We start from the raw sequence: 72,089 nt of genomic DNA, 5'->3' as shown, positions 1-72,089 counted from the left end.
CTGTATTTTTTTTTACAATAGTTTATATCACTGCTGTGGTCCTGTGGGTATAGGCATTCTTCTTTTTAGAACACCCCCCTCGTGTGTGCACCCCCCATTAGTAAAAATAATAATAAACAAAACAACAAACACACATACTTATATGTATCCTCTATGTACTCCTGTATATATGTATCCTCTATGTACTCCTGTATATGTCTCCTCCTGTATATATGTCCCCTCTATGTACTGCTGTGTATGTCTACTCCTGTATATATGTATCCTCTATGTACTGCTGTATATGTCTACCCCTGTATATATGTATCCTCTATGTACTGCTGTGTATGTCTCCTCCTGTATATATGTATCCCCTATGTACTGCTGTATATATGTATCCTCTATGTACTGCTGTGTAGGTCTCCTCCTGTGTGTGCGTATATATATATATATATATATATATATATATATATATTCACGAGGGAATATGCAATGCAGGAAAATTTGATCAGTGTAACTATATATATATATATATATATATATATATATACATACACAGGAGGAGACCTACACAGCAGTACATAGAGGATGCATACATACAGGAGTACATAGAGGAGACATATATACAGCAGTACATAGAGGAGACATATATACAGCAGTACATAGAGGATGCATATATACAGGAGTACATATATGATGTATCCTCTATGTACTCCTGTATATATGTATCATCTATATACTTCTGTATATATGTCTCCTCTATGTACTACTGTATATACTGTATGTATCATCTATATACTTCTATATATATGTCTTCTCTATGTACTCCTGTATATATGCATACCCCCCAACTTTTGCTGGGGGGAAAGAGGGACATAGCCACGCCCATAACTGCGCTCTATGACCCCATAGCCACATCATCTATTACCATTATATAAGTAACAAATATTATCACCACTCCTTCACCACATAGTTACTTATACCACCATACCACTGGTGCCTCCATCTAGGTAGGGTGTAGTAGTGGAGGTATAGTGAATAAGGGGTATAGTAGTACAGGTAAAGATGAGGGGTGAGGTAGTACAGGTATAGATATGGGGGGTATTAGTAATACAGATGAGGGGCATTAGTAGTAGTAGTAGTACAGGTAAAGATGAGGGGTATGGTAGTACAGGTATAAATGAGGGGTGTATTAGTAGTACAGATGAGGGGGATTAGTAGTACAGGTACAGATGTGGGCTGTAGTAGTAGTACAGGTAAAGATGAGGGGTGTAGTAGTAATACGGGTATAGCTGAGGGGTCACTGGGGGAAACTGGGGCAGCTGGGGGTGACTGGGAGAGCTGTGGGTGTCTACGGTGCAAACTGGGGGAGCTGAGGGTGACTGGGAGTGCTGGGGGTGTATGGGGCAAACTGTGGGAGCTGGGGGTGTATGGGGCAAACTGGGGGAGCTGAGGGTGACTGGGAGAGCTGGGGGTGTATGGGGCAAACTGGGGGAGCTGGGGGTGACTGGGAGAGCTGGGGGTGTATGGGGCAAACTGGGGGAGCTGAGGGTGACTGGGAGAGCTGGGGGTGTATGGGGCAAACTGGGGTTGACTGAAGGGGGACTGGGGACAGTTGGAGTTGACTGAAGGGGGACTGGGGCAGACTGGGGATGACGGAGGGGAAATGGGGAAGACTGGGGGTGACTGGGGGTGATTGAGGGGCACTAAGGCAGACTGGGGGTGACTCTAGGGGGACTGGGGCAGCTGGGGGTGATTGGGGCAGGAGTGCACATAGCCCTCCTCCTCTTCCTCTCACCCTGGCACACAAGTTCCCCTCCCGGCCACACGTGCAGGTCCCCGGTCTTTGAAGGAGGCCGCAGGGACTGTAGTGGTGATATCACCACTACAGTCCCTGCGGCCTGCTCCAGAGACCGGGGACCTGCACGTGTGGCCAGGAGGGGAGCAGGACGTGATATTTATAGCTCAGGCAGGTCAGTCGCAGCTCTGTTAGGCGGACTGCCCGACCGCCCTGCACCTCACCTCCGGCCCGACACTCCACGCACTGCCATAAGCCCGCCATGCACCTCACCTCCGCGCCGCCCGCTTGACCTGCACCTCTTGCTCGGCCGCCAACCCGACAATCCATGCTGCTCCGCCTGCAATGATTTTTTGTGAAAATTTAATTTAAGATTTTCACAAAAAATCTAATCGATTCTAACCTTCTAGGCGAATTAATTTGATTACTCACCCAGCCCTAATTCCTCTGTATGTCTCTTCTTGTATATATGTATCCTCCATGTACCCCTGTATATATGTCTCCTCCTGTATATATGTATCCTCTATATACTCCTCTGTATGTATCCTCTATATACTCCTCTGTATGTCTCCTCCTGTATATATGTATCCTCCTGTGTAGGTCTCCTGTATATATGTATCCTCCTGTGTAGGTCTCCTGTGTGTAAGTATCCTATATGTCAGGGATAGGGAACCTTGGCTCTTCAGCTGTTGCAAAACTACAACTCCCATCATGCATGGACAGCCTATGGCTACCCAGGTATGATGGGAGTAGTAGTTTTGCAACAGCTGGAGGGCCTTGGTTCCCTCCCCCTGCCCTATGTCCTGCTGTGTTGATGTCCTGCTGTGTAGGTACCTGGCTTCCTGCAGACACCATCTTCTCTGTCTTCAGGCTCTTCTAGCCCAGACACAGGAGAACCAGCTGGGAGGAGAGAGCGGCCTCTGGTGGCCGGAGGAAGATACTGCCTACAGCAGTTTGCTTTTAACCATAAGCCTCATAGGCTTATAGAAAGCATAATGGCCATAAAGGGGGCGGGGCTTACCGTCATGGGGGCGGGGCTTCAGCGGCCGTTTCCAGCACAGACCGGATCCACAGCACAGCCACAGGTAAATATGACTGAAGAGGGGCGGGGCTGTAAGCAGGGGAGGCACTGAGGACTCCAGCCAGCTGTCAGCAGCCATGCGGCCCTGACAACTGGGGGAAGAGTGGCCCGGGGGGCATGTGCCCCCCTGCCCCCCGGCCCAGCCCGCCCCTGTCTATTGGGCACTGCTAGTGCCTTTATCTGCAAAATCCCAGTGATTGGTTCCCTTTAAAGGGTTTATCCAGTGCTACAAAAACATGGCCACTTTCTTTCAGAGACAACACGACTCTTGTCTCCAATTCAGATACGGTTTGCAATTAAGCTCCATTCACTTTAATGGAACTGAGCAGCAAAACCCCGCCCAAGCTGGAGACAAGAGTGGGGCTTTCTTTGGAAGAAAGTGGCTATGTTTTTATAGCATTGGATACCCCCTTTAAAAAGGTTGATAAGAAGTACATATAGTTCATCTTATTATCCTGCAGTATTGATCTAGAGGAAGTCAAAACAGCCTACATGAGTAGGAACAATATTTTCCTCCTCTTAGAGAAAACATCCATTCTAGCTTTCAATATTAGTACTTTCAAGAAATGCATCCGTGCCCCTTTTAAAATCTTTCAACAAATTAACCATAACAACATCCTGTGGAAGAAAGTTTTTACAGTAAATAAGCCTCCATAATGGCGGCAGAACCCTTTTTCTCCAGATTCCCTTATGTTGTAGTTTATGTAAAATCATTAGACAGATCTTTGTACTGACCTTTGTACAATGCATTTATACTAACAAGGTTATAAGGTTACGAGGTGGTAATTTCCTGCTTAAATAACTAATAACCTTTCTGCATACTGCAGTCTATCTATTGTTATTGCTTTGGATCTTTGAACACAGTCTAGTTCTGCTATGCCCTATCTTAATAATTCTAGTGCAAAAACAAGTTTGTCAATTTTTTCTTATTATTTGTGATTCTTTACATTATTTATGTGGTCCGTGATTTGAGGACATATGGCTCATTTATTGTATGTGCTAATAATGCAATAGTAAAGTTGTGGTAGACCAAGATTCAACAGGAGTTTATGTAGTTTTAAACAGCTCTGCAGTTTAAGGGTCTTACTTAGCAATGTTCCAGCTAGAGTTATAACATAGTTGAAGTGGAAAAATTAGCTAATGTATGATTAAAGCTACATTTGTAGATAAATTAGTATGTAACAGAAGTATAAAGGCCCTGGAGTGTTTTTCTTAAATTGTAACTGGGTGCTCAGACCCTGACTGATCGCTAGGACAAGCTGGGGGAAAGGCTAGCTAAGCAAATTCTCTCCATGCTCTATTCCAAGTGACAAAGACAAACGTCCAATGTAAGTCTTTGGGACTGTCTCCATTGTGTGCACCGAAAGCAGGGAGAGGAGCATGAAACTGCATGCTTCTCTCCTCAGAGACAGATCCTGACTGCTTAAATCTTTTCACGTCTTTGTACTGTTTCCCAGCACTCTACTGTATGCATAGACTCTGAGCAGGGTGCACTGTGGGACTTACAGTCTTAGGCTATGTTCACACAACGCAAGAGACTGGCCGTTCCGTGACCCCGGCCGGGTCACGGAACGGCCGGTCTCTGCACGGATCATCCCACTGCAGTACCGGCCGGATGATCTTCTGGCCGTAGTGTTCTGATGCAGGCGCATCAGCGCGCCCGTATTAGAACCTCCCACATCACACAATGAAGCAAGCGGCCGGAGCCGCTCGCTTCATTGTGTGAACTGACAGGGTTTCCTACAGCCGCAAATCATTGAATTGCGGCCGCAGACAACTGACATGTCAGTTATTTGCGGCCCTGTACGGGATCCCGTCCGGAGCGTATACGGAGCGTATACGGTGTGTATACGTTCCGGCTGGGATCCCACAGAAAATAAGGCTATGTCCACATCGCACAAAGTACGTCCGTTGTTGCCGATGGCAACAATGGCCGTACTTTTACATAGTGTGAACATAGCCTTATTATGGCAGCAGGAGTCATATCCTGACTGCTTAAAATTTTTGACATGTCTCTGTACAGTTTCCCAGTACCCTACTTCATATTATTTGTAGTTTGACAAAAAGCCCTGGTTGTACTATGATATCTTATAATTATAAAACAGCGTTTCCTAAGCTGTTGCTTGGGTTATGTGGTTTGTTATCTTGCAGTCTCAAAGTGGCTGATATGACACATCTTTCAAGAGTTGCTGCAGTTTGCAATACCTCCCATAACAGACTCTGCTTGGGGCTCAGCAAGCAGGATGGGGAAGAGAGGAAATATTTAGCTTCCAGCTATTCAGGAGCTTAGAGAAGCCTCTTTGATATATAAAAGGTTCCATGTGTCCCCTTGTCCTAACCATTATCTAACTGTGTCTGCAGTGTGGAACATGAATTACAGCTTGGAGATTCTCTTTACGGTTCTGGTAGTGATTACTATAGATCATTGAGCCATCTAGTGGGGCTGTTACAGTGTTTGGGACAAAAAACCCCATAAAAGGCAAAAAACATAACCAGCGCCATAAATGTATGAAGTTTCCACTATAGGGGACACACTGGTAATTTGTGGAAAAAGCATGCTGGTACGTGTGGCGTTTCCAGTGCAGCGGTGTGCATAGACTCTGAACAGGGTGCGCTGTGGGACTTGCAGTCTTATTATGGTGGCAGGAACCCTGGGGATAGTTGCTTGATATGGCAGGACCTGTGGGACCTGCAACATCACCAGTAAGTGCAAGAGAGTTGTAGTAATGCAGAGCAGGAGCTAGGACTTGTATTGCTATAGGAGTGTGGTGCTGGGAGTTGTAGTACCATGAGGGCAAGGCACAATGGCAATAGTCAGCTCATTTTTATGTACCTTAAAAAGCTGAACTGTGGCATATAGTCAAGGAAACAATTACTGCGCCCCTGGATCTCTAAAGTCTAGTGGCAAATATGGGTTTGGTTTTAAGGACTATATTGCACCTGTAAATGCCCCTGTATAACACATTGGAGAGTTTGTGGTGTTGTTTCTATCTTTTGTATACTTCAGTGCATAACAGAGCCTGAACCATTATTTTTCTTTGCTAAAGAATAGAGTATAAAAGAAAGCATGTCCCTTATTACATCGGAACATAATACATGATAACTAGAAATGAATCTTACAGAAACAATCTGCAATTTGGTTGCACTTCCAGTCCCAATGTCCTTTTGTGTCCCTGTAGAGAAATACAAAAAGAAGGATTTAAGCTAAACAGATTGCTGTCCCATAGCTATATACCCAATGCAACAAACAGGATTACCTACAGCCAAGGTCTTATGATTATCCAGTAAGAATTTGAAGACACGAATGCTTTTAGCTACTCTGTACATAAATCTTGTGAATGTTCAAGCTCTACAGCATTGAATTTGATGAAGATATACTTCTGCTAAGCAGGCTATTTGTTAAAAGGCAAGCATGGATTAGAGCTAACCTTTATTGCTTTGATACACAGTGAGATAGCAGTTTTGGGACCGTTTTCTTTGATTTATTTTATATATTTTTATATTATTATTTAAGATTTGTCGGTGGTGTCTAATAACGGTAATTTTCTTTTCGACTATGAGCGTGTACATCTGAAAATCATTAGTCTTCCTCTGTGACTCTTTTTAAAATGAAAGACATTTCTACTTCATAGCAACAATCTTCATTACAAAATGTACATTGTCCTTTTCTGCAGATATATATTTTCTAGCAATTAGATGTAAAGACGCATAGATCAAAGTAAAATATATTATTATCAACGGCTCAACTGCTGTCTTTTTGGACATCCTTTATTTTGAGGCCATATAACTTCCGTTATTTTGAAATGACGTATGTGGTTTTTAAAAATTTGGCCTCAAAATCACGAATGTCCCAAGAGACGTCCATTAAACAGCCAAAAAAAGATAGTGTGTGAACCTACCACACAGAGTAATGCTAAATGAGGGTCTTTAGTTAACTACTATGGAAAATGCCACAATCTAGATGATGCCTTCTTTAGAAAAATAGGCAGGATTAATCAAAATTTATCAGAAAAATTTAAAGTCAGTAGCAGGATTTTACATATTATTTACAAACATGTAAATCTGAAATCATATGAAATAATTATAATAGCACTTTTTTAAAGGGCCAATAGCCCATAACTCACAGGTACTTATGGAACTATGAGGCCCATCCCAGCCCAGATACCGACAGCTAACTGGGAGAGTCAGTTGTCAGTCAAAATCACTCTAATCACCAACACCTAGGGGGACATTTATCAACGAAAAAAGTGCTTTTTTTTTGTTTTGTTTTTTTGCAGAAAATGACCATTTTGCAAATAAATATTCGCATCTGGCCATTTTCTGCCTGATATACAAGGGGGGCGGGGAGGGGGTGTGGAGGGTGCGGAACGGGGGGGGGGGGGCGTGGGGGTGCGGAGGGTTAATTCATTCTTTTCGCAGAAAAATGATAAAGAAACCTATGCCAGCTCTGAGCTGGCATAGATTTCCTGGCGCACACACTGGTGCGCATGGGATTTATGCAGAGGCAGTGCGCCTCTACATAAATCTCCGTACTGTCGGAGCTGCGGGGACATTTTTAAGCCCCGCGCAGAAAACACCGGACTTAATAAACATCCCCCTAGTGCTGATCATCAGGGAGTGTGCAATACTGGACACTGCTACAACCATTAACAGCAGAGCTAAGCAAAACATGAAAAGGTGTTTGACTGGTATGGACGTCGAGCCCAACGCACGGCCCGAGTCTTAACAGCCACCCAGTGGATCTCCATTTTTTGGCACATTTGTGAGCTAAAAAAAATGTATAGATTTAGAGAATAGGGACTTAAGTCTCCCATTAGAACTGCTGGAAACTAGAGTCTCCATTCTCAATATTTCCAGTGTTATGTCAAAAGTTTTGATCCATTGGGGGTAGTGGAGCATCCTATAATACCCAAACAGGACAGGAACACAGAACAGCAGGAAAATCTGCAAGGTTATTTCTGGCACTCAAATAGCCAAAGCTATTTGGGAAAATGGGGGATGAAAATCTCAGTGTAACAAAGCAATTGTCTGTCATTTAAAGGGAACCTGTTACAGCCCCCTATACTCACCTGATCCCGCCGGGTCCCGCTTCTGGATCCGGTCGGGTCACAGAGATCTCAGCCACTGCAGCCCGGCGCGCGTGCTGAGAGATGAGTCCAATGCTCATAGAGAATGACGGAGAGTCCTGCGCTCCGTCATTCTCTATAGGGGGCTGTAGCGGGGTCTGGAGCCTGTCACCCCAGCACAGGGGGTTACAGGTTCCCTTTAAAGTCTATAGAAATTCTGTGGTTAGTGTCATGGTTGTAACTGGGAGTCAGAACGTTATTCTATAGAAAAAAAAACCCACAAAGACTGCACAGCTCATTGCATGTGGCAAACATACTGGAGCAACTTAGCCGGCAGTAGGTTTCTTTGTCTTCTGTATATACAGGTGGTGCTCACTGTATAAAGAGCATGAAGTTCTCTCTTAAGCTTCAAGCAGCATTGACCCCTTCCCTCTCTTATCTCCGCCAATTCACCCTCAGCATTTGACCAAACAACAGGTTCCTTTCTTTCTTTCTTTCTTTCTTCCTTCCTTCCTCCCACCCACCCTACTACTTGAATATCATATTCCCTTACACCTCATACAGTCTGTCTCCCTGACGTTCACTATCCACCTAACTTAAATATGTAACTTCTCCCTTTCTTCCCTTTATTAAACATGCTGTTATAACCCCATTAGTGAAAATAAAATCACCTCTTAACCCGTCCTGCACTCTCTGATCTCCCTTTCATCTAAACTGCTGGAACGTTTGATCTGTTCACACTGTAGCAGCTATGTCTCCACAGAAACTGTGCTTACCAGGGACTCAAATTATTCTCAGATAGCTAAACTTACGGCAACAATTCTCTATTAGTCTTTCTGGTTCTCTCTGCAGTAACAGAGTAGATCATCCGCTCCTGCTCAGCATGCTTCACTCTTTGGCCTTAAAGGGAATGTGTCATCAGAAAATGACCCATTGTTTAAATTACATATTTATGTTATGTTTTCATTTTTTGTTCATTTTGCAGCAGATTGAGGTTTTTTTTTTGTTATTGGTTTTGTGATTGTGATGTATAAAAGGGACAGTCATGCACAGACAAAATGTGGCCGCCATGAACCTTTGTATCTGTTGACCTTTTGATAAAAAAAAAAAAACGCGTAGACCCCTGTTTCTTTCACTGTTTTATACATTCACTTTATACTGCTCTCTCTTGGATTCCACCACTTTTCTGGAATGTAGAAACCAAAACAATTAGACTCAGTCCCAACTACCACAGTTTGAGGTTATGTTCACATACAATAAAATTACATCAAATTTACAGCCATAAAAATGAGTGAAAATACGGCTGTTTTTTGGTTGTCAATGTTGTTGATTCAGTTAAATAAGGGGCTCTAATAAAGTTTATGGTAAATTGGCTCCCAGTGCATTCAGTATAGTAGAAAAAACTGCAGCTTTTTACTATTAGGCTATGTTCACACAGCGTAAAAGTACGGCCGTTGTTGCAATCGGCAACAACGGCCATACATTGTGTGAAAAGACATGCTGCATGTTCTATGGGATCCTGGTCGGAGCGTATACACATAGTATACGCTCCGGCCGGGATCAAAAGTAGCGCCGCAAACAACTGAAATGTCAGTTTTCTGCAGCCGCTATTCATTGAATAGCAAACTGCAGTACCGGCCGGGATGATCTATGCAGAGACAATACACTGTGTGAACATGGTCTTACAGTTATATAATACTGCCAAAAAAAACTGGGTTCTATAAACACATCTCTTTGGGCAGGCTTAAAACATTTCCTGAAGGGCTTTCCCTACTCCTACTCATCTTTTATTTATCAGTATTCTCGTATGCTTTATGCACTTTATCTATGATTATATATATATATTTATATATGATAACTGGACCATTAGGACCAAAGCACTTTCTACCTTTTGTCTGAACCAATGTCCCATAGATTTTAGGCTCTTGGGAAGCAGAACCCAAACTCTTCTTGTTTGAATAAGTAGTAATTCTATAATGTCTGTCTGTTTATGCACCCTCAGAGTTGTAGGGTTGCAGACCTACCACACAAGGGCTAACCATGCACTAGCGTTTAGGCTTTTAGGGTTATTATATGCACGGTGGGTCTCTGAGGAATGGAGGGATAGTGCTCCTGGATCAAATAGGCTTCAGTAGGGCTGTAAGAGGCTGCTTGTCACTTGCTGTATGGGCACAGATGGTGCAATGTGGAGGAAAGGGACATGGCGAAGCCTCTATGCCTCTGTGACACTGTGACTGGACAGAAAAAGACACTTTTATTAGAAAAAAAATCTGAACAGACAGCCTAAACAAAGGTAACATGCTAAAGTATGTGCAGTGAGATATGTGAACATGCATGTGTATCACGCCAGGGGTAAGCGTGAGCCCTAATCTTGCCCACAACCTGTGCCCCTGCCTGCTTGCAGATCTTGAACTAGGCTGCAAGAGACAACGTGGCAACGGTCCCTACACTGCTACGTGCAGGGGCCATCAGGAGGTGAGAATGGTCAAGCAGTCTAAGTCAGAAACAAACAGGTGTATATAGGCCATAAATACAAGTGAACAAGTGTACCCAGGGCCGGCACCAGGTTTTGGTGGGCCCTTGGGCGACAGAGCCTCAGCGGGCCCCTTTGGATAGCAAATCATGTGGCATCACATGAGGGTCTCTATCTCTCCATTCTGTGTAGGTATACAGCAGTTATTATATACTTATTATCCCCCTCCTGTATGAGTGTGTATATATCTCTCCATTCTGTGTAGGTATAGAGCAGTTATTATATACTTATTAATAATAAGTATATAATAACTGCTGTATACCTACACAGAATGGAGAGATATATACACACTCATGCAGGAGGGGGATCAGGGCCGTTTTAATACATTGGTGGGCCCAGTGCACAGCCCTCAAGAGTGGGCCCCCCCTTCCCTTTCGGCACATTGTATAATGTACTGAATTTGCCCCCACACTGTATTAAGAGCCCCAATACATACAGTAGTTACCTTATAACACTATTTCCATCATACAGTGATTACATATTACATTAAAACTGCACTAAACAAAACAGAAAGATATCACCAATGATACCATTACATAATACCGCCACATCATGACCCCTAACACTACAACCCTATAACAGAGTGCAGTTACATCCAGTGACTCACCGGGGGTGTCTTCTCCGATCAGAGTCTGTCATCTTTTCTTTTTCTCTCCAGCCAGCCTGGGCCATCTTGAAGTCTTCTCCTGGCTGTGAATCTTCTCTCCAGAATCTGCCAGACAAATATTTTAGGCTCCAACACATACAGTAGTTAGGTCCCTTGTACCCCTATACAGTAGTTACACCCCTCTGTACCCCTACATAGTTACACCCCTCTGTGCCTCCATAGTTTTAAGGTGTCCCTGTAGTATATAGACCCTCATGTGCTCCTCCAGTTATATACAGCCCTCCTGTGTGCTCCCCCATTAGTATATAGCCCCCCTGTGCACTCTCCCCAGTAGTATATAGCCCCCCTGTGCTCTCCCACAATAGTATATAGCCCCCTGTGCTCTCCAATAGTATATAGCTCCCCTATGCTCTCCCACAATAGTATATAGCCCCCCTGTGCTCTCCCACAATAGTATATAGCCCCCCTGTGCTCTCCCCCCAATAGTATATAGCACCCCTGTGCTCCCCCAATAGTATATAGCCCCCCTGTGCTCTCCCCAATAGTATATAGCCCCCCTGTGCTCTCCCCCATAGTATATAGACCCCTGTGCTCCCCAATAGTATATAGCCCCCTGTGCTCTCCAAAAGTATATAGACCCCTGTGCTCCCCAATAGGAAATAGCTCCCCTGTGCTCCCCAATAGTATATAGACCCCTGTGCTCCCCAATAGTATATAGCTCCCCTGTGCTCCCCAATAGTATATAGCTCCCCTGTGCTCCCCAATAGTATATAGCCCCCCTGTGCTCTCCCACAATAGTATATAGCCCCCTGTGCTCTCCCACAATAGTATATAGCCCCCCTGTGCTCTCCCCCAATAGTATATAGCCCCCCTGTGCTCTCCAATAGTATATAGCCCCCCTGTGCTCTCCCACAATAGTATATAGCCCCCCTGTGCTCTCCCACAATAGTATATAGCCCCCCCTGTGCTCTCCCTCCAATAGTATATAGCCCCCCTGTGCTCTCCCCCCAGTAGTATATAGCCCCCCTGTGCTCTCCCCCATAGTATATAGATCCCTGTGCTCCCCAATAGTATATAGCCCCATGTGCTCCCCAATAGTATATAGCCCCCTGTGCTCCCCCATAGTATATAGCCTCCTGTGCTCCCCCATAGTATATAGCCCCCTGTGCTCCCCAGTAGTATATAGCCCCCGTGCTCAGCAGTAGTATATAGCTCCCCTGTGCTCCCCAGTAGTAAATAGCTCCCCTGTGCTTCCCCATAGTATATAGCCCCCTGTGCTCCCCCATAGTATATAGCCCCCTGTGCTCCCCAGTAGTATATAGCCCCCTGTGCTCCCCAGTAGTATATAGCTCCCCTGTGCTCCCCAGTAGTATATAGCTCCCCTGTGCTCCCCCATAGTATATAGCCCCTGTGCTCCCCCATAGTATATAGCTCCCCTATAGTATATAGCTCCCCTGTGCTCCCCCATAGTATATAGCTCCCCTGTGCTCCCCCAATAGTATATAGCCCCCTGTGCTCGCCCATAGTATATAGCTCCCCTGTGCTCCCCCATAGTATATAGCCCCCTGTGCTCCCCATAGTATATAGCTCCCCTGTGCTCCCCCATAGTATATAGTCCCCTGTGCTCCCCCATAGTATAAAGACCCCTGTGCTCCCCCATAGTATATAGCTCCCCTGTGCTCCCCCATAGTATATAGCCCCCTGTGCTCCCCCATAGTATATAGCCCCCCTGTGCTCTCCCCCATAGTATATAGCTCCCTGTGCTCCCCCATAGTATATAGCCCCCTGTGCTCCCCCATAGTATATAGCCCCCTGTGCTCCCCCATAGTATATAGCTCCCCTGTGCACCCCCATAGTATATAGCTCCCCTGTGCTCCCCCATAGTATATAGCCCCCTGTGCTCCCCCATAGTATATAGCTCCCCTGTGCACCCCCATAGTATATAGCTCCCCTGTGCTCCCCCATAGTATATGCGCTCCCCCATATAACATTGAAAAAAACAAACACTTACTCACCTAGGTCCACGCTTTCCTCTTCTCTTCCCTCTTGTGGCTGCACTTCCTGCGGTCACAAGAGGCTGCACTCCCCTTACCCTCGCGCCGACGCTCCAGTGACGTCGGGCGCTAGAGGGAGAGTGCGGCCTCTTGTGACCGCAGGAAGTGCGGCCACAAGAGTGACTGACAGGGAGGGAGCCGATGGCTCTCTCTCTGTCAGTATCGCTGCTGCGGAAGCGCCGCAGCAGCAGTGGGCGAGCGGGGGCAGCGGCGGACGGGGGGGCCCTGCAGGGGGCGCCATGGAGGGGTAAGTAGATTACCCATCCATGGCGCTCCCACCTGACAGGCTGGTGGCCGGAGCCCTGTGCGACCGCACTGGTCGCACATAGCAACGGCCGGCCTGCTCGGGGGGGGCCCTTTAACCAGTGGGCCCGGTGCACGTGCACCATGTGCCCTCTGGTTAAAGCGGCCCTGAGGGGGATAATAAGTATATAATAACTGCTGTATACCTACACAGAATGGAGAGATATATACACACTCATACAGGAGGGGGATAATAAGTATATAATAACTGCTGTATACCTACACAAAATGGAGAGATATATACACACTCATACAGGGGGAGGATAATAAGTATATAATACACAGCTTTATACCTACACAGAATGGAGATGTATACACACTCATACAGGAGGATAATAAGTATTTACCTCTTCATTCTGTGTAGGTATACAGCAGTGTATTATATACTTATTATCCTCCTGTATGATTGTGTATATATCTCTCCATTCTGTGTAGGTATACAGCAGTGTATTATATACTTATTATCCTCCTGTATGAGTGTGTATATATCTCTCCATTCTGTGTAGGTATACAGCAGTGTATTATATACTTATTATCCTCCTGTATGAGTGTGTATATATCTCTCCATTCTGTGTAGGTATACAGCAGTGTATTATATACTTATTATCCTCCTGTATAAGTGTGTATATATCTCTCCATTCTGTGTAGGTATACAGCAGTGTATTATATACTTATTATAATACACTGCTGATCACCTACACTAAATAGAGGGATAGATATGCGAACACAGTGGATTTATTGCATATTGTGACTCCCCGATGGAAAGTAAAGGGGAAAGTCTGCAATAAATCAACTGCAGCAGATATGCCACAGATGACACTAAAACATACCTTCCTACTGCCAGCACACATAGACCGATATACACACACACACACACACCTACCTCTGCATACAGACTTACACACATATGCATCTATACCCAGTCACAGCATACACTCACCTCTGTGTGGATCTGTCAGGCAGCAGTCCTGTCACATCTTCTCCCTCTGCCCTGGGCCGCTGTGGAGGGGTCAGGAGACCCAGGAATACAGCTGGAGGAGGGGGCAGGGAAGCACAGGCACCTAGGCCCTGACCTGCTGTTTGGCCTCTACAGGCTGCCGTGCAGTGAGCCCCGCCCCCCTCTCCTCTGGTCCGACGCTAAGAGAGAAAGGCCTCCCTCATCCCTGCAGCCGGGTCATCCCCCCTCCCCCCACAGCCTCCTGCAATGATGTGTGCGCACACAGTGACAGTGACAGTGTGTCAGGCATTGTCAGTGTGTCTGCGCAGGGAGAGGGGAGGGAGAGAGATGGTGTGGGCAAGTGCCGGGGGGCCCCTTAAGGCACTGTGGGCCCCGGCACTTGCCCGAGTATGCCGGGTGTTGACGCCGGCCCTGAGTGTACCTCTACCACTAGAGGGAGCTCAATCCCCCAGGAGCCCAGCTCAGAACAGGAGAAGCTGCTGGAAGAAGCATACTAAGAAAAAGCAGATGACCACAGGACAGAGCGATCTGCAGCAGGTAGGGCATAACAGACATGACCATGCTATTACAACAATAACACAAGGTTATATGCATTTGGCATAATGGTGTGTTCACATGTACAGGATCCGCAGCAAATTTTATGACGCAGATCCACAGCAGATTTGATGCTGAGTTCACTCATTTAGTTACAATGATATCTGCAGAATCAAATCTGTACCATCAAATCTGCTATGGATCCTGTACATGTGCACCCTAAGCAGGCATTATATAAAAAATTATATGGTTGTAACAGCCAGGCAGAAAATTGTGCACAGGTAGCTGCAGTGCCGTCCACGTATAAAGTGGTGTTTAGGTATCTCCCCTGTGATTAAAGAATTGTTGCTTGCTGTCATTTATAACTGAAGTTCTCGGCTGTATTATCAGTAGGCATAAAGGCGTGGTAGTGGGTGATTTTGTGGTCCAGCTGCCATACAATAAGATTGAAAAATGGATAAAGAGAAGGTACATGCCTTTGCTAAAATAGTTAAATAACTAATAATGAAATAGATTTACATTAGTAAACTCAAACATTTGAAGCTCATACAGGGAGTGTAGTTTTAGATGTGCATCGGAGGTGTCAGTTTCCCTATAAATCTGTTGCACAGTATACCAATTTTAAAATAGTATAAACAGGACCTAGACAAATAGCACGTTAGAAAGATCAGACAGGTAGTGCCAGTATTACAGTTGCCCATGGGGCACAATAGTAAATCTACTACAACTAAATGGAAGACAGACTAAAGCAAAGTAAAAAACAATAGTAAATCTGGATCAAAGACAATTGTATTTAGGAATATAAACTGGACCTATGCATAGAGCAGAGGGTACACAGTCATTTCAGATCCCTCAGCACTGCTCTTATGGCCTGCTCAGGTATTATACAATTACAATATGCAAAGAGTATTGTATTAAGGAATATAAACTGGACCTATGCACAGAGCAGTCAGCACACAGCCATTTCAGATCCCTCAGCGGGGATCAAGGTCTGCTCAGTTATTATGCAATTACATTGCAATGATACAAAGTACAAAAATACACATACAAATAAATGCAACACATTATGAAATGCAATGTATCAGTTATATATCAGAGGTATTCATTCATCCAAACCAGGGGGTCAGTCAACCCTAAGGGTCCTAGTGCCTGTGATCAAATAATCCTAGTGGCTTCTCATTGTGATGTTTAAGGTGTATCTATACCATTGACCAGAAAAAAACACTTGCCGTAATCCCAGCACAGCATCATTTCCATTCCCCACTCTCAACCAGTTAGCCAAGGACAACCCTTCCTTGTACTCAGAGGATAAAGACATTTTTAGAACCTCTTAAACAGCAGGAGGGTTGTCCGATACAAAAAATAATCCATGGAGAATAGCCTACACAATAAGGCAATAATGTTGCTTTTATTTTACTGTGTGTGAACCTAGCCTCAAGTTGGCCATACACTTTTGATAGCTCAGTCAAAGGTTTATGTTTCCATGGGTAAGCTATAGCTTAGTAGCTCTGGCGCTGGCTTATCTCTCCCAGAGCAATAGGGTCAGGTTTCAAAAATCAAACATACAGTAACTAACCCTTCTCTTCTCTGATGTCATCTGCTGGTGGAGGATCAGGAGCGGGGTCATCTTAACAGTTTTATGGGCTACTGAGAAGAGCTGTGAACTCCCCTTCCCCACTCACCAAACCTCACAACCTTGTTACCCCTCCTGCCCTCCCAGCGACATTCAAAGCCACCCTACTCCTTCCCCAGATCCCTAGCCAATACAATCACTTACAATAAAAATGCATGGACAAAAAAGGGAATTTATCAGCTCACCCAGCACATGTGTTATTACGGTTCCAGACTTTGTGCAAGAGGGGGTGGGGTGCACAAGTTCTGGCGTTTGCTAGACGCTAAATTTGCAGATGTGGTTAGGAGAAATCATGGTCGGTCAGCACTCACATGTGATAAGCGAAATTAAAACAGAACTTTTAATTCATAAATATATTCTAAAACCAGAATATATTTATAAATTTAAAGTTATGTTTTAATTTCTCTTATCACATGGGAGTGCTGACCGACCATGATTTCTCCTAACCGCCCTTACATAAAAAAAAAATGCACCTTACTGGTGGGACCATCAGCCTCTCATCACAGGGACCTGTGAATTTGTGTGTGGGGGAAGAGGGAAGGGGGGGGAGACGGCATTGACAGAGGAGTGAATTTCTCATTCTTCTTTTGTCTGTCAGAGTTAGTGTTTACAGTCTGTTCAGAGTGCAGAGGGGCCCCTATGAGTCATGGGCCCCCAGGCAGCAATCTACTATGCCCAAAGGGAAAGATAACTCTAGTCAGGAGGCCAAACCTACAGAAGTCAGCAGGTTTGGCTGTGTGTGATTCCAGCCTAATGCTTGTTCTCCCGAACACTCAGACCCCAACTGATCAAGACATGATTTGCCCTTGTTTGGATGAATGAATGGTGTTTAATTTATAAATTGCATTTGACTTTATATTACAGGTAAATGTTTATTTATGTTTGTGTTTTGTGTTACGTTTGTAATTCTCTGACCAATGGTTCGGGACTATGGCTATACACATGGTGATGCTACATCCAAATGATGTGACCATAGGCCGACTGCTGCTTGTGTATGTGCTGTTTATATACTTACAGAAAATGTATGCCAAGATAATGAGAATTTTTTTATTTTAAAGGCCGAGCAACATAGATTTATCTTGCCCTTTGGACATTTTAACTCAGAAAACAGCTGGTAAAGGGGAATGCTCTTTAATATGATGCTACCTGGCTATCAAACCACTTCCATCTACTATGATATAATAGCTGCTAATGTTAGTTACCATTTATCCATGGCAAGGTGAGAATTACAGCTGACTGAATTTACATTTTACAAATAATATGCTAACAGCGTCAAAGCTTTGCCTGTACATTTGTAATGGAGTTAGGGTCTCTATACTTCTGCTAAAAGTTAAGGTATCTGTGTGACATTTTCAAAATGTTCATACATTCAGTAACATAAAAAAAGAGTATGACATTTTACTGCCATAAGAAACTTAGCCATGCTCATATTATGCTTATTCATCAATGTTCCACTGCCCATCCATACCCTAAAAGTTGAAAATTAGATCTGTCATTATTTAAGCTATGTTCAGACAATGTTTTTTAACGGTTGTTATTTTATATCTAAATCACAACCGTTGCTTTAAGTATCAAATAATAACCATCGTTTAACTATTATTTTATACATTGTGTGAACTAACAGCTGTTATATACATATATATATATATATATATATATATATATATATATATATACACACATTCCTTACTGTCAGAGGGGTTTAATGCCTGCAGGACCGCTGCAGTAAGAGTGGTACCGCACACATCAGTGTCCCCGAAGCCAAGGATAATGACAGGCAGCTTGCACGGTGATCGCTGCGTTTAAGGTAGTCAGTGACATGACAAGCACCTGTCATTGACTGATCGGGACATAAGCAGCCATGCTGTAAGACATTTACTTCTGTCCTGCTCTTAGACAGGCTCTATGTACATATCGCCGATAATACTGATCTAATGATTGCATGTTTTACAGTAAAATAAAAGTGTTTAAAAAAAGTGTAATAAAAGTTTTTAAAAGTATTTTTTAAACCCTTACATAATCCCCCCCAATAAAAGTTTAAAATACCCACTTGTCCATTATAAAAATTTAAATATGTAAAATAAATAAATACACATATTATACATAGTAGAGTGTGGAATTTTCCAATATATTAAAATATAACATTATTGTTCCTGCATGGTGAGGGGCGTAAACGGGGGAAAAAACCACCAGGATTGCTGTTTTTTTTAAATTATATATTAGAAAAAAAATAATAAAAAGCGAGAAAAAATTTTCTTTTACACAAATATAATACCATTAAAAACAAGGGATCATGGCGCAAAAAATGACACCCTAACTAGCCCTGTAGGTGGGGTGTCATAAATAAAAGCGATATCGCTCTTAGAAGGCGAGCATCAATGGGCTCGGTCATGAAGGGATTAATAAAAAAAATACAGTGTATGAACCATGCAGATATAAGGAATCTAGATTTTAAAAAAACTTGGTGGAAAAATAAAATACACTATTGTCTGATGTACTAACACTATTATATCTAAAAATGAGCATGTTTTACCTTCTGAGCAAATATTTTATTTCTAAGCAATACATATCAATTTGGTCTTCTAATGTTATCAATATGTGTAAGAAGTCATATGTACAGGGATGTTTTGATATGTAATTTTAAGGCCTTATGGCAACATGTCTGGTTCATGGAGATTGGCAAATCTTTAAAGATTCTGTTCCTCATTCATTCTCTGAAAATGCAAATTACTGTGATTTACTGTAAATCTTGAACCTAACGGATTGATTGTACCTCGGTCCATCGTACTTCATCAAAAACTTCTCTAGGGCACCATTTAGCAAAACTATCTATTCTATCTATGAGAGACAGACATATGTCATATGTCTTTTATAAGCATAGGTTTGTAATGTTAAATTGGAAAGAAACACACTATATATCAAAAGCAAAGTACTGATCATTAAACAGCCAGAAGCTCTCATGTAGACAGAAAATGCTAATTCTTAGTGCCCCCCGCTTAATATTGTGTCATCACAATAAAATGTTCAGCTATCCGAGCGGACTCTGTACTTCCATTATGGCAAATTATAATGAGATATTTATTTATGCTGCATGACACACTGGTCTTAGTAAATCAGCCCCCCCCCACCACCACCACCAGTTCCCTGTTGTTTAGGGAAGCGCAATGTATACTTCCAACAATAGACTCAGATGCAATGTACATTGAGACTACTGTCATTTTTTCATGGCACTGGTCACTTTTGGTCACTTTTCTGCATGAATATTTGTAAGCCAAAGTCATGAGCAAGTCAAAACATAAAACGTACACATTGGGGGAGATTTATCAAACTGGTGTAAAGTAGAATGGGCCCAGTTGCTCCTACCAACCAATCAAATTCCACCTTTCATTTTCTAAAGAATCTTTGAGGAAAGAACAAATGGAATCTGATTGGTTGCTAGGGGCAACTGAGACAATTATTTTTTACACCAGTTTGATAAATCTCCCCCAGTGTCTTAATATACATTTTCTATTTGTAGGTGCCACTCCTAGTTTTAGCTGACAAAAACATGTTAAATTACTGCCATGTGAATTTGGTCTAACTTTCAAGCCATAACTAGTTGACTTTTGCCTTTGCTATCATACCTTGACTCCCATAGGGTCATTAGAGTTGGTGGGTTTACAGTAAGCTTCATAAATGCCAGTAAAAGTGTTTCAGGCCTGTACATCATTCATATGTGTCTAAATGTGTTGTCTGAGGCTACACAGATCAGGCAGCACTGCAGCACATGAAATCTAAAGCATATCTAGTCATTTATATATCTTACGTCTGTTTATTCAGTCTGAATGTCACTGTCTGCTGAGAAAATATTCATTTGTGCTGCGTCTGTAGCAAATAATGTCAAACAATCCCTGGTATGCGAATAAAGTATCATAAATTTGAATTTTCCGAACACTGTCATAGTCTCAAATCTACGGATAGCAAAATCAGTAATAAATATCTTTTTATATGGCATCATTACATGTATTGTAAACACTTTGTTCCAACTTCTGTGCCCTGAGATCCTGGAGCATCACTTCTGCTTTGCACATAAAACACCATCAGAGATTTTCATGCAGAATTTGCTCCAGTTGGCTGCCTTTATATAAAGAATAATAGCTTCCAAGGCTGAATGTACCAGTTTGGAAGAACATTAAGTGGAAATCATTAATTCCCAAGGTTTTGAGAAGAATAGCCCAAGAGCACACATGTAACATTCAAACAGCGGCAACACAGATCTGGAAATAAAAAAGCACAACACAGAAACACCGAGGGAGCAACAACTTCACTGCAGAACAGCTCATACATTCAGGGTAATAAATCCTAGATTCATTAAATGTGCACCAAATATTCTCTGCACACGTTTGTGCCTGTTCATAATGTGTGCAGAAGAATCTGCTCAGAAACTGGTGAACATAAACATGATAATGTTTCTCCGTTGGCTACTGTTCTAACATCACATTAATGTTCTAGTCAATTAAGAGATAGAATGCCATGGGGCACCAGGGTCAAAAGAAACACTGTCTGGGGCCTGGCCATGCAAAGCAAGATGCAGCGTGCTGGATGTCTCAAATTAAAGAATTCCCACTGATAAGGAATTTAATTATTTGATTAATTTAAGGCAGGTTTTTATTGCTTTCTGAAACTTGTGTTTTCCCGCTTGTGCTGTGTTAGTAGTTTGCTCATGTAGAAGTCTATAACTGGTTGCACAGTACATATGGAAGCTGTAATAAACCTCAAAGACTTAAAGCAAATGTCCCATTAAGTGCATCGGGTACATGGCCTTTTTCTTTTTACATTAGCCAACTGGCACCAGAGGCATGGTCTTTATTTGAAATGCCGACATGGTCTTCACGCTCAGCGGTGGTCTTCTAGCCTTTTACACGCCTCAATGCTAAGACCAGGTCCTCAAAGCAGATGTCACACTGGACACGTCACAACCCCAAGATGGCGCCTCATCCTAAACAGGGAAATGTGAGGAAAGTTTTTTCCGTGATCTCCGGTCTGATTCCCTCCCCTCTATGACGTGGCTCGATTAGAATCAATGGGGCCGTGTCATACAGGGGCGGGGGATTCCGCCCACTGGGGGAGGGCCAGCCCGCCTCTTGTGCTTTAGTCCCGGCCCGGTACCCAAAAAACGGACCGCGGCACCGGCTTTCCCGTGACGGCGCGTTCTATCCCTTGGTCAGATTAAAAAGGATGTACCTGATGGTACATCCTCTTTAAAAATTCCTTTCCACAACATGGTAACCTGTCAATAAAAAGGTTCCCTTGAGCTCTCAGTTACAATATATACTCCTCCCTGTAAAATCATGAATCAATGAAATAACCAATTATGAGTATACACAATATACACTCTATACTCCAGGGCCTGGATAAAGATCTCCAGTGCTATGTACAGCTATACAACATGATGAAATATCACAGAAAAAGTATCAAACAAGTGTGTCAAAAAAGAAGTGATAAACGAATAAAGTATAACCCAATCGTAATCCGGACCCCTAAGCTAAATGTACAGGGTAAGAGTATGAGAGTTCAACCATGTCGTAAGAGCATGAGGGTCCAACCATGTCATGGTTGGACCCTCATACTCTTGCCCTGTACATTTCGCTTAGGGGTCCGGATTACGATTGGGTTATACTTTATTCGTTTATCACTTCTTTTTTGAGACACTGGTTTGATACTGGTTTGATACCTCCTTGTGTTTAAAAGGCCACAGCACTTGCATTTTTTTCGCCTACAGACTCAAATGAGCCCTTATTTTTTGCCCCACTAATTGTACTTTGCAATGGCAGACTTCCTTCATTTTTGCATAAAATATGCTGCAAAACAAAAAAAAAAGTATATGTGCTGTAAAATTAAAAATAAAACGCAATATTTCTTATTGGGGGGGGGGGGGGGTTGATATCAAGTTGATTACAACGATATGCAAAATTCTAGACTTATTTTATTTGACAACTTTTAAAAAATTAAAACCTTTCAAAAATACTAAATTTACTAAATGTTCCTTAAATTTGCTCTGTTCTAGAGATGAGCGAACCGGGTTTGGGTTCGAGTCGATCCGAACCCCAACGTTCGGTATTAGATTAGCGGGGGCTGCTGAACTTGGATAAAGCTCTAAGGTTGTCTGGAAAACATGGATACAGCCAATGACTATATCCATGTTTTCCACATAGCATTAGGGATTTATCCAAGTTCAACAGCCACCGCTAATCAAATGCCGGAAGTTCAGGTTCGGATGGACTCGAGCATGCTCAAGGTTCGCTCATCTCTACTCTATTCCCATGCTTATAACGCTTTTATCCTTTGGTCTATTGGGCTAAGCGAGGTGTCCTTTTTTGCGCCATGATGTGTACTGTCTGTATCTTACTTGCATATATGCGACTTTTTGATAATTTTTTATCACAAATTTTCTGGATTTGATGTGACCATAAATGCACAATTTTGCACTTTTAAATTCTTATACGCTTACGCCGTTTACCGTGCAAGATCAGAAATGTTATAATTTAATAGTTTGGGCTATTACGCATGCGGCGATACCAAATATGTTTGTTTGTTTATTTATTTATCTTTATTTAGAAAATGGGAAAAGGGGGGTTATTTAAACTTTTATTAGGGAAGGGGATTTTTTTTTTATTAAAAACACTTTTTTTTTTTTTTAAATAACAGCAATTAGAAGCCCCCTGGGGGACTTCTATATACACAGCACTGATCTCCCATTGAGATCAATGCTGTGTATATAATAGAGCACCAATCCATTAGATCGGTGCTCTATTATTATGGTCTGCTGCAGACCATATCTATGGAATGCCGAGCCAGGATCAGCGTCATTCCGCCGCTGAGCCCCGGCCGGCTTAGTACACTGGATCGCGGGGGAGATTAGGCCACTAGACACCAGGGAAGGGGCTTAAAAGGATAGTTAAATGCATCTGTCATGTTTGACAGCTGAATCTAACTGTCCTAATTAGCGGGCACGGCCAATCGGCGGCACCCGATAATGGCCGCGGTCCCGTGCTGCAGTAAGCAGCCGGGATCACGGCGGTTCAGATCGGGGCAGCGATCATTATGTCTTTTTCTGTCCTTGTTTCGCATGGGCATATCAGGCATTTAAGTTAAAGTGCACCAGCAGTGGCATAGCTACAGCAGTCACAGCGGTCGCAATGGTGACCAGGCCTGATGGCTAGAGGGGACCGGCCAGACCCCACACCGCTTCATTAACTTGTTTATTGCAACTGCTGGCATACATTGGGTACACTGGGCACTGTCAAGAATGTGTATATTGAAGGGGAGGGGCAATTTGTGGCTCTTTAGGTTGCAGAACTACAGCCCCCATTATGCCATGCTGATAGTTCATGATGGGGGTTGTAGTTTTGTAAAAATTGGCTCTTCAGCTTTAAGAACCACAATCCCCATCATGCCCCGCTGACAGTTCATGAGGGATGTTTTATATATATATATATATAGTTTTTGCAACAGCTGGAGAGGCACAGATTGGGAAATAATGATTTGCAGACAGTAGCGCAGCATATTAGAGGGGGCAGTGATATAGTTCATTTGGGCATGGCGTTACATCACTATGGGACAGTGGAGTAGATCATTTGGGCACGGTGGTACATCATTAGGGGACAGTAGCTCCAGTCAGCGAAGGTGTCACATGTATGCTCTTTATTGCATGTAACTAAGGGGGCTCAAGCTGAAAATTTGCACCAAGGCCCACAAGCCCCCCTCCCCTGTGCATCAGAGAAGTTTTTATAGATACTGGAGGAGGTATGTTTTAGCGTCACCTTTTCTCATGATGCTGGCATGTTATGTGAACAGCCCTAATACAGGGCACATAGTGTGGCTTCCTTATACTCTCCCCTCTCTGGCTGCCCAGGTCACCTTATCAGTAGTATATATTTAGTTCACTAAAAAAACATTAGCTGCAGGAGGAAAGTGATGGGTTTAAATCTACTGACCTTTTTTTGCAATAACTAAATGTCCCTGAACAGTAGGCCTGGGCAGCCATAGACAAGCTGCCTCATCCCAGACTCTGCACTGACCACAACTGAAGTACAGAGACCCGAAACTCGGACCCCTTACCCCTCTATGAGCAGTGAGATGACAGCTCTCTGCAGGCTGGGTCAGGGGAGGTGGGGCGTCCTTTATCAGAGCTCTGAGCGTTAAGGAGAGATTTCCTGCGTCTGTTGCAGAGGTTAGTATTCTCCTCTGCTGTGCTGTGAGTCCCACCTCCTCCACTCTGTCCCCACTGCTGGAAGAGAAGGCTTGTTTTATAGGCAGAGCGTATACAGTACTATAGTAGAATGTAACTTCAGGGGCTTGCCGGCGCACCCCCTGGTGTCTGCGGCCAGAGCAGCTGCCATCACAGCTCCACCTTACCTACTATCTGGGCGTATGAGTATGCCAGTCTTGATAAATGTCCCTTGATGTGTCCATACGCAGAATTTCGGGGCAGACAGCAAGCAAACCTTTTACCTTTACTTTTACAAGGAGATCTAATAAACTTTTGGACCCCTTGACCGACCTAAAGGTAATATTCGTTCACTATAAACAACTAATAAAATCCTATGAAAAATTCAGTTAATTTCACCCCTACATAAACCATATATATAGAGATAGTTCCATTTAATAGTGAATTTTCTTGACATCACCACAAAATTCAAAACAGCTCACTTTTCTCACAATTTCGGTTGGGATGTGGTGTTCTTGTCCTCACTTTGGCTTTGACAGTTTTTGAGCAACAATGGTCAAATTTATTAGAAAAATACAATACTTTTTATATGTTGCTGCCCATTGCCCTTTTCTCTTTATCTCCCTCTCCTCCCCCTCCCTTCTGAGACAGCTGTAAACAAGTCCTTGGCAGGCAACTTTGTAGCATCTTTGTGTTGCTGGGAGGGTTAATCTGAGGTGATGTTGCTGATGAACTCACTGCAATTATCCCTCCTGGCATTAGAAAGTTGCTGATAGGGACTTCTTTACATCAACTGTCTTAGTTGGGAGAGAGTAGGGGGAAACAGAGAGAAGAGCTCACACAGTTTTTTGTGTCTTCAGCAGAAAGCAGCAGCTCAGAGCTAGGGAAGGAGACTGAATAGATAACAAAAAAGTATGGAAGCAACATATGAAACATTCTGCTTGAGCAGAATACCCCTTTAAATTAAGATCAAGTATCTTCAGTGCTCAACTCACACACTTTAATTTCTCAAACTAACATTCTTTCCTAGGTCCCCTGAAAACCAAAGTTTTCTCGTACCCAGAATCACACAATCTTAAAGGAACACGTATGGCAGTTTAAATTTCATAACATGTTATAAGTATACCCCAGTAAATATAAAAAAACAAACTTAAACATTTTACATATAACATGAAAATATCTTCTCAAGGTCCCATCATTCCCATGACAAAGGTGCAGTATACCAGAGTTTAGCCTATATGGCTGGGCTTAGGATGGCACCTGGCCCCCAGCTGAATTTTACATTTGGAAACAGTGATCTGCAGTTTCCATTGTTTGGACCACTTACCTAGTAATGCTTAATCATTTTCCATATTACTGACACCACCAGGAATATCAACCCTATTACACACTTTTGTGTAATCAGCAAACAGACAAACCTTACCTACCAAACCTTCACTTACAAACATATTAAAAAGAATAGGACCCAGAACAGACCCGTGTGGCACACCAATTGTAACCAGTCTCTGCTCAGAATACACTCCATTAGCAACAACCCTCTGATATCTCTCCTTCAGCCAACCACAAATCCACTGAACTATCCCGGAATTAAGTCCATTTTTGTCTGACTTCTCTATCAGCTCTTTATGGGGAACTGTATGAAAGGCTTTGCTGAAGTCCAGATCCATATCCACAGCACCACCTTCATCCAGCACCTTTGTGACATAATCAAAAAAATCAATGAGATCAGTCTGACAAAATCGGCCCGCAGTAAACCCCATGCTGGTTTGGATCCATCAGATAATAATGTTAATTTTTAGGTTATCCATTATCTTCTTTTTTTCAAAGTGTTTTTACTACTACAGATGTTAAGCTCACTGGCCTGTAGTTATTGGGCTCTTCTCTTCTCTTCTCCCCTTCTTGTGGATAGGTATAACATTGGTCAATCTCCAATCTTTAGGAACATCTCCTGTTAAGAGGGATTGGTTATAGAGATCAGTCAGGGGGCAGAAATCACTGACCATAGTTCTCTAAGAACCCTAGGGGATGACACCTTCTGGACCCATTACCTTATTTAACTTTAAACAGGCAAAATCTTCTGAAATATTGGCCTCTGAAAACACTAGGGCTGAACTCATACAACTGGAGGCAATACTATGTCCAACCATACTGTGATTGTAAAAAATTTCCTTCTGAGAATACTGAGCAGAAGTAGCTATTCTGGTGGTCAGTGACCACCTTATCTACTTCAATAAATGTATTGTCTCCATTAATTATTTTTTTTAATGTTTCAGTTTTTTTTCTTCCTATAACTGGACATTTCTAGGAGCTGAATAGGTCCCTAACATAGCATCAGGACTAGTACATTTCTGGGATACTCACTCAAACCTACAGATGATGTCTAACTGCTGTGCAATGTGGCCACAACATCTACAACATCATGCAGCTATCAGGCACACATGCAGGTGTGATTCTGCACGCATTGAAGACTACCCGGTATACACCCCATCTAGCTGGGAAGGTATACTTATGAGACAGGTATAAGTGGAGCTTCAGGGAGCAGAAGAAGCAATACATTTTTCTCTCCCAGGACAACACTTTAAAGTCTAGGTTAAGGTCTTATCTCCACCAAATATTGTTTAATACGACATATTTACCTTTGGCTAGTCCTTTTTGTAGCCCAGGGCACATCTAAGAACACATGAAAGTTGTTATTTGTCACAAGGATTTATGTCTAGTTACAACATCTAAGAAATCTACTCAACAGATCTTGAGGGCATCAGGTCTGTGAACAAGGATCAGTTTAGAGTCAATAAAATGAAGAGACCTAGGGGGTGAGGCTCGCTCTTTAACAACATTTCTTTGATTCCATTCAGCTTTAGAAAGTAATAACTGCAAGCTATTATTTAGTTTCCCTCATTGAAAAGTTAAAAAAAAATCAATATAAGAAGCAGAGAAACTGAACATTGTCCTAAATTCTCTAGTTACAATTAGATATAAAAAACCGAATTATAAGGTAATCTCAGAATGATTATCTCTTTGTTATTTATACCCTGATACATGGACAATATGTTTGTAAGGTCATGTTCCATGTGTTTCGTGGGGGAGCAGTATATAAGGGGACACGGTATATTAAGGGTTTTCAAATCCTTTTACAAAACACTGTATATTGTAATTAATTTCAGGGGGCATGATGTGATTGATAATGAATTTGAAGGGGGTGCAGTGTGTAACTGAATTTATTTCAGGGTAGATTGATATGCAGGTTTGCAGGTTCTTGGTCCAAACATGACTTTATTTATTGTTGCACAGAACTGTTTATATGTACATAATGGTGTGTTTACATAGGCAGATTTATCTGACAAATTCTGGAAGCCAAGGCCAGGAATGGATCTGAAAAGAGGAGAAATCTCAGTCTTTCCTTTATGACCTGTTCCCTGTTTATAGTCTGTTCCTGGCTTTGGTTTCAAAAATCTGTCAGATTATCTGTCAAATATGTCTGTGTAAACGCACCATTAGACATTACTTGCAATTAGAGCAATGGTATACTGGGCCCCCTGAGCCATCATCATTCGCAGCGGGCCTCTTGGCTGAGGGGACCACCTGGGTGCTGCAAATGTTTCTTTAACTGCAAGCGCTCCTGACGAGCGCTTGCAGTGTAATGTTAAAGGTTATGACTACACTTGATAAGTTTACAGTCAGTTGGGGGGAGGGGCAATTAAAAGTTTGCTATGGGGCCCAGCCATTTCTAGTTACGCCCTTCCTTGTCTAGTAGGGATGAGCAAATTTACAGTACTAGGCTCATCGGTCAGCTTGTCTGCCGGCTGCCTTTGAAGTCTGTGCCGCTTAATGCTGCTCCGCTCTGGGTGCCTGGAAAAGCTGGTTCCAGTACTGAGAAACTGAAAACATGAGAATTACCCCCCATAAAATTGTTCCTATAGAGTTGTGTAAGGGGGGACTATATTCCAGAATGATGCAGAACTATTTGCAGATAAACAAATTGTTTTGATCAGCATTGGCTAAAAAGGTGAAGTGGTCCTTGCCCTGGGGCCAGGGATCTGGAAATACTCCAAATATCGCACCAAGCTGGGTTGCTCTATGGTGACTGTGGGCTATTGCCTGTCCCAATTCTGCTCTGCAACTGTTCATGGCCTTCACTGCACTCACATTCACAGATGCCCAGTGATGCAAAAAGCGGCATGTACTTTACTCAAAACAAGATTTAAGTTCTAATCCCACAGGTGCCAGCAGCACATCCACCTTAGCAGCCATGAAACCATGTTTTCTAGTGCCCAGTGACAGGATAGCAGGATATGATAGTGCAGGTGTGTACAGCAGCCAGACAGACAGTAACTACGCCACAATAACTAGTCTACTAATAGATTAGAAATAAACCACATCACACTTTAGACAGGAATTCCTAACAGTTCCACAAAGAAACAATTCATGGCAGGAGCTGTGTTGTTTCAAGATGTCCTCAGAAAGCAACTTTGACAATAACCAAACAAATGGAGCAAAACCTCCCCATATGAGAAGCTTTACTGGACTCTCTCTTATATGGAGAGTCTGGGATGAATAGCCTACTCTTTTCCACTTAGAAGAGAGGCAGGCCCCCAGCAAGCTCCTTCCCTCTGAAATATTTCTAGCTATGCCAATATTCATATTCCTATTAACCCTTCTTCTCCCAGCCATTATTGGCACAAATGCAGTTTCAATATGGAAACACAAGAAAACATTGTAACAGTTGAAATATGCAAAACACATATAACACAAGGCACTGGCTGGATGTCACAAGTGCCACAGGGACAGGGACAATGCACATAGTATGCATTTAACGTGACAGACAACTTTTTACAAAATGAACAGTTCCTGCAGGGTAGAATGGTTCATCCCCATTAAGACTGATGTAAGAAAGTTCCTACTAGGAGAACATAAGTCCAATTCATTTGAAAGCTAGAAAAGCTTAGAATTTAATAAAGTGATTTAAAGGAGTTAGTGGCATTATCCACGGAGTCCCAATCATCTATATCCCTGCTGCTGCTGCCAAACAAATTAAAAGCAGATTAACCTGTTTGTTGGTTGCTTTAGGTTAGAATGCCAAGTAAGGCATAAGAATATTTCGCCATAGCTGAATATGTCTTTTATTCATAGCTCCTAAAATAGAACATAGCTCTATTCACAGCAAACTATTTTAAAGTCTACTTTGCTTGTGGGCTAGTAATGCTAGTAAAAATAATAATAATAATAATAATAATAATAATAATAATAATAATAACAATATATTATTATTATTATTAATTTTTTATTATTATTATCATTACAAAACAGTGTCATATTCAGGTTAGTAATACCTTAAAAGCTTGTACACAAGACCACAGAAGCATTATGGGCTCTTATTTCAAAGCTCTACATACTTTGAACACTGATATACTTTATTTTAAAGGGGTACTACAGGCAGAGTTTTTTTTAGGTGTACATGAAGGGAGTAGAGTTGAGCAAACTTTGAAGGGGTTGGCCACTTTATAGTAAAATAGTTCAGTGTGCAGTGTACTCACTGTATATACTGACAGCAGCTGCCTATGTACCTCAGAGCCAAAATCAGACTCCCCTCCTACAGGTTGTGCTGCCCTGCTCTGTGGTGAGTCTGTCCATAAGATGGTTGACATGGAGGAGCATGTGACCATGCTGTGACACCCCCAGTGTCTACCAAAGGCATATACAGGCTCAGAGGTGGACACTGGGGGGCGGGGTATGGTCAGATGCTCCTTCATGCCGGCCATCTTATGGACAGAAACACCACAGAGCAGGGCAGCACAGCCTGGAGGAGGGGCATCTAGATTTTAGCTCTATGAGGTACATAGGGAGCTGCTGTCAGTATATACAGTGAATACATTTACTAATACTGTACACTGTACTATTTTACTATAAAGTGGCCAACCCCTTTAAGCATGCTCCAATTCATCCGAACCAGAGCCGCAGCATTTGATTATCAGTGGCTGCTGAAGTTGGATAAAGCCCAAAGGCTGCCTGGAAAACATGGATACAATCTATGGCTATGTCCACATTCTGTAAAAACAGTGGCTTTATTTGACACGACAGTGTCAAACAACAGCTGATGTCTTACATAGTCCCCAGGCCAATACTGCGGTTCACCCGGCCAGTACTGCAGATGAACATAATTTTATTTTAATTGGAATGCAGGCACATTTGGGTGTGCCCGCAATCCAATTGATCATTTACCATAATGTAAAGTTAAGCCTGAAGACTATTTTCTATGGTTGCTGTTCACCAAACTGCGGCCGTAGAAAATAGACATGTCAGTAATTTTCTGCGGCTGCAGTGAGCAACGACCGTAGTGTATTGAGTGTGTATACACTACGGCCGTTGTCCCATTCACTACCATTTAATTAAGTACAGTAGTGTTAACCCCTAGACGACCCAGGACGTAGAGTTACATCATGGAAGTCTGTCCCCAGACGACCCTGGACATAACTCTACGTCCTGGGTGTTTCTCCCGCTATGAAGCTTCATAGGAGGTGGGGGCCGGCTGCAGTGCGGCGGGACCGCGGCGTTTAAGTGTAAGTGACAGGGGGAGTCCCCTGTCACTTACCGATCGGGACCCCCGCAGTGTGACTGCTGAGGTCCCGATCGTTGAAACGGACCGCCGGAGGTCTCTCACCTGCCTCTGTGTGGTCCGATCGGCGATCTGCTACACTAAGCCTGCACAGGCAGGCTCAATGAGCAGATCGTCGATAACACTGATCAATGCTATGCCTATGGCATAGTAATCATTAGTGTAGAAATCAAACTAGTGTATGTAAAAGTCCCCCAAAGGGACTTCAAATGTGTAAAAAAAAAAAAAAAGTTCAAAACACTATTACACTACCCCAAAACCCCTCCCCCAATAAAAGTTGAAATAACACCCACTATCCTATTACATAAATAAAACATATAAAAATAAATAAATAAACATATAATATACCGTAGCGTGCGTAATTGTCCGATCTATTAAAATATAATAAGCGTCATTGGGAATGGTGAACGGCGTACACGAAAAGAGGGAAAAAAGTGCTCGGATTACCGATTTTATGTTACATTATATATAAAAAAAATCTATAAAAAGTGATCAAAACGTCCGATCTTCACAAATATGGTATTGCTAAAAAATAGAGATCATGGCGAAAAAAATGACACCCCAAACAGCCCCATAGGTAAAAAATAAAACTGTTATAAGTGTCACAATAGGCCCATTTTATTAATATTTAATTGCCAAAAAAAAGGATTTCATAAAAAAAATATATATATAACATTAGAGAATCTGTGTAAACCTGCATATGGTTGTGTTCGGGCTGACCTATAGAATAATGGTATCATGTCACTTTTACCATATAATGCATTACGTAGACACAGGAACCCCCCAAACGTTACCATATTGCATTATTTTTTACGATTCCACCTATTTATATCTTCATAAATAATATATTTGGAATTCCATAATACATGTTATGGTAAAATGAATGACGCCATTACACAGTACAACTATTCCTGTAAAAAACAAGCACTTACATGGCTTGTAGATAGAAAACTGAGAGTGCTAGAGCTCTTAGAAGGGGAGGAGGGAAAAACGAAAACACTAAGATCAAAATTTGCACGGTCCACTGGGTCATTTTGGGCCTGGTCCTCAAAGGGTTAATAAACAACGGCCGTTGCAACCTCCAACAACAGCTGTTGTTTTATGAACAAAAACAGTATATGAACCCACTAATTTAAGTGTGCTCGAAGCTTGCTCAGCTTTAGTATGGAGTTTAACAGCATTTTTATAGTTTTATAGACTTTTATAGATGTTATTATCCATATTTGGGTAAGCGTCCTTTTAACCCCTTGCCTATGCAGCCTGTTTTGGCCTTAATGCCCGGTTTTTCAAATCTGACCTGTCTTTCTTTATGTAGTGATAACTCTGCGATGTTTTTAACTATCGCGGTTATTCTGAGATCGTTTTTTCGTGACATATTCCTCTTTATGTTTGTGGCATACTTTGGTTGATACACTCAGTAGTTTTTTTGTAAGAAACTAAAAAAAAAAAAACGTTTGTCGAAAAATTTGAAAAATATACATTTCTTTATATTCAAAACATTTTTTTCCTAAGAAAAATAGTCATGTCACATGAACTAATTATTACTGCAACATCAACAACATGTCTACTTTATGGTGATGTCATTTGGTGAATGTACTTTTACTTTTTAAGATGTGAGAGGACTTCGAAATTTTGCAGCGATTTTTCAAATTTTCATGAAAATTTCAAATTCTGATTTTATTAGGGACCTTTCAGTTCTGAAGTGGATTTGTGACACCCTGATCATTTTTTTATAAATTTTTTATGAGGTGGTTCGAATAAAAAACACAATTTAGCAGCTGTTTTTCACCATTTCTTTGTACGCCATTTACTATACGTTACATATGACATGTTATCTTTCAGTCCGGTACGATTACAGTGATATCGATTTTATATAGCTTTTGTTATAGTTTATGGCATTTATACTGAATTGCTATGGTAACCCCCCGGAGGTGTGCAATCGCTAGCACGGCTCCGGGGGGGGGGGGGGGGGTAAGGGGGAGCAGATCACCGTCCGGATTCCCCAGAGATGATGTGGTCCCAAGGACCGCAGCGTCTATGGGGTTAACCACCGGGGAGGGGAGTGCGTCTCTCCTCCGGGCAGTGGCAGTGGGAGGAGGCTGTGTGAGACAGCCTTCTCCCACTGCCCAATCGCCGTTAGGGGGGAGGCAGGGAAAGGGTGGCGTTCATTTTGCAGGAACTACCTGCATTACATGATGTTCCCCCGAACGTCATATTGCGGCAAGGGGTTAAAGGTAATGTATTACCTGGATTTAATTTTTTTTTTACTGTTTAGAGCCAGATACATTTTTTTGCACATTATTATGTGGGCAGTCATGTGTGTCTTTCCGCAACTGTTTAGCATTTACATATATGCTTTACAGCAAACCCTAATGGATATATACAACAATAGGCAGAAACTATGTTTCTGCATATTTTTCTATGTTACTAGGCATACTCTGACATTTAAATAGTACATTCCAAAGGAAGGGGAAAAGGCTGAGCTATTGTTTTTTTTTTTTTTAGGGGTGTCACCTTTAACTGTACTTCTGTAGAGATCACCTTACAGCATTCTCCTTCTTATCATCACAGACAGAACAGGCTTAGTATAGACTGCAACATGGAAAACTAGAAAAACATCACCCAAATTATTAAAAAAAAAAATATGTTTAACATAAAGAGTTGTTTTGTGTTGACACCTTCTCTTTATGCTAAATGTTCTGATATACTGGCAATTTGATATAGCCATCAGAAAAAGGTAAGATATCCTGTGTCAGCATATGTCGTAGTAATAACATATTCCTAAGCCTATGAATTCTTTTGTGGTGAAGAGTGAAAAATTATGATGTTGTAAAATATAAATGTAGATTGAACCGGCTCTCACATTGTGCAATGCACATGTTCTAATCTACTTTGCCGTGGTGTTATGTTAACCGAATTAAGTGAAATGGAATCTTTCCAGATGATGGTACCTTTTATTGGACCAACATAAAAATGATTAGAAAGCCATAAAATTAAATGTCAGTTTCCAACATTCATTTAATTAAGCTATGGCACAATTATATTATAGCAATCTCTAGGTATAATTTTTATTTTGGCGCATTAAATGATATCTTAACCTGTAGGAAACCGATTAAAAACATTATTAGTTATAATTATTTATTTTTTGACATATTCATGCCTATATTGAAATAAATCTCTCGATTAATTCAGCAAACTCAGCATTGAATGACTAACATGGTTACCTTGCAGCACTGAGATCCCTGATTCAAATCCAGCCATTAGACAGACTTGTTAGCATGGACATTAACCCCTTATGGTGCCTTCACATGTACTGGATTTGCAGCGGATTTCACGTTTGTCAGTTTGTAACCCAGCCCCTTTATCCCCCCGCAGCCCACGCCCGGAGCATACATTACCTGCTCGGCACCGCGGCTGTGTGTAAGGCTCCCAGCTCTCATTGGTCCCCATGAGCCAATCAGTGCTGCCCGTGCAGTGTAAAATCTGCTATGAATCAGGCACGTGTTAAGGCATCCTGAATAAGGTTTTTGCACTTTTGCTTTTTCCTCTTTATGTTTTTAAGGCTATGGCTTACATTTTTTCACCTACAGACCCACATGAGCCCTTATTTTTTGCAACACCAATTGTTCTTTGCAATGACAGACTTGATTTTCTCATAAAATATGCTGCGAAACCAGAAAAAAATAAAAATAAAAATTTGTTTTAATTTCAGGGAGTTTCGTGTCTACGCCATTTGCCCTATGGTAAAACTGACTTGCTATCTAAATGTGTTTAAAATTGCTCTATTGCGATCCTAATAGCGCTTTTATCCTTTGGTCTTTGAGGCTGTGTGAGGTGTCATTTTTTGCACTATGATGTGTACTTTCTATCGGTACCTTGTTTGCATATATGTGACTTTTTGATCATTTTTTATTACAATTTCTCTGAATTTGATGCAACCAAGAAGGTGCAATTTTGCATTTTGGAATTTATTTTGCATGCAAAATCAGGAATGTGATCATTTAATAGATTGGGCGATGCATTGCAACTCTGAGGCCCAGCCCAGGCAGAAGGTCGGATCTCCACTACGCGATTGCATCACAGGGGGGAGATCCGACCACTAGACCCCAGGGACGCGCTCTTCAGAGCATTTAAATGCTGGCTAATCAGCATTCATCTTCCTTGGGCTAATCTGTGCAGAGCAGAGGGACAACAACATCACTTCCTGCATTCAGTTTCTTTTCGGTTGTTACTAAAGACCAAATGGCATTAGTATCGGAGCTTTAAATGCAGTTTTCCAGTCATTGAGATACCTAATGGTAAATTTTGTAGTATTGTTTTTCACATAAATTAAATTAAGCAGATTGCAGAGATGTAGTATACCACCTCCCCTGCTGATTTTATATTATTTATTGGTAATGACAGTGCCCATTGACGCTACTGTTGTTTCTAAATAGCTAAAAACAAGCTTTAAAGCGACTCTGTACCCACAATCTGACTCCCCCAAACCACTTGTACCTTCGGATAGCTGCTTTTAATCCAAGATCTGTCTTGTGATCCGTTAGGCAGGTGATGCAGTTATTGTGCATCACCTTTTATACTTTTAAATTTGAAGCCCGTGCCAAACGGGAGTATCTGTGCCCTAACTTTGCACCCCCCTCAGTCCCTCCTCCCCGCCCTCTTCATTATTAGGAATGCCACTGGAACATTTTCTACATGCTGAACACTGCACAGGTCCATAACAATCCAGCCCATGTGCCGGGCTAAACAGGAGGCAATCTGCCGGGAGCATTCCTAATGATGAAGAGGGTGGGGAGGAGGGACAGAGAGGTTGTGCACAGATACTCGCGTTTGGCACGGGGCTTCAAGTTTAAAAGTAATTTTTTAGGACAATAACTGCATTTCCTGCCGAACGGACCCCAGGACAGATCTTGGAATAAAAGCAGCTATCCGAAGGTACAAGTGGTTTGGGGGGGTCAGATTGTGGGTACAGAGTCACTTTAAGCTGTCTTGTTGCTTTATTTCTTTTTTCTTCTTTGTAGTTGTTTTTATAATTTTTATCACTTAAAGCGGCAGTTCTGCCAAGAGAACCTGCTGATATGCCGCAAAAGGCCTTTACCTTAGGAGTAGATTGCTGTTATAACCGTGCCTCTGCGCCTCCGCATTCTTTATAAATCCACTAATTGCCCCTATGCAAATATGAGGCTTAAGAGCATTTGGGGCGTGACCTGGAGCCCCACTCCTTCCCGACCAGTCCACCCCATCTGCTATTTGCAAACTATAGCAGTGAGCAGCCTATTGTCCTGGGTTCCTGATTGGCATTCAAGCGCCAGAAGAGTGTCCCCCACACTGTCCCAGGCAGGAAGGGGGCAGGCCCAGCTGGTGGGATAGTGTGGGGGACACTTTTCTGGCGCTTGAATGCCGATCAGGACCCCAGGACAGAAGGCTGTCCCAGCGCTGATCACACTCCTGTTATATGAAAACTGTGGCAGTGAGTGAGCACCCTACTGTCCTGGGGTCCTGATTGTCAGTGTCATACTATCGGCATGGGAGAGGGGGATGAGGCTGAGCAGGATGGGGGATGCTGGCTGGACGGGAAGGGCGGGAAGAGCAGGACGGGGGATTCTGGCTGGGAAGGGGGGGGGGCGGTACAGATGGGGATGGACTGGGCAGAGCGGAGTGATGCTCCCGGACCCAGGCCACGCCCTAAATGCTCTTAAAGCGTAACTGTCATGTTTTTTTTTATTGCAGAAATCAGTAGTATAAGCGATTTTAAGAAACTCTGTAATAGGTTTCATCAGCCAAAAAAGCCTCCTTCTGTACTCAAGAAGCAATCTCCCAGCCTCCCCCCCTGACTTCTTATCTGTGCATTATCAGGCAAACACGTCTTCATTACAGAGAAGCCAGTGAAGACGGGCTCTGCTCTCTCCATTGTAATATACACCAAAATTCAGTTAAGCAGTATTATCTCACTCAGTTACTATTATTGTCTCACATCTGAATGGGGAAATAAGTATTATGTAAAGGAGACCAACATAATAAGGGTTCTAGTTACTGTAACGCCTGGAGTAGTGGATCCACTGGACCGTCACCAGCGATGGCACTAACCTCACCAGGGAGCGGAGTCTAAGGGGCCGCTGGTTTTCACCAGAGCCCGCCGCAAGGTGGGATGGACTTGCTGCGGCAGGCGACCCCCAGGTCGCTACCCCTGGCTTGGTTGCTAGTGACGGCGGGCGAGGCGTGGCAGGAGCAGTAGGCAGGAGATGGTGCTGGCAGAGGCCTGTAGGCGTAACCGCAGGAGTCAGGCTGAACACAGGAGCAATGGTGTGACAGGGGAGCAGGAACCAGGAATAAGGACTATGGACCAGGTAGCGGATAGGAATCAGGAACAAGGACTAGGGAACAGGTAGCGGATAGGAAACAGGAACAACAGGGAGCTGGGCCAGACGCTATGGGAAGCATGTAGAGGCTCCAACACCTGGAAGGGGGCAGGGCTGGAACTTATAGGGGAGTGATTGACAAACAGATCAATTAGGAGCGCACTGCCCCTTTAAATCTGAGACAGCCGACGCGCGCGCGTCCCCGCCTTCTAGGGCCGGCCGGCCGGCACAGCGACGGACAGGAGCGTGATGAGGTGAGGCGCCCCCCGGGGCCGAAGCAACAGCAGCGCCGGGTCCCTGCCTGCGGACACCGGCTGCTGCAGATGTAGGAGAGAGGGTGCGGCGGCGGTCCGGAGCACGGGACGCCGCCGTGACCCTAACAGTTACTAAACGGCAAACCAACAAAAACACAACTGAACCTCGAACTGATATCAATATAAACAAATCTTTATTGTATAAATTATTAAAAAGCACACATGAAATGACAAAAAGCAGAAAAAGGAATGAAGCAATCAACCACTTCTGGAAAAGAGGTTAAAAAACACACAACGACAACGAACATACAAGCAGGGGGTGATGGTGGTAACTCATAAAGGTGTAATGCAAATGAGAGTAGTATCCTATCTGCTAAATCGAGAAAACATACACCTAAATACTTATATCACAAGCGTAGTAACTGTAAACAAAGTTAGAGGTATATTACCAAGAGTGGCAATGTGGTAAAGAGTCCACCAGCAGCCCCCACCCCGACGTACGTTTCGGCTATGCCTTCTTCAAAGGCATCTCCATTATAAGCCTATGAAGGGGGGAGGGGCTGAGGGAGATGAGGGAGCAGGAAGAGGTGACATGAAGGTCAGCTGTTTGTAGACTCTCTGGGCACCTAAAACGCTGGATTCAGGTGTCAGAAAGGTCAGTGCTTATCTATGAACTTACTGAGAGAAGATTGCAGGACTGCTCCATGCTCAGTCACTCCTAACAGCCCCTCCCCTCTCCATAGCCACATAATGGAGACAGAAATCCTGCTTCATTTGATGTGAGGGGGGAGGCTGGGAGATTGCTTTTTCAGTAGAGAAGGAAACTCTTTTAGTACATAAAACCTATTACAGAGTTTCTTAAAATCGTTTGTACTGTTGATATTTAATGTTTTCAGAAAAATGGCCCTGAAATGACAGTTACGCTTTAAGACCCATATTTGCATAGGGGCAATTAGCGGATTTATAAAGAATGCGGAGGCACAATGCGGAACAGCAATCTACTCCTAAGGCCTTCTGCGGCATATCATCAGGTTCTCTTGGCAGAAATTGCTGATAGTGACGTTTTAAGTAGACTATATTCAATAAGCTACTGTGTGCAAGCCTATTTTTACAATCTTAGAATCCATCATAAAACAGTGTGATATTGATGGGTTATTATCATATTATCACTCAGGATGAATAAGTCTTCAAGGTCAAATGATGTCCATAATGTGTGCTTTATTTCTTTATTTTTTCAATTTCTTTAGTAATGAATAATTATGAGTAGTTTAGCAAATACAACCACACTGACGGAATCTAAATCAAAGTAGGTATATCAATGCACAGGATAGGATTAACCTATTTACATAAGGGCCTAGATACAAATCAGTGGTGATCTGCTCATTATATTCCTTGATGATGAGAGAGATCAAGAATCTGGGAGTAACAAGCAACCCATCACAATAACCTCATTATTATGCACACAGTAGAACAGCTTTGCCTGCAGGTATAATTCCTGTGTAAATTAGCTGTCTGGCCATATTCGTCCTATATTTACTAAGAAGCAATGGATTAGATAAGCTGACAATAATACACAGGAATTTTATGAAAAGGACAAGGTAACACTGCTACAAATCAAAGTGCATTGTCAGAACATGCATTACTATAATTTATTGCCTTAAATAGGAAAATGGGATGTATATTATGTCCGAGAATTGAACAAAAACTGTGCTTCAGTGCTAAAACACTGAGAGGAGAAGTACAAGTCTGCAGATACATGATAAAAATAATGCTCACCTTACCAACAGTTCTTTACTGAAAGTTGGGAAATGACCCCAAAACACTTTAGCTACAGGCCTGAATAGTAAATCCAAGGGGAGACATTTACTATTGTTGCACCCCTGTCTATACCCATGTTTTCCAGGCATTTTCCAGTCAATCCCTGGGCAGTATTTTCCCTTTGCATGGAATCAGGATATACACTACCGTTCAAAAGTTTGGGGTCACATTGAAATGTCCTTATTTTTGAAGGAAAAGCACTGTACTTTTCAATGAAGATAACTTAAAACTAGTCCTAACTTTAAACAAATACACTCTATACATTGCTAATGTGGTAAATGACTATTCTAGCTGCAAATGTCTGGTTTTTGGTGCAATATCTACATAGGTGTATAGAGGCCTATTTCCAGCAACTATCACTCCAGTGTTCTAATGGTACAATGTGTGATTGGCTCAGAAGGTTAACAGATGATTAGAAAACCCTTGTGCAATCATGTTCACACATCTGAAAACATTCTAGCTCGTTACAGAAGCTACAAAACTGACCTTCCTTTGAGCAGATTGTGTTTCTGGAGCATCACATTTGTGGGGTCAATTAAACGCTCAAAATGGCCAGAAAAAGTGAACTTTCATCTGAAACTCGACAGTCTATTCTTGTTCTTAGAAATGAAGGCTATTCCATGTGAGAAATTGAGGACAGCACAAACAGGCTCTAACCAGAGTAGGAAAAGAAGTGGGAGGCCGCGTTGCATAGCTAAGCAAGAAGATAAGCACATTAGAGTCTCTAGTTTGAGAAACAGACGCCTCACAGGTCCCCAACTGGCATCTTCATTAAATAGTACCCGCAAAACACCAGTGTCAACATCTACAGTGAAGAGGCGGCTGCGGGATTGTGGGCTTCAGGGCAGAGTGGCAAAGAAAAAGCCATATCTGAGACTGGCCAATAAAAGAAAAAGATTAAGATGGGCAAAAGAACACAGACATTGGACAGAGGAAGGAAGGACGTTTGTGAGATGCAGAACGAATGAAAAGATGCTGGAAGAATGCCTGACGCCATCTGTTAAGCATGGTGGAGGTAATGTGATGGTCTGGGGTTGCTTTGGTGCTGGTAAGGTAAGAGATTTGTACAGGGTAAAAGGGATTCTGAATAAGGAAGGCTATCACTCAATTTTGCAACACCATGCCATACCCAGTGGACAGCGCTTGATTTGAGCCAATTTCATCCTACAACAGGACAATGACCCTAAACACACCTCCAAATTGTGCAAGAACTATTTACAGCAGAAGCAGGCAGCTTGTATTCTATCGGTAATGGAGTGGCCAGCGCAGTCACCAGATCTGAACCCCATTGAGCTGTTGTGGGAGCAGCTTGACCGTATGGTACGCCAGAAGTGCCCATCCAACCAATCCAACTTGTGGGAGCTGCTTCTAGAAGCGTGGGGTGCAATTTCTCCAGCTTACCTCAACAGATTAATAGCTAGAATGCCAAAGGTGTGCAATGCTGTAATTGCTGCAAAAAGTGGATTATTTGACGAAAGCAAAGTTTGATGTAAAAACAATGTTATTTCAAATACAAATCATTATTTCTAACCTTGTCAATGTCTTGACTCTATTTTCTATTCATTTCACAACGTATGGTGGTGAATAAGTGTGACTTTTCATGGAAAACACAAAATTGTTTGGGTGACCCCAAACTTTTGAACGGTAGTGTAAGTGCAGATCAGTTTTGCTTCATACGAAGCAACAAGAATCCGGTTGCCTCATCTCTAGTCCAGAGTCAACCGGAGTCAGGTCAGACGCCCCAGTTGGGTACTTAAGAGTCAATGTAATAAAAAATTACTTGACATGTCATCAGGCATGAAAAATAGAGAACTCCCACAGCATCCAGAGTAATGAATAAGTCCAAGCTTTATTTACAACATCTGGTACAGGAAATGCTTTTGCTGTACCAGATGTTGTAAATAAAGCTTGGCCTTATTCATTACTACGGATGCTGTGGGAGTTCTCCATTTTCAAGTCGTTCCTGTGTCCACATTGGGGTTGGGGACACTCCTGCGTGCATCCACTATTACATCACACGGCGCTACTGGTGAATATACTTTGGTGTGTAAAACAGCATGGCAACATAGTCCTGTGCTCTGCTGGCCAATAATTCTGACAATGTAGCCTTCTAGACTCATAGATTTATATGGTTGCAACTAGCAGTTATGAAGATACGGCTGGGGAGAGGATTGCGCTGTGGTCAAGAACGTTTAACATGCCTGATAACTTGCCAAAAGTACACTTTAATCTTTGCACCTGCTGCACTTGGACCCCCATGAATGGTCTCTCTGATTGGCCACACTAGTATTCCTTTGCCTAGTACTCAGTTTTCCCAGTATCCTGACTAGCTTGTGTTTGACTCTGCCATTGCATGATGATCTCAACCCGATGTGAAGTTTGGCCTACTGTGTCTGACTTGTTGACTTTATGGTTTTGACCCTTTGGCTTTTTATCTGGTATTTCTCCTGCTTTAGTGTTTTGCTTATGCATGTCCATCTGGTATTGACCTGACCTGTCCGAGCTTCTCTCCCTTTGTGTGCACTTATCCCAGAGAAGGGACTATTGCTCTCTTAGGGCCCACTGTTTAGGTTGGTTCATCCCAGTAGGTAGGGACAGTGGTCAGGGTAAGAGCAAGACGGCACTGTTCCCTATCTTTTTGCACATTTAACCAACACCCAATGTCCCACAGGATTTCCCAATGGGCACTGCACCAGTAATCCAAGGAATAACATCCTGTGGTTACCTAACTACTTCATTATATCCTTAATGTAGCCAATAAGTGGCCAGCCGCTCTGCTAAGAACTAATTATCCCTTAAAAACCTGACTTCATTTAGGCCAGCAGCAATTGCTAGGTATATATAGTAGTAATGGTTCTAATGTAATAATGAATTTTGCTTCAGTTTATTATCTGGTCTTGTTATATCTATTAGTATTGCAGACTCACATATACTTATAACAGTATAATTCTGTATGTATTTTATATTATGCATAATTCTGAATGTACATGGAAATACTTTAATAAGTACATTAAGACTTGCAAATCACTAGAACAGGTTACATTTTTAATGCAGTTCAATTTTGCCTGTTAAATGATTCTTGCAGACATTTTACTTATCGTATGAATCAAAGATACAATTTATCTTAACAAGTTTTTCAACATCTAAGCCTATAAGCATTCATTATCTGCTCTTCTGCTACTACTATAATCTATACCATCAAGCAATATCAGTCCGTCAGCGGGGTTTTTAATCTTCTCAGTACTATGAACAACATTTTCAAAATAAAAAAAATCCCTTTTGATATCGGGATATTTCCCTCATGTTCAAGAAAAACTTTGAATAAGTATGAAATTTGAGGAGCCTAAAAGCCCAATGTAATAACAGCCAAGCAAATGAAATGACATACAGATATTTGGGGGAGTCCATTATTGGCTACACCAGTTATTGCTTTTGTGGTATTATAACTAACACCCTATATAGAGAGATAAATATAAAGTATAAATAAATATAAAGTATGTTAAGTGTGCTGGAGTTCCCCATATAAAGTCCAGGTGTCCATTTGCTTTCAGGACTATAATGTATCTTTTTACGCATTATTTATACAATGTTCTGTCCAACTTTCTATAAAAAACAATGGTCCGTTAAAATGGATTTCTATTGTGTTATTCGCACTGTCGCATCTGTAGTTTTTACAGGTCTGCAATCTGCAAAAGAAAATAGGATATGTCCTAGTACATTCCATAACGGATTCACCCAAAGAAGTCTATTTGAGTGTCCATAATTAATGAAAAAATTCATTAATAATGAAGTATAGCTGAGCATCTTCCTTGTCCCTCCAGGGCAGGATATACTGTACACTCACCATATACAAGGTTGGGTGTACTATTGGCATAGTATTATATACAAGTAGAATTCATTTAAGTAAATCGCTAATATTTAGTGATGAGCGAGTACTAAAATGCTCGGGTGCCCGTTACTCGAAACGAATATCTCCCGATACTCGAGTGCTTGGTTCGAGTAACGAACCCCATTGAAGTCAGTAGGAGGCTCGAACATTTTTGAAGGGGACCCAAGTTCGGTAGAGGGAAAGTCGTGTGAAAACCTGTCAATATCAGAAATTGATGGAAACACAACGGAAATGGACAGGAAACAGCAGGGGCAGCATGTATGCATAGATGCCTCTGAGGCTGCTTAATGGCACCATTATGCCTAATTCTGTGCAACAGCCTGGTTAAAACAGAGGGACAGCAATGCATTCTGGAACCTGTAGTACTGAGTACATCTGCTCAACCAGGAAATACAGAAACACAAAATAGAACAAAAAAAACACAAAAGAAATGGATTTTTGGTAGTTTCAAAACTGGGATAGATAGGTAATAAATAATGCTATATGCTTCTGCAGAAGTTTCATTTTTTCTTGCCTCGATCCGGAGTTTCCCTAAGAAAAAATGATCAAATATTAAATTAAGAAAAAGTACAATATATCTATACATGGTGTCTTAGTAAGGGGTGGTGTGGTACATCATAGTGCAAATGTTTGGGGGGACATCACACACATCCTTCTAAACTATCAAAGTGGTAAAAGTGAACACAAACTGTGCAATCAAACAACAACCAATGAAAAGTGAGATAAGTGCAGAACTTTAAAATTTTACAATGTGAGCTATGAACTGAAAACTATGAACCCAACAATAGTGACATCCCTAGTTGACTAATGTGACAAGTCACAATTCTAAGTGCTAACTGGTTTAAGCGCTAACAAACAAGCATGAGCACAGCTAGATAGATTTCTCTCTCATACTGTGCAAACTTACAATATGCATATGTCCCAACAAATTAAACTGAAGGGTAACCATCATTTCCAGATTTCTGACATGTCACCAAACTTGTTAGGGTCCAAGTGCTGACCCTAACCCTACTTGCTTAAAGGAAGGGGCAGAGGGCCCTCAGCAGAGTGCGGCATCTGTTCCTTCCTGAGCATCACTTCCCAGATAGACAAACAGAAACAAAAAGGTGACGACCTGACCACCTCTGCCCTATTTTGGCAACTGTTGGGGGTAAGGAGGCTGACATGTCAATATGAAAGTTATAGTCCCACCAATCATTCTATGAAGTGATAGTTACCCTCCCCTTTAAGGCACAAACAGCATTAACAAACTATTAACTGTGGCGGTGTGTATCCTAAACGTCATTTTTGTCAACTCCATTTCCTCACTCTCCTCCTTACTTTGAGTTACATCCATGACAACAACCTCACTGTCTGACAACCAGGTCTCATCGTCATCATCAGACACCTCTTCCAACCCCGCTTGCAAGTCCCCACTCTCATCACCCACTGACTACATGAGCTGCATAGTTTGGGCATTGGGACAGATCGACTGCTCCAGTTGCTCTGACTCAGGGAAGGATCCAGAAAAGAGTTCCTGGGAGCATGGTGATGGATCTGAATCCCTTCTTTCCCTGGAGGGGCCAGGCTGTGGGGAAGGAGGCTGAGCTAATGGAGCAAGGGTTCCACTCCCTTAGGTAGCGTGGGTGGACTGCGTGGAAGACTGGGTGGTGGATAAGTTACTGGACACATTATCCGCTATCCACGTGATCACCTGTTCACACTGCTGCGGTTTCAATATCGGTCTACCTTGAGACCCCGTAAGTTGGGCAAAGAAGCTAGGGAGTGAACGTCTGCGGTGTGCCACTGCTACCTCCTCAATAGGTGCTGCTGTGTCACCCTGCCCTGAAACACGGCCTCCAACAACCACATCTCTTGGAACCCCACGCCCATGCCATCGTCCTCGACCCTTACCCCTGGGGTTCACCATTTTATGAACACTGTACAGTATGGAACTTAGATAGGCCTTGCGTATGAAATACAGAAATAAAAAAAAATGCTTGTGCTCCCACAGGTTTTGGGGGGGCTGAACCTAGATACACGCCAGGATACCCCCGTCCAATGAGCAGTGAAGTTTTATGCAGGTGTACTACAAATACCAGCAATACAGTGTAGTACCCACTAGTTTAGGGGGGGCTGTACGGTACTATCTGGTAGTGGCTGGACCTAGATACACGCTGTGATACCCCCGTCCAATTAACAGTGAAGTTCTATGCAGGTGTACTACAAATCCCAGCAATACAGTGTAGTACCCACTAGTTTAGGGGGGGGGGGCTGTACGGTACTATCTGGTAGTGGCTGGACCTAGATACACACTGTGATACGCCCTTACAATGAGCAGTGAAGTTTTATGCAGGTGTACTACAAATCCCAACAATACAGTGTAGTACCCACTAGATTAGGGGGGCTTTACGGTACAATCTGGTAGTGGCTGGACCTAGATACATGCTGTGAAACCCCCTTACAATGAGCAGTGAAGTTTAATAAAGGTGGACTACAAATCCCAGCAATACAGCGTAGTACCCACTAATTTAGGGGGCTGTATGGTACAATCTGGTAGTGGCTGGCCCTATACACACACTCTGTGATACCCCCTTACAATGAGCAGTGAAGTTGTATGCAGGTGTACTACAAATCCCAGTAATCCAGTGTAGTACCCACCACTTTAGGGGGGCTGTACGGTACTATCTGGTAGGGGCTGGACCTAGATACACGCTGTGATACCCCCTTGCAATAAGCAGTGAAGTTTTATAAAGGTGTACTACAAATCCCAGCAATCCAATGTAGTACAGCAGGACCACCCGCCCCAAAATCAAAAAAGAGTACACTGAGCACTTCTTAGGGGTCTGTATGCAACACCTAATGTCCCCTTTCTGCCAGCAGCCGATCACCACAGTGTGCTGGTTAAATCGTGGTAGCAGCACTGCAAGTCCCAGCCAGCAGTCTGTAGTAATAGTATTAATAAACGATTTGAAGTTTGTATTGCTAGTATTCCCTGCCTACTGGAATGCTAAATCCTACACTGACGCTCTCCCTGAGAAGCAGCAGCTCTGTCCCTGATCTCTCACAGCATGCGTCTGAAGCCATTACTGCCGGCTGCGCGTTTTATATGGCAGGGTCATCTGATCTGGCCAACCAATCGCTGCTATCGACATGTACGGGTCCCACGTGATCACAGGATGTACCAAAGAGTCTCCTGCATGTTTATTGGCTGAGAATAGCGCCCAAACTTACAGGAAAGGGATGATAAGATTTTCTCGAGTATCGCGAGATGCTCGTCCGAGTAACGAGTACCATCGAGTACCCTAATACTCAATCGAGTACCAAGCTCGGACAGGCATGCTCGCTCATCACTACTAATATTGCAATATGAATAAAAAGTGGTAAAGCGAAAAGATTAAATATTATTATAACCTTTCAGAACCAACAGAGCAGGCCAATAAAGTAGAGAATACTGTATGTATAAAAAGGACAATATACTGTACAATCTTAGGCTATGTTCACAGAATGTAAGTAAATTTTTAATCGCACCCGTTGTTGCCGATTTGCAACACGGCCATTATTAGTCCTTTACTTACATTGTGCTGCAGACTAAGGTAATCCCGGCCAGAGCAAAGAATGGACATGTCAGTTTTCTGCGGCCACTATTTATTGAATAGCGGCCGCAGAGAATCTGTCAGTGCACACAATGGAACGTGTGGCTCCAGCCGCATGCTCCATTGTGTGCAGCGGCAAATTTGGATGCGGACGTGAACAGATGCGCCCGCATCTGAATTCAACAGCAGTTAAGAGCAGGAATTATCTTTTCTGACACTGGCCATTCCGTGACCCGTCCGGGTCACACAATGGCCGGTGTCTTACACCATATGAACATGGCCTAAATAATCTATATAAACTACAGTGGAGAAGTGTGGTAGGAAGCAGCAACAGTCTATTAAGGAAAACCCAGTCTACATACAAGATGATTTCTAGGTGCTTAAAGGTTGATAATTATAACACAAGGACTATATCATGCCTTTATTAATCCACAAATGTGTAGAAAGATAGCATAGTGTACCACCTCTGTTACTCCAGTGGGCAGTTCTGGCCATGCCACTTACTTTTGCTGACTCTAGTTTCTGGCTTAAGTCTTCCTGTTGTGTGGCTCCTGGAGATGCTTTCTTTTTTTTTCTGCTCTCAGTTCTGTGCCCAGCTTTTCCAGCCACCACCATGTTTCCTAAAATACTATTTCCAGTCTTGTCTTTCAATGCCAGCCTCTCTAATCCATCTTCTTGAGTGTTAGCTAGTTAAGTGTGCTCAGGCCAACATACTGAGCACAGTTGTTTTCTTGTGTCTATAATGAAGGTGTGCTAGACTCCTCCTGTTATCCTGTGTATCCTGACCCATGGCTGTTTTTTGTGCCTGAACCTCTGTCCCATATTTACCTGTTGCTGCCTCATCTTTGGGTACACAGCTGCTTCTTCAACGTATAACCCGCTTTACCTCCTAGTGTGCACAGGTCTGCTGGGCTAGGCAGAAAAAAATATATATATATTTATAGGCTATGTTCATACTGCGTATGAATCCGTCCGTAGATCGTACGCCGCCGTACATGTGCGGCTGAATCGACGGGCGTGGGAAAAATAGACATGCGTCCGGATGCGTACGAACAGCGAACATACGCCCGCAGTACAGTTATGCTTCCCTAGCTTGTTTCGAAGCGATCTGAGGCAGGTCATTTACTTGGAAATCTTCGCCAAGCCCCGTAAACCACACAGAACCTTTTGGATCGAAAAATCAAGGTCAATTTGGCTGAAATAAGTACTTCATACGGGACCGCATGGAAATCCATGGCCGTGAGTTTCAACATTTCCGTCCTCAAACAATGGTCTTGTTCATTTTTCACGGCGCCGTATACGATCCGGCCGTAAGCTCATACGTAGTGTGCACTGTGCATCAACGCATCAACCTCAAAACTAAGTGCGTATATTCGCGGTTTGCACTACGGACGGATTCATACGCAGTGTGAACATAGCCATATGCTGTATATATACACTGGTTTGCCTGTTTTCACAGAAACAACAGGTAGATTTGTTCATGAAAGCATTGTTTATTACATGAATATGCCATGGTTAACATGATTAGAAAATCTGTTTGTGTAATATAAGAATTACCCTTGGGCATCTGCCCCATGCTGACATCAGACCTGGGCACAAATTTCTTTAGTTCCATCTATTATCAGTGTTGAAAAAGATGAAATTGTGTCTCTGCTGAACCCGACTAATTATGTAAGTATGTAATATTACAGATGTTTATTAGAACTGTTCAATATATATCACCATGCAGAACCTGATCCCTTCTCTTAATACCTCACAGTAAAGAAAGGCCACACAAGGCCACACACTCGTAGAAGCTTTGGAAGATATATCATTGTATTATCACAGCAGAATAAATAGCTCCTGCAGGGTTATAGCTAGATAACATGAAAGGACCCTCCTTACTAATTGGAGGTTTAAATAATTTGTCCATCTAATGTAATGTTTCCTCTGTCAACAAAAGGACCTTTCTTTTCTCCTCTTTTACTTAGCCGTCGAGGCTGTCATGCACAATGAAATATGGAATGCAGAATGACTGTAATTTAGAAACTGTGAAGTGAATGTAGTGTAAATGACAAGCAAATGTAGGGGAAAATTATCAGCCCATATTAAAATGTGTAGATAAGATCCTGGAGGGTGAAGTGCATTAAGTCGACAAACCAGTATGTCAACAAGACACTAATTTGACAGAGAGCTAAATTGACGAGCAGTAACCAGAGAAGGAACAGCCTTAATGTCATTGGGAATTGCCGGTTTTAATTAAAATAAACAGCTTGGTAAATGTAAAAATCTAAAGTTCATATGCAATACGAGTCTACCACTGCATATTAACAGGTACATTATTAACAAACAACAGGAATCACATAGACACAGTATCCCCCCCCAAATGGAAGTGAGTGTATTGTGCTGGAATGATATGAAGCCTATCTGAAACAAGTTTGTGACATATGTAAGATCAGGTGCAAACAAGCGGCATCATCAATACATCTCATTACAGTGCGATCACTGGATATTTATATATAGCTTATGTATACCACAATAGCTGTAAAAATAAATAAATAAAAGCTACTTAATCTACTAGTGTTTCGTGGGTTCGGGTGCAGATGTTGTCATGACAACAAAGCAAGAGGTGTTAGGGCAGGGTTCATAACTTGTTCATGCTAAAACTCGGAGAATCTGTCTATGACTCACTCATCCTCACTGATCACGCTTATGTTTTAATTAATAGGAACCATTCTTTGAATTTATCATTAAGTTACAAGAAATGTATATTACTAAGAACTCGTAGAAACAAAGCTATTAAATAACAATTATATATAGCAGCAATAAAAGGTAGTCTAAAACTCCAATAATATATTATTCAAATATATACTAGAATTCTGCTGATTGCCTTTAAATCTTCAGAGCCTTAGCACCACCGAAACTGTCAGACATGTGACCTAGCAGCTTAAAGGGGTTGTGTCATGAAGGAAACTAGGTCTAAGCCAATGCGTTATGTGAAATTAAACTTATTTGAAATGCTCTGAAAAGTTACTATTTGAGGGATATAGACTTATTAATTCACTGTGTGCCTGATTGTTTTTATAACCTGTTGCCCTCAGTTACAACCCACTAAGGTGGGCTAGGCATGATTCGTTGAACTAAAATCTCCAGGAAGTACTGGAAGTTGGTCTCCACTGGGTCTGCAAACAAGGATTGTGGGAAAGTGTGTGCACCATTGCATGGCAACAGCAGGATTACAGTTTAGAAAGAAAACCAATGAGTGATTAAAATCTATGGAGGAGAAAAACAGTACAGGGATGTAAGTTACTTTACTAAAAACAGCCCATTTGTACTTCCTACATACAGTATATCTATGTGGTGCACATTTAATTTGACCAACCTTGCTTCATGACACAACCCCTTTAACTATGTGTAGATATCATCAGAACTACCACAATGCGTTTCAATCTGGTAACAGGAAGGCAGTAGAATCGGTAAGATTCTCCTATTATTTTAGAATACACAAACAACTTTATATTGTTATAACTTGTATTGGATTTTTTAGACAGATTTTAAGTCAACCTGGTTGTGCATTGTGATTTCAGCTCAGAGGCATAACATTGAAGGGAATTAGTCAACTGAAAATACTTGCAGATGCTAGTAGTAAAAGAGGCCTTACATGGATTCCGGTGGCGTTTTCTTATGATGCATGTGACACAATGCCATCACTGTACTGCCTGCGTTGTTCCACAATTGTCACACCTTGGCAGAGGCAGTGTATAGCACCCAAGTTTTTGAGGCAAACGTTGCGAGCTGTCATGCTACTATGCTACTATGTTATCATGCTTACTATTTCATGAGTAAACTATATAGCACTAGTCGGGCATATTTTGTGAACATAGTTATTACCACTTAAAGAGGTTGCCCAGGAGTAGAAGACACATAACATCTTTAAACCACTATGTGGGCCACTTACGATTTAGGTGCAGTATCTTGAACACTTTTCAGGGACATTTTGTGCAGCATACATTTATCAGTGGGTAGTAGACAGCAACGTTATTTTTCAGGGGCCCTATTTCCAATGGGATGCACAGTTTGTGTCACAGTTTCTGTTTTGGGGGGCTATATGTTGCACTGTTATTTGGGGGGGGGGGTCATTTTGTGTAGAACAATTTCCAGAGGCACGTTATGAGTGAAGGGTATGACGCTTTTACATTCAGTGGTACTATTATTTCACAGATAACAAAGGGTGGCGCTATGAGGAGTTTGTTTTAGTATAGTGGGTTAGAATGTGTCTGGCAGGATTCAGCAAATACAAGTCATGATTAGGAGAAGGTATCATGACTATCTAAACTGGATAAAAAAGAAAAGGAAAGATCTAAAATGTTAATTGACAAATTTCTTTCGAAAAGCAAAAACTCAAAGCATATTTTTTACTATTGTTCATTCAGACCTGTAGTATAGTATTGTATTCAGGAAATGAACTTTTCTGGTTGTGGTACAGTACACATACTGAGCATTGATATCATATTAGGGTTAATTTTCTCATACAATTTGTATGAGCCAGGTAGGGAATCTGTTGTTAAAAATCTGAATCCAGCCTCCAGATCTATATTGAATGATCCTTTTAATTATATTTTCCCTTGTATTGTGAATCATACAGAATCATAGGCCAAAAATATCTTCCATATAAGACCAGATAATCACCTATGTAAAAGGGCCTTAACACAGCATTCTCTATTTCAACAACTTCATTTGACACACTACAATGAATGTGTACACTGATACGCACTGGATGAACCACCAAAGCTTTCAAACTTAACACTATAGTTACTCTATACTCCAGAAGTTTACCTGCCTTGATTCGGGTAACAGAGGGATGCAGGAGAGACATGGACAGTGGACCCTAAGCTCAACCCCCGCCCACTGTCCCCGCCTACTTGCCACTATCTGCCCTAAGTGGCAGCAGACAACTGGGCGGTGGTCCCTGGCCTGGATACGTAAAACAAAAGACAATCCAAGTCACAACACTCGGGCAGCTCAGTACAAATCAAGCTTCAAAAGCAAGGTCATAGTCAGGCAATAAGGTCAGGGCTAGCAACGAATAGGGATAGTCAGAAATACAAGGCAAAAGATCAGGATAAACACTGAGGATAGCAAAAGCACAAGCAGCAGAGACAAGCTCAATAACCGGCACTAGAGTGAGACTTATACGGAAACACTTATAGGGAACCAGGAGACACTCCCAGTCCCTATTGGACCGGGCTCCTGGTTCCAAGCAAAATAACCTGTGGATCAGAACTGTCAGCAGTGTAACTCTTTGATAGCCAAAGCACACAGCAATCGGATGGGGCTGAACATCCAGGTAGAAACAGGTCAGTGTTCAGACAGGGTTCAGAACACTGCACAAAACATACAAAAACACTGAATATCAGCACCGTTTTGAGGGACGCATGGAGTTCAACACAGGCACAGTCATGACTTTTGTAACTACGGTAAAGACAAAACTCAAAATTAAGCTTAAAAAATCTTCTGTAACAAACTTAATAACTAAGGTAGCCATAACAAAATTGCATCAAAAGAAGTGTTTTCCTGGACCCAACATTATAGAATGTTAATATTCAACAACACATGCTTTTTATTATGTTCATAAAAAAAAATTATAACATAAAAGTAGTTCCTAATCCAAGCTTAGCGGGAAGCATAATAAATTAGTACTGGTTGTGTTTTAAATGGGAATGATTAATTCCTGACCCTCACAGTACACCCGGTATTAAATAGAAAAATAATTCAAAATGGATTTCAGACACACTACCAATTATAACAATTAAGCTATTTCATTATGAACGATTAATGGAAAAAACAAGGCCGTTAAATTGCAAAAGTACTAATTAAATCACAGACATTGTGGACGGTGAGGAGTTGTGGAATGGTATTAAATTACATCAAGGAATCAAGAAAGAAACAGGAAATTAGAACAACAGAAAAGTGTTCACAGGTTATCACATCAACTTGGTCTTACAAACATTAACATTTTGTCATTTTATTTTTTTAGTTGCTATTGTGGTATGTAGTATAGTATGGGTAGAATATTGTGCAGACAAAAACAAGCTCACAACTATAGAAAGACAAACATTGTGTCAAAATGAGGTGCCATCATATAAACATACAGACACAGGCCCCATTGAGTTCAATGGCCTGAACATGGTCAGCTTTAGACTAAATTCACATCATATTCTGCGTGTTTACATGTTTGGGCTCAGACCTTAAAGAGGAGGTACCACCTGGTACATCCTCTTTAACCTGAACCCACCTATCAAACGGCGCCGGCACGGGGAAGCTGGTGCCGCGGTCCCCGTGCATAGAACGGCGCCGTGCACGGGAACGGGGCCTCGGTCCGAAAAAATGGACCGCGGCAACGGCTTCCCCGTGCCGGCGCCGTTTGATAGGTGGGCTCAGGTTAAAGAGGATGTACCAGAAAGGTCTACGAAACGCGTTGGAGGTTGAGGTAATAGCGGCAATCTGCCGGTACCAGGCATTACCGGCGCCGCCACCGCCTTACATCTCCCCCCACCGTGAATCCACGGTGGGGGGAGATGACAAAGTATCAATCAGACCCCAGATCAGCCCCCCTAGTGGGCTATCACTATCCCTCCCCTCCCCGGGCGGCCATCACATCCAAGATGGCCGTCCCCATCCCTGCAAACAAACGATGTTTGTTCGCAGGGATGGAAATGAATAAATGATCAAAGCCCCATGCTCTCCGCCATCGGAGGTAGCGGAGAGCATGAGGCAGTGATCGGGGACCCCCCCGTGTGGTCCCGGAGCAGGCGATCAGCGGTATATACTGTATACCGCTGATCGCCTGTTCCCAGTGGAAAAAAGCACTTTTTATCCCCTGTCACCATAAATCATTGGTGACAGGGGATAAAAAGTGATACTGTGTGGCCCCCCAAGTCGCCCCCCAACCCCCCAGTCACCCCCCTTCCCCATATACATTACCTGATCCAGGGAGGTCCGTCCTCCTCGGCGTCCAGGCTGATTCTGAAGTGCACATGCGCTCCAGAATCAGTTATCTCGGAAAATTTAAAGTGACAGAGACCAATTTGGTCTCTGTCACTGAACTATGATTACTGTAATAGAAAATATCACAGTAATCATAGTGATATAGTGAAAATGAATGTATAAAGTACATTGCCCATAATCACGCCAGATTGCACGTAATCACCGCACGTTGCCCATAACCACGGCACACTGCCCATAACCACCGCACGTTGCCCATAACCACCGCAAGTTGCCTATAACCACCGCACGTTGCCCATAACCACCGCACGTTGCCCATAACCACCACACATTACCCATAACCACCGCATGTTGCCCATAACCACCGCACGTTGCCCATAACCACTGCACGTTGCCCATAACCACAGCACGTTGCCCATAACCACCGCACGTTGCCTATAACCACTGCACGTTGCCTATAACCACCGCACATTGCCCATAACCACCGCACGTTGCCTGTAACCACCACATGTTGACCGTAACCACCCCAAATTGCCAGTGACCCCCTCCAGATGGTCTGTAATCAGCCCCGATTGCCCGTAACCCCCCAGATTGCATGTGACCAACGCACGTTGCCTCTGACCACCGCACGTTGCCTCTAACCACCGCACGTTGCCTCTAACTCACACACGTTGCCAGTGACCCCCTCCAGATTGCACGTAACCACACCAGATTGCCGTAACCACCCAAAATTACATGTACCCACCCCTGATTACCTATAAGCACTTCAGTTTATCCGTAACCACCCCAGATTGTCTGTAACCACCCCATGTTGCCCGTAACCACCGCAGATTGTCTGTAACCCCCCCAGGATGCCCCTAATCACACGTAATTCCCCCCAGATTGCCTCTGACCACCGCACGTTGCCCCCGACCACCGCACGTTGCCTCCGACCACCCCAAATTGCCAGTGACCCTCTCCAGATTGCCCGTAACCATCCCAGATTACCTATAAGCACTTCAGTTTATCCGTAACCACCCCACGTTGCCCGTTACCACCCCACGTTGCCCGTAACCACCCCAGATGGTCTGTAACCACCGCAGGTTGCCCGTAACCACCCCAGGTTGCCCATAACCACCCCAGGTTGCCCGTGACCACCCCAGGTTGCCCGTGACCACCCCACATTACCTGTAATCTCATTTTTTTATTGTATTTTAGTAACTGTGCTATTCTAATAACTATTACTAGCTGCGGTTTTGCTCCAGCAAATTGGCGCTCCCTTCCTTCTGAGCCCTGCTGTGTGCCCATACAGTGGTTTATGCCCACGTATGGGGTACCATTTTACTCAGAAGAAGTTGCGTTACAGATTTTGGGGTACGTTTTTTCTCCCATTCCTTGTGAAATTGAGAAATTTTAAACTAAACGAACATATTGGAAAAATTCGAGTTTTTCAATTTTACTGTCTTATTTTGAATACTTTCCTCTAATACCTGTGGGGTCAAAATGGTCACCGCACCCCAAGATGAATTCTTTGAGGGGTGTACTTTCCAAATTAGGGTGGATTTAGGGGGGGTTCTATTCTGCGGACACTACAGGGGTACTGCAAACGCACCTGGCGCTCAGAAACTACTTCAGCTAAATCTGAACTGAAAATGCTAATTGTCGCTCCCTTCCTTCTGAGCCCGGCTGTGTGCCCATACAGTGGTTTATGCCCACATATGGGGTATCGTTGTACTCAGAAGAACCTGCGTTCCAAATTTTGGGGTGCAGATTCTCTCATGTTCCTTTTGAAATTGAGAAATTTCAAACTAAACGAACATATTATTGGAAAAATTTGTGTTTTTCATTTTTACTGTCTAATTTTAAATACTTTCCTCTAATACCTGTGGGGTCAAAACGGTCACCACACCCCAAGATGAATTCTTTAAGGGGTGCACTTTCCAAAATGGGGTGACTTTTTGGGGGTTCTCTTCTGCGGACACTACAGGGGCGCTGCAAACGCACCTGGCGCTCAGAAACTTCTTCAGCAAAATCTGCATTAAAAAAGCTAATTGGCGCTCCTTTCCTTCTGAGCCCGGCTGTGTGCCCATACAGTGGTTTATGCCCACATATGGGGTACCATTGTATTCAGGAGAACCTGAATTACAAATTTTGCTGTACTTTTTTTCTCTTGTTCCTCGTGAAATTGAGAAATTTCAAACTAAACGAACATATTATTGGAAAAATTTGTGTTTTTCATTTTTACTGTCTAATTTTGAATACTTTCCTCTAATACCTGTGGGGTCAAAATGCTCATCCTACCCAAAGATGAATTCTTTGAGGGGTGTACTTTCGAAAAGGGGGTGACTTTTGGGGGGATTCTGTTCTGCGGACACTACAGGGGCACTGCAAACGCACCTGGCGCTCAGAAATTTCTTCAGCAAAATCTGCATTAAAAAAGCTAATTGGCGCTCCTTCCCTTCTGAGTCCGGCTGTGTGCCCATACAGTGGTTTACGCCCACATATTGGGTACCATTGTATTCAAGAGAACCTGCGTTACAGATTTTGGCATGCTTTTGTTCTCATGTTCCTTTTGAAAATGAGAAACTTTAATCTAAACGTATATATATTATTTGAAAATTTTCATTTTCGTTTTTTTTACGGCCTAATTGTGAATACTTTCCTCCAGCCCCTGTAGGGTTAAAATGCTCATTATAACCCTAGATTAATTCTTTAAGGTGTCTATTTTCCTAAATGGGGTCACTTATGGGGGTTTTCAGGATACCAGACTTCTAAATCCATTTAAAAAAAGAACTGGTCCCTAAAAAAATCAGTTTTGGAAACTTTCACAAAATGTGATAATTTGCTAATAAATTTCTAAGCCCCATAACACCCTAAAAAGTAAAATATGTTTCTCAAATTATGCCAGAATAAGGAGGACATATTGGTAATGTGATTTAGTACCTAATTTATGTGCTATGACTTCCTTTTTTAGAAGCAGAGAATTTCCGAAGTTCATAAAATGCAAAATTTCCTAATTTTTCATGATATTTTGATGTTTTTCACAAAAAACACACAAAGTAGTGACCAAATTTTGCCACTAATATAAAGTGCCATATGTGACAAAAAAAACAATCTCAGAATCGCTAGCATACATTAAAGCATCACTGAGCTATAAGCGCATAAAGTGAGACAGGTCAGATTTTGAAAAATGAGCCTGATCATTAAGGGCAAAACAGGCTGCGGGGGCAAGGGGTTAAATGATTGACAGACTGACTGGCATTCAAAAAAAAATTTAATTTTCCAATCTTGACCATGTCACAGCAACAGCTACTCTGTAATAGTCTCACTGTGATATTCCCACTGTTGTAGCTACTATAGTTTGCCTGTTTTAAAGATATTCTTTTTAATTTGCACAAATATTTGTGAACTTCACTAAATGAATTTCCGAGTGATTTGCTCATCTCTAATTGTTTCCATGATGACACTTTCTTACTGCTGAAAATGGTATTTCTGCATTTTAATCGACTAACCTATATTTTCTACTCATGTCCCTCATCTTGTCTGGTTACATCACCATATCCTGGCAAGATGTTAGATCTATGACCACTGACCACAACTAACTGCTTCTACTCCTTTTGTTTTCGTTTTCCACCACAACCTGTGGCCTCCTTCTCAGGCTATACTACAGTACTTCTAACATTCTGATAGCTTCCCTGGAGACCAATGGCTACCTTTCTTATCAAGCAACGTCATCCATTTTACTCTCTCCAATCCATTACTTTTCTGGGAACTGCCCACTAAGGATCTCCTGCAACATCCCTTGCAAGGGTTAAGTGTGAACATTAGACTTTGCACCTCAGTCTAGCAGGCACCAACACATTGTGGCTTAAAGACTCCACTTTACCTAAAGTGTACCTGTCACAATGGGCCACTTGTGGATCAGTGAGGAGATCCACTGCTAATTCGGAAGTTCGGGTCTCCATGGATATGTTAACACAATGAGCCTGTAATGTGCACAACCTCCAGTGGGAGTAATCCAGAACCTCTGGATTAGCAGTTGATCTCGCCGCTGATCCGGAACATGGCCCATCAAGACAGGTACACTTCAATATGTAGTGATGAGCGAACATGCTCGTCCGAGCTTGGTACTCGTTCTAGTATTAGGGTACACATTGGTACTCGTTACTCGGACGAGCATCTCGCGATACTCAAGAAAATCTTATCTGTTTCCTGTAAGTTTCGGCGCTATTTCTCAGCCAATAAACATGCAGGAGACTCTTTGGTACATCCTGCGATCACGTGGGACCCATACATGTCGATAGCAGTGATTGGTTGGCCAGATCAGATGACCCTGCCACACAAAAATCGCGGCCGCCGAGGCTCAGCTCACATGCATGCTGGAAGAGATCAGGGACAGAGCTGCTGCTTCTCAGGGAGAGCGTTAGAGAGGGAATTAGCGTTTCATTAGGCAGGGAATACTAGCGAAACAACCAAACAGCCCTTGTAAGGGCTTCAAATCGTTTTTATATTGTAGTACTACAGACTGCTGGCTGGGACTTGCAGTGCAGCTACCACGATTTCAGCAGAACACTGTGGTGATTGGCTGCTGGCAGAAAGGGGACATTAGGTGTTGCATACAGACCCCTAAGAAGTGCTCTGTACTATTTTATTGGGCCCTCTACTATATTTTCTGATTTCTGTATTTCTTACGCAAGGCATATCTAAGTTCACTACTGTTTTTTCAGTGTAAAGGGGGTGTCACAGAGTGTGTATAGGTGCAGCCACCAACAGATTGTATCCCACAGCCCCCTAAAAACTAGTGAGCCCGCTACTATATTTTCTGATTTCTGTATTTCTTATGCAAGGCATATCTAAGTTCACTACTGCTTCCACAGTGTAAAGGGGGTGTCACAGAGTGTGTATAGGTGCAGCCACCAACAGATTGTATCCCACAGCTGTTGCCCAGAATTAGGCATAATAGTGCGATTAGGCAGCCTCATAGGCATCCATACATGCTGCCCCTGCTGTTTCCTGTCCATTTCCGTGGTGTTTCCATCATTTTCTGAGACTGACAGGTTTTCACACGACCTTCCCTCTACCAAACTTGGGTCTCCTGCAAAAATGCTCGAGTTTCCCAATGACTTCAATGGGGTTCGTTACTCGAAACGAGCACTCGAGTATCGGGAGATATTCGTCTCGAGTAACGAGCGCCCGAGCATTTTAGTACTCACTCATCACTATTTATATGGTAAAATGAAGGGTGGCATTAAAAAGTTTTTACTTAAAAAAATAAGCTTAATACTACTGATGGAAATAAACGTAAGCGAAGGCAAAAAATTCTGTAATAAGAATTGGTTAAAGCCCAGATTACCCTTTAAGGCTGTGCAATAGTATTAATATGCAGTCTTAGCCTTAACCACCTTTCATGTCCTCTTATTTATAGGTAACCCCCATTGTAATTATTCATTAATATGTCCTTACACTGACTAATTAATCATGTTGATAGGTATGGTGCCTATATGCTGGAAAATCAGCATATCCATCTATTATGCGGGATATGAACTAGCATGCATTAATGAAATTATAGCAGCTTATCTGCCCCTGTGATGTCGCCAAAGAAAATGGCTCCCTGCAAAAATATACAGGGTAATGTAGGTTTAGTTTGAATTTTATGATTAGTATTTTTTCACTGATGTTTGACATAGCTGTCAGAAGGAATAAGCTGAAGAAACCTTGTCTGAGTACTCAAGGATTTGTATTAAGCTATTGTCTTGTGGTTATGAAATAATGGAAGACCAATCGGGAAAGAAATGAAAACTATTTAAATTGAATTCAAATAATAGTGTACATATATGTTAATAGAACTTGAAACTTTAGATATGAGCATCTTAAAGGCAACCTGTCTACCAGTATTATGTTGTATACTGGCAAGCAAAAAGGTAACAATGTTTAGAACTTTTGGCTCTCAGGCTCCATATCTCACTATCCACTACAGCTTTGGGCTGCGTTCACACTACGTATATTTCAGTCAGTATATGTATATTTCAGTCAGTATATTTCAGTCAGTATTGCAACCAAAACCAGGAGTGGATTAAAAACACAGAAAGGATCTGTTCACACAATGTTGAAATTGAGCGGATGGCCGCCATATAATGGCAAATATTTGCTGTTATTTTAGAAAAACGCCTGTTATATTGAAATAATATCAGTTATTTACTGTTATATGGCGGCCATCCACTCAATTTCAACATTGTGTGAACAGATCCTTTCTGTGTTTTTAATCCACTCCTGGTTTTGGTGGCAATACTGACTGAAATATACGTAGTGTGAACATAGCCTAAAGAGAACAAATCAGCACAATTGTGCTGATATGGTCCCCTGATGCACAGCATAGCTCTGCTCTGCAGCTCTCCGCAGCTAACAGCCACTGTTGCAGCAGTTGCTTTACAGATATGAAAAAGAAAATTTGTTCCCCTGCACAAGGACAGGAGAGGGGCAGCAACTAGTCATCTGGGCAGGAAGCCACCCATACTAGTCACAGCTCTCTGCCTGTTAGCGCCCCCTGCGGGGATGATTGACAGGCAGACAGACTGGTTAGTGGTCTCTCTGCCTGTCACTCATGTAGTAGACACGTGGCAGCTCATTTTTAGGAATGAAAGCTGATCTGTGATTGGTTTTGGTCTCTGACAGATTGATGAATCTGGATCATTATTGATTCTAATAGGGTTGAGGCTATGTTCACACACTGTAAAATAAAATATTATATTTAGCTAATTATATTTAGCTTATATTTTATGGTGTGTGAACCCAGCTTGAAGATATGAAGATTCACATTCTTTGGTAGAAGGTGTTTCAGGGGATATATTTAGGCTATGTTCCAACAACGACTTTTAAAGGTGAAAAACTGATTATTTTTTTTTCTTTATAATAACAGCTCTTAATAATTATAATTTTATTTTTTAACAAAACACAGCAAATTTTTTGACTAAAAAGGTTGTGGGAACATAGCCTAATACTGGTTTGTCTGTACATGTCTAGCTGTTTGGTTTGTAATAGAAGAGAAATATGCTTACAAATAAACACACATATTGTGAAGACAGTGTGTTGACAGCCATATTTGCTGTAAAGTTTTTCCTATTTCATGGCTAGCTTCATTCAGCTGCTTAGCTTATCAAAGTCACTGCCATGTTACAAATTCACAGTAGCTGTTCCAGTGGAACTTGGTTAATTAAGGCGGCAAGGTGGCAGCTGTTAGTCTATATTCCCAGAATTAGCTCTCTAAAACATATTTGCATTTGCTAATCCAGCAGGATGCATAAACAGTGTTAATGTAAAAGTAGAATAATGATATTAGTAATAATAAATGTGCTGTGCCGATGCCGAAAGACTGATTGATATTATTAAGGTTTTTATTGAACAGATTCATAAATTACTCTGTGTTCAAAGATGATCACCTTAGGGCAAAAAACACCAAAATGCATCACTAGTTCATTAATTCCTTTACTAGTTGAGTCACGGTGGAGGGTATCACGGGATTTCCGCAGGATATACTTTGTTATTAATCTCTAAAGAGGAGACAAGGGAAAATTATAGAAGCGCTTATATCTTACAGCAAACAGAAACATTGATGCACGCTCATACAGCTTTCTCACTATTTATACCCCCCACCCCAACACCACCATTTTTTATTCCTTTGTTATAATTCTTATTTTTTTTCCTTCACCCCTTTTCCCCATTTTCAGCTTCCCTTCTTTTTTCAACCTTTTGTTATCTCTTTGCTTTTGGTCTCTAAGAATCATGTTTCAATCTGCAGACAACAAGCAAGGCAAAAATACCCCAAAATATATGGCCTTCAAATTTTATTTTGTGCATGTTCTCATTACACCATTATTATGGTGCTTGAAAAAGCACTATATTGTAATCCGTATTGTTTTTCTTCTTCTACCACTTCTTCTTCCAGCCATTTTCTGCGATTAATACAGCCCGAACCGCTTTGCGCACAGACTCCATTCAAACTGCGTTACGAAGCCCTCAGCGGTGACAGGTGTGCTATTTTGGTTTCAATTAGATTGTTTGTAATTTATATTTAAAACCCCCCAATTTCCCATAGAAAATAATGGTCCATAGGAAATAATGGTCACACTTAGAGATGAGCGAACCTCGAGCATGCTCGAGTACATCCGAACCCGAACTTTCGGCATTTGATTAGCGGTGGCTGCTGTACTTGAATAAAGCCCTAAGGCTATGTGGAAAACATGGATACAGCCATTGACTATATCCATGTTTTCCAGACAACCTTAGAGCTTTATCCAAGTTCAGCAGCCCCCGCTAATCAAATACCAAACGTTCGGGTTCGGATGGACTCGAACCTGAACCCGGTTCGCTCATTCCTAGTCACCCTGTAAACGTTAACAGCCAATCACAGCACATATGCGAGTAGCTGAAATATAGCAGCCAACAGAAATTCTAAGGTCTTGTTAGTCAATGCCTCACAACATCCATGCAGTCACATGTCCTGTGGCTGTGCCAGTGATGTGGCACAGCCCATACCTACATGACACAGCAGTGCTGCGTCGGTCAGTGATGTGAGAGAGCCCATAACCGTATGACACAGCAGAGCTGAGACGGTCAAAGATGTGGCAGAGCCCATAACCGCATCACACAGCAGAGCTGAGTCGGTCAGTGATATGGCAGAGCCCATACCCGCATGACACAGCAGTGTTGCATCGGTCAGTGATGTGACAGAGCCCATAACCCCATGACACAGCAGAGCTGAGTCGGTCAGAGATGTGGCAGAGCCCATAACCGCATGACACAGCAGAGCTGAGTCGGTCAGTGATATGGCAGAGCCCATACCAGCATGACACAGCAGAACTGATTCGGTCAGTGATGTGGCGGAACCTATACCCGCATGAGACAGCAGAGCTGAGTCAGTCAGTGATGTGGCAGAGCCCATTTCTACATGACACAGAAGAGCTGGGTCGGTCAGTGATGTGGCACAGCCGATACCCGCATGACACAGCAGAGCTGAATCGGTCAGTGATGTAGCAGAGCCCATACCCCCATGACACAGCAGAGCTGGGTCAGTCAGCGATGTGGCAGAGCCAATACCCGCATGACACAGCAGAGCTGGGTCAGTCAGTGATGTGGCAGAGCCGATACCCGCATGACACAGCAGAGCTGAGTTGGTCAGTGATTTGGCACAGCCCATATGACACAGCAGAACTGCTTTAATATATTATATGTATACACAGATATGCCAGGTCACATTAGAATATAAAAGAAATCAAGGTAATTAGCAAATATGCAAGAACACATAGTATGACAGGAACAGAGAAAAGCAAGGCACACTTCGTTTAGGCTCATACGAGGCTAAATGATCAGCTTTTGAATCCCGCTGTCAGCCCCCTTTGTAAAGAAGGTGGTGACAGCCTGAGGAGACAGCCCAAGCGGCTGGAAAACATGGATTCAGCCCTAGAAAATGGTAGACTCTATCTATGTTCTCCAGCTGATCCTCCATGAGGCAGACAGACAACACGATTCAAAAGCTGATCATTTTTTTGTGTGCTTCACTCATTTCTAGTCGGGATGCCAGGAAAACATGGATACAGCCATAGGCTCAGTAAAATTCCAAGCGAATCTTTATTGAGCATTATAAAAAACACACATTTCTAAAAATACACCAACGCATTGCAGGGTTTCACCCCTTAATCATGGCAGGTTTTTGGATGCAAAGTTTGTATTGTATCCATTTTTTCCAGGACTCCCTAGGGCTGCATCCAACTTCTTCAACCAACAGTAGTCAAATGCAGAGTGTTCGGGTTTGGATTTGCTCTTCTTTAGCAGGGACAGACAGTGGTATACTCACAGTGGGTATCTCAAAGCTGAATATGTAGCTAAAGGAGGGTATAATTTAAAAAGTTTGCGATTCTTAGCTTAGGGTAAATTCACACGGGCGGATCCGCAGCTAATCCGCAGCTAACTCGCAGCTAACCCGCAGCTAATACGCAGCTAATACGCACTAACCAAACATGCTACTAAAAACGCACTAAACCTAATGGAATCATTCTCACAGCTGAATCTTGTGCGGGAATACTCGCAGCTTGAAACTCCTGCGGATTCGCCCATGTGAATTTACCCTTAGAGTAGACATTCTACAAATTCATCAGATTTTCTAAAGTAACACAGGCTGTTTAAAAATCTGGTGCCTCTTTAGCCTTTCAGCTTTCACCACCTTCAATTTGGCTTAAACTTTGCCGCATTTGTTTGTGCAGTGGTGTCGGATTTTTTACGTATTTAAGCCACATCTTCTTTTAATAAAAACCACAAGCAGAATCAATGCGTTCCAAGGTGGATAAGGCTAGGTTCACACTGCGTTTTTTCAATCAGTTTTTTTTCATCCATTTTTTAGGAAAAAAACGGATGCATTTGTGTGCATCCGTTTTGATCCGTTTTTCCATTGACTTCTATTTAAAAAAAAAAACGATAAAAACGGATCAGTTTTTTTAACGGACACAAAAGTAGTGTCAGCTACGTTTTTGTGTCCGTCAAAAAATACATCCATTTTGATCTGTTTTTTTTACAATGGAAGTCAATGGAAAAATAGATGCACACAAATGCATCCGTTTTTTGCAAAAAATGGATAAAAAAAACGGATTGCAAAAACGCAGTGTGAAACTAGCCTAAGGCATACTGTAGAGACATGTATAAGGCTATGTTCATTCACAGTATTTCTGTCAGTCTTTTGGTCAGTATTTTTTTAAACAAAACCAGGAGTGGGTTGAAAACACAGCAGCTGTGCAAATCTTTCCATTATAATTTTGCCCTGTCAGTTCCACTCTTGATTTTAATTGAAAAAATACTGACCAAAAGACTGATGGAAAATATTGTGTGTGAACGTAGCCTTAGTAGTAGTAATAATGAATAGTAGTGTTGTCAGTACTCTATCAAGTTAATATCTTTGTACATGGGGGCTATGTTCACACTGCGTATGTTTCCGTCCGTAGTGCGAACCGTGAATATACGCGCGTAGTTTTGAGGTTGATGCGTTCGCTTGAAAGTATACGATATACGCCCGCACAATGCACACTACTTATGAGCTTACGGCCGGATCGTATACGGCGCCGTGAAAAATGAACAAGACCATTGTTTGAGGACAGAAATGTTGAAACTCACGGCCGTGGATTTCAGTGCGGTCCCGTACGAAGTACTTATTTCAGCCAAATTGAACTTGATTTTTCGATCCAAAAGGTTCTGTGAGTTTTATTGGGCTGGGCGAAGATTTCCAAGTAAATTACCTGTTTCAGATCGCTACGAAACAAGCTAGGGAAGCACATGTACGGCGGCATACGAACTACGGCCGGACTCATACGCAGTGTGAACATAGCCTTACAATGCACATACCAAAATAATGGTTCTACATGTTCAGAAGCTATATATATCTGTGTATTTTTCAAGAACATATAATTATTGTTAACCATGTATAATATCATCGTCTATGAGTAAGGGCGATTTAAAGGTACTGCAAAATGGTAAGGAAAAATATAAAAACAGAATATATGGTGCCACTAATAAATACAACTTGCCCTAAAATACCAGTAGGCAGCAGAATCCAGCCAAAAAATCATAAGTATAATGCCAAGCTTGCCCAAACATACACCCTGAGAATTGCATTTCCTTAAATGAGTCCCTAATACATTTTTCAGGGTTACATTTATGGGTCGTGTTTCAGTTGGCACAAGCTGTGCACAGGATATAGTACACTGAAATGGCAGATCTGTAGAGATTTTTTATTTTATACCATCTGATTTGCATTAAAGTGACACTGTCACTCGGTTAATGAATTATAACTTCTCTACACAAGTGTAAAGGGTAAATTTTGCAGTTTTCATACCTAATATTATACCATACATCATGATGCTTGTTTCAGTAAAAAGTTATCTTTTATCTGCAGATTGTGCTACCTGGGCGGAGTTTTGCGGACACAGCGCCACTTAGCCCCATCCACATCGACACCGTATCCCCGCCTCTCTGTCACGTCATAGCCGCCCAGGCCGGGCCTATGCGCCGATAATGTCTCAGAGGGGGCGGGGCTATGGTGGCCATGTGGTTGGGGCTAAGTGGCACTGTGCCTGCAAAGCCCCGCCCAGGTAGCACAATCCGAAGATAAAAGATCACTTTTTACTGGAACAAGCACCATGAAGTATTTTATAAAATAACGTAGGAAAACTGCAAAATTTACCCTTTACACCTGTGTAGAGAAGTCATAATGCGTAAAGGGGGTGACAGTGTCACTTTGGAAAACACCTGTGGATTTGGGGTCAAAACGCTCACTACATCACTGCATGAATTCATTGAGGGGATTAGTTTACAAAATAGAGTCCATTGAAAGGGGTTTCTACTGGTTGGTCATTTGCAACATGACTTTCTAAAAACCATTCTAACAAAATCTGAACCAAAAATGGAATTCATTGCTTTTAGGGCCTTGCTGTGTGCCCAAATAGCAGAATATAGTCCCCTATAGGATACTGCCATACCAAGAAGAAATTGCATCACAGATTTGGGGGTGCCTATACCTATGTGCTCCTTGTGAAAATTTTTAATTTTTAGATTTTTTTTTTTTAATGCTCACTTCCCCCCAAGATGATTTATGGAAGCAATTACCTCAACGACCTTGGAAGTAAAAAGTTGTATTAACATTATTTCTAAAATAGTTACACACCCAAGTCTAGGATTTATATTTTTAGTTGGAGTTATTTTTCCTTTGAAATACACATACTATAAATGGTCAGATATTATTGGTCTGGGTATTTTTTGGAAGTTACTAAAGAATCCTTGAAATTATCTCCTGAATGTCAAACATTACCTTGGTAACCACACTGACGTCACACTACTCCTTTAGTTAATTATGAAGACTCCATAACTCAGAGGTCAGAACAAGATACATTTGAAACATTTCTGTTTTCAGCTATTACGGAATCTGGAGCAAAAGATCTGACACAGCTACAAATGACAAACATGCTCCCGCTTTTATTGTCTTTATCGTTCCATCCTGCAAGTATATTTATATGTCATGTCGCCTTTGTTTAGGTCTAATATTTGTACATTTCAAAATGAAAAGAATTATCAATGCCCGTAATCCTACATACTTGGAAATGTTTCTGGAAACTGTTTTTGTTTGATAATGTTTTTCTTTTGTTTGAGTTTGCAAACTGTTCAAATCATTTTCAAAAAGTTTTGAGATATCTGAAAACAATAGGGAACATAATAAAAGTGGCAAATTCTATGTTCACACAACGTTTAACAGTGTCCGTTGCTATGTTAAACTGCCGGCCACCAGGCTGCATTCAGGATGTTTCTGCAGAAACTTTCTTTTGTAAACATTGACTTGCGGGCACTGTCAGTGTGTGCAAAAATGTGTAAAAGATTAAAATAAAAAGAAATAAAAATGTAAAATAAAAAAAAAATGTGTATGTGTGTATACGTGTATATATATATATATATATATATATATATATATATATATATATATGTAACGACTGGAGTCGTGGATCCACTGGACCGTCACTAGCAATGGCGTAAGCCACACCAGGGAGCGGAGTCTAAGGGGCCGCTGGTTTTCACCAGAGCCCGCCGCAAAGCAGGATGGACTTGCTGCGGCAGGCGACCCCCAGGTCGCTACCCCTGGCTTGGCTTGCTAGTGACGGCGGACGAGGTGTAGCTGGAACAGTAGGCAACGGGAGAGATCGGGACATGGCCACTGAAGCACTGATGAGAGCTTTACAGGGTCCATCTGCAGTCCACAATCGGAGACTATGTATCCAAGAAAGGGAAGGCTGGGCTGGTGGAACACGCACTTCTCCAATTTGGCATACAGGCGGTTAGCCCTAAGTCGACGTAGCACTTGGCGTACTTGAGCCACATGAGTCTGCAGATCAGACGAATAGATGAGAATATCATCCAAGTACACGATGACACAGACGTAGAGAAGGTCACAGAAGATATCGTTGACAAACTCCTGGAAGACCGCGGGGGCATTACAAAGGCCAAAGGGCATGACCAGATACTTGTAGTGCCCGTCCCTGGTGTTGAAAGTGGTCTTCCACTCGTCCCCCTCACGGATTCTGATCAAGTTGTAGGCTCCTCTCAGATCCAATTTAGTAAAGACCCGAGCTCCACGGAGACTGTCAAATAACTCGGAGATGAGCGGAAGGGGATACTGGTTCTTCACAGTCACCTTATTAAGGCCCCGGTAATCGATACATGGACGGAGAGAACCGTCCTTCTTCTGGACGAAGAAGAATCCTGCGCCGGCAGGAGACGTGGACTTGCGGATAAAGCCCTTCTGTAAATTCTCCTTAATGTAGGAGGACATGGCCTCAGTCTCTGGAACGGAGAGAGGATACACTCTACCACGAGGGGGAGAGGTCCCGGGAAGGAGGTCAATGGGAAAATCATATGGTCGGTGAGGAGGTAGAGTGTCAGCCTCTTTGGCAGAAAACACGTCTGTCAGGTCTTGGTATTCAGCTGGGAGACCAGATAGTGGCTTGACAGAGTCAGGTGGAGACATAGAACACCTGAACTGAGGAGTCTTCAGACACCGATTCAAGCAGTCCGGACCCCAACGTAGAATCTCCCCGGTCCTCCAGTCTAAATTGGGAGAGTGCAATTGCAGCCAAGGGAGACCCAGCAGGATGGCTGAAAAGGAACGGGGCAAGACGTAGAGAGTGATCTTCTCCCGATGCAGAGCGCCCACCTGGAGGATTAGTGGAGCAGTCTGGAAGCGAACAACGTCAGTAAGAGTCTCACCGGTGACAGAAGAGATGGTCAGAGATCTTGCAAGCTGGACCACAGGTAGCTGCCATTTCTGGACCAACGTTGCCGCTATGAAACTGCCAGCAGACCCCGAGTCAAGGAAAGCAGTGGACTGATAGCTCTCCCCAGAAGGAGCCAAAATGGAAACTGGCATGGACAATTTTGGAGAGGAAGCATTCACACCTAGGGAGGCCTCTCCTACCGGACCTAGGTGCGGGCATTTCCCGGACACTGTGGATGCTGAGGACAGTTCAGACGGAAATGGTCAGAGGCACCGCAGTAAAGGCAGAGGTTCAACTCCCGACGGCGAGTTCTTTCCTCAGGGCTCAGGCGAGCTCGTTCCACCTGCATGGGCTCCTCAGAAGTAGGCTGGGGTGCAGAGGTAACTGGGTTCTGGAAAGCCGGTGCCAGCCGGAAGGTGCGACGAGGGAGGCTTTGTCGTCGCTCTTGCCGGACCTCCTACTCTCTCTCAGAGAAACGGACATCAATCCGGGTAGCCAGAAGGATGAGGTCGTTCAGAGAGGTCGGAAGATCTCGGGCGGAGAGCACATCCTTCACCCGACTGGACAGACCCTTCTTGAAGGTGGCAACCAGGGCAGCCTCATTCCAGTCAAGTTCTGCTGCCAACGTGCGGAACTGGATAGCGTACTCGCCAACGGAGGAGTTCCCCTGTCGCAGGTTAAGGAGAGCGGTCTCTGCTGACCAAACTTGGACTGGCTCCTCAAAAACACAGCGAAACTCCGCCAGAAAGGCCCGGAGGTTGGCAGTAGCCGGGTCGTCTCGGTCCCACAGCGGTGTAGCCCAGGCCAGGGCCTTCCCCTCCAAGAGGCTGATGACAAACGCCACTTTGGAGCGCTCAGTGGTGAACTGGTTGGAGAGAAGTTCAATATGCATAGCGCACTGGGTGATGAATCCTCTGCACATCTTGGGATCTTCACCATATTTGGATGGAAGTGCAAGCTGTAGATTCGGACCAAGAGGAGACGGCACAGGCGCAGAAGGCGGTGATGCTGGAGGCGACCGTTGAGCTGCGGTGCGCTGCTGTAAGGCAGCAGTCAGCTGTTGGATCTGCTGGGACTGCTGCTGAATCTGCTGAGCCTGCTGGGCGACCACTCTGGCGATGTCACGGATGTCGCCGAGATCCATGGTTGGAGCATACTGTAACGACTGGAGTCGTGGATCCACTGGACCGTCACTAGCGATGGCGTAAGCCGCACCAGGGAGCGGAGTCTAAGGGGCCGCTGGTTTTCACCAGAGCCCGCCGCAAGGCGGGATGGACTTGCTGCGGCAGGCGACCCCCAGGTCGCTACCCCTGGCTTGGCTTGCTAGTGACGGCGGACGAGGTGTAGCTGGAACAGTAGGCAAGCAGGCAGACAGGCAGGTAGGCAGCTGGATACAGGTAACCGCAGGTAGCAGAAACAATGTGCAGGAACACAGGATAGGCACAAACAGGTAGCTGGGACTAAACACACTAGGAAGCATGCAGAGGCTCCAACACCTGTGGTGGGGCAGGGCTGCAATTTATAGGAGAATCTCAGAGCAGAGCAGCAGTCAATTAAAGGCACAGTGACCCTTTTAGTTATAGCAGAGCCGGCGCGCGCTCCCTAGGAGACACGGACGCGCCCTTCGGGCTAACAGGGAGCTGAAGGAGGAGCCCCGGCACAGAGCAGGAGATGGGGCAGCAGCGGCGCGGCGAGAGGTATGTGCCGCGGCCGCGGATGTGACAATATATATATATATATATATATATAAAATCTGTCACAGCTTTGGTTTGGCGGCTCAGGAGTCAGGTGGAAGTTGCAGGCAAGTTATGGTGGACTCCTTTTAACTCATAGAGGATGTTAAATAGTGGTGAACAGGCTGAGCCTTGGAGGTGGCCAGCCTTAGGGATGTCATAATGGTAACATCATCCAGGGGCGGTCACAGTGGTTAAGCACAGTAGTATAGATCATCAGTAGGGTCATTGGGGCCCTTAAAGCGGTTGTCCAGCAAAAATCTTTTTCTTTCAAATCAACTGGTGTCAGAAAGTTATATAGATTTGTAATTTACTTCTATTGAAAAATCTCAAGTCTTCCCATACTTATCAGCTGCTGTATGTCATGCAGGAAATGTTGTTTTAGTTTCAGTTTGACACAATGCTTTCTGCTAACATCTCTGGCCGAGTCAGAAACTGTCCAGATCAGAAGAGGTTTTCTATGGGGATTCATATAAAACAGAGACAGAGTTTCTGTCTCGGCCAGAAATGTCAGCAGAGAGCACAGTGTCAGACTGAAAATAAAACAACATTTCCTGCATGACATACAGTAGCTGAAAGTACTGGAGTACTGGAAGACTTGAGATTTTTTAATAGAAGTAAATTAAAAATCTATATAACTTTCTGATATCAGTTGATTTGAAAGAAAAAGATTTTTGCTGGACAACCCCTTTAACCCCTAGGCGACCCTGGATGTACCCGTACGTCCAGGGCCGCCTCCATGTGTTCAGAGCGGGGCAGCACGGCCGCGCTCTGAATCGCCGCGGTCTCATGTGCCGCTTGTAGCCCGGGACCGCGGCTATTAGCGGGCACGGTCCGATTGCCTTGCCCGCTAATAAAGTAATCGGATGCAGCTGTCAAAGTTCACAGCTGCATCCGATTACTTGATGCAGCCGTTCCCTGGTGTCTAGTGGGTGGATCCACACATCTTACCCCGTCTAGGGTCAGCACCTTAATGGCGCTGATCCCGGCTCGGCACCCGATTGCTTCCGACTGCAGCAGCCGGAAGCAATCAATGTGCCTATCTCATCGACCTAGTATAAGTGTAAAAGTAAAAATAAAAGTGTTGTTATTAATAAAAAAGCCCCCTCCTCTAATAAAAGTTTAAATCACCCCCCTTTTCCCATGTTATAAATAAAAATAAATAAACAAACATGTTTGCTATCGCCGCGTGCATAATCGCCCGAACTATTAATAATCACATTCCTGATCTCGCACGGTAAATGGCGTAAGGGCAAAAAAATCCCAAAGTGCAAAATTGTGCATTTTTGTTCGCATCAAATCTAGAAAAATTGTAATAAAAAGCGATCAAAAAGT

The sequence above is a fragment of the Dendropsophus ebraccatus genome, chromosome 5 (assembly GCF_027789765.1).
Source record: "Dendropsophus ebraccatus isolate aDenEbr1 chromosome 5, aDenEbr1.pat, whole genome shotgun sequence".
Lineage (NCBI taxonomy): Eukaryota > Metazoa > Chordata > Amphibia > Anura > Hylidae > Dendropsophus > Dendropsophus ebraccatus.
Note: the sequence above shows the minus strand (reverse complement) of the source record.